General features: G+C 40.8%; 4 protein-coding genes across 7 annotated transcripts; all 4 read left to right on the forward strand.

The window, feature by feature from the left end:
- Positions 1–1,576: 1,576 nt before the first annotated feature.
- Positions 1,577–10,546, forward strand: LOC115795557 (acyl-coenzyme A thioesterase 1-like). Its single transcript, XM_030751528.1, is given in 8 exon segments — positions 1,577–1,584; positions 1,919–1,974; positions 5,207–5,235; positions 6,953–7,136; positions 7,138–7,406; positions 7,802–7,989; positions 9,670–10,067; positions 10,069–10,546. Coding segments are annotated over 7 exon segments (1,314 nt in total). The 5' UTR covers positions 1,577–1,584; positions 1,919–1,936; the 3' UTR covers positions 10,277–10,546.
- Positions 10,547–13,010: 2,464 nt separating this feature from the next.
- LOC115795558 (acyl-coenzyme A thioesterase 2, mitochondrial-like) lies at positions 13,011–23,516 on the forward strand. 4 transcript variants are annotated; one of them, XM_030751529.1, is made up of 4 exons: positions 13,011–13,366; positions 19,989–20,444; positions 21,727–21,914; positions 22,546–23,516. In XM_030751529.1, the coding sequence occupies exons 2-4, from the start codon at positions 19,994–19,996 to the stop codon at positions 23,152–23,154; spliced, it is 1,248 nt and encodes a 415-aa protein (XP_030607389.1). In that variant the 5' UTR covers positions 13,011–13,366; positions 19,989–19,993; the 3' UTR covers positions 23,155–23,516. The 4 variants fall into 4 exon arrangements, with proteins under 4 accessions (XP_030607389.1, XP_030607390.1, XP_030607392.1 ...); XM_030751530.1 differs by having other exon boundaries at positions 13,011–13,279; positions 22,546–23,515; XM_030751532.1 differs by lacking the exon at positions 13,011–13,366 and adding an exon at positions 18,650–18,972.
- Positions 23,517–24,227: 711 nt separating this feature from the next.
- Positions 24,228–26,795, forward strand: LOC115795931 (acyl-coenzyme A thioesterase 5-like). The gene is made up of 4 exons (XM_030752077.1): positions 24,228–24,335; positions 25,016–25,515; positions 25,856–26,058; positions 26,151–26,795. Exons 2-4 carry the CDS (start codon positions 25,059–25,061, stop codon positions 26,757–26,759), a joined length of 1,269 nt encoding a protein of 422 aa, XP_030607937.1. The 5' UTR covers positions 24,228–24,335; positions 25,016–25,058; the 3' UTR covers positions 26,760–26,795.
- A 3,997-nt stretch (positions 26,796–30,792) lies between these two features.
- Positions 30,793–36,857, forward strand: LOC115796193 (acyl-coenzyme A thioesterase 5-like). Its single transcript, XM_030752484.1, has 4 exons — positions 30,793–30,806; positions 33,582–34,081; positions 35,953–36,155; positions 36,249–36,857. Exons 2-4 carry the CDS (start codon positions 33,625–33,627, stop codon positions 36,855–36,857), a joined length of 1,269 nt encoding a protein of 422 aa, XP_030608344.1. The 5' UTR covers positions 30,793–30,806; positions 33,582–33,624.
- Positions 36,858–71,846: the final 34,989 nt, after the last annotated feature.

The following is a 71,846-nucleotide window of genomic DNA, read 5'->3' on the forward strand; positions in this document are numbered from 1 at the left end:
CCTCGTCGTCGCCGCCGCCGCTGGGAGCGCGGTCGGCCTCCAGTGATTCCTTCTCGTCCTCGTCGCCGCCGCCGCTGGGAGCGCGGTCGGCCTCCAGTGATTCCTTCTCGTCCTCGTCGCCGCCGCCGCTGGGAGCGCGGTCGGCCTCCCTCGTTGGGATTTTGCTTTGTGGCCCCTTGGCCTCTGCGGCCTCCTGAACTGTGTTTTTTGTTTTTGGATTTCCCACTGACTCCCCTGAACTGTGGACTGTTTTTTCCCCTGCTGTTTTTTGTTTTGTCATAGCTCCTGGACTGTTCCTTGTTTCGGCCCCCTGTTTTGGACATTGGAGCTCTCCGGCCTTGTGCCGTCGCTTTTTGTTTCATCCGGTTGTTTTTTTTTTGCTTCTCGTCCCCGTGTTTTGTTCTTGTTTGGACTGTGTTGCCTCTGCTCTGCCTCATTTTGATGCCCCCTGTTGGACTGTCTCCGGCCTTGTGCCGTCGCCTTTTGTTCTGGTCCTGTGTTTTTGTTTTCTTCCTGTCCGGGTTTGATTTGTTTTGTTCACGCCCTGTGATTTCTGTTTTGCTCCCTGTCTTTGTTTTTGTTTCGGGCCCTCCCTCCTGGTCCCCCGCCTCCCGCCCTTGTCTGGTTTTGTTTCTGGTTTTGGCCGTCGGGAGCCGGCCTTTGAGGGGGGGGTACTGTCATGTCCTGGGCCGTTGGCCCAGCGTTTTGTGTTAATTTATTTCCTGAGTTTGTCCTCCCTGTATGTTTGTCATGTTCCCAGTGTTGTGACTTGTCTGCGTGTTCCTTGGTTTATCACTTCCTGTTTTATTTTGCCATGACACTTTAGTCTTTCTGGCCTCTCTAAGTGGCACGTCATCTTCCACCCTCACAGGAATCCATAATGCAGCCAGCCGGGATAAGAGGGAATAGGGTTCTCCTTTCCCTCATGGTGAAAATTTGATCAAAACAGTGGCATTGAGAGACCAGCTGACCAGATCCATAATTATAAATTCCAGTTATTAAATCATCAGCTAACAATACATATACATTTACCTCATTTTGATTTTTCTGCTTTTTACAAGGGGGTGTTGACCAATGTGACTTTATTTGAGTGGGGGGTGGGGGTGGGGTTATAGTGACTGGATCAGATTATTGGGGGGGGGGATCATAACCCCCCTATCCTCCCCCCCACCCCCTGTAAATTACGTGCTTGGCTTGGCCCCTTAGCTCCAGTGAAAGGAACCCCTAATGCTTCAGCATACCACAACATTTTGGACAATTTCACTTTGATTAGAAAAAATATTCATAAAATGTGTGCAATATTGAAAAGTGTACTGACTCTATACCAAAAATATTAATGGTTGTGCATGTGTGTTTTGTTGCAGGCAGAGGTCCGTTCCGTGCTGTGTTGGATCTATACACTTTCGGTGGAGGTCTGTCAGAGAAAAGGGCCTCTCTGTTGGCCAGCAGAGGATTTTTGGTTCTGACTGTTGCTCTGTATGGCCATGATGACCTGCCCAAAAATCTTCCTCTTTGCAGCACAAAATTTGCAGCTCTTTGCAGCTGCAGAGGACGACCTCAGCTGGGACAGTTTATCACAACCTGGTGGGACTACTACTTCATATTATCACTTAAATGCTTGTAAGGCCTCTACTTTCATTTTTAAAGCTGGCAAAAAGAAGGGTCATTTGCATAGTCAAATTTTGAGAAATTAAAGGCATAAATTGAACTCTTGACCCCCACAATGTGGAGATCCAGTGCTTCTGTTACACTGTAGAACATTGATGCCATGTCAGGGTCCATTTGTCACAGGGAGAAGTCATTGTAGATTTTATTCGTGTAGTTTTTATGTCCCAGTGGCGATTGAAAGTAAAGTTAGTTTGTAGGGGCTTCAAAATAACTGCCTGAGTCATTAATAAGATATACTGAATGATTACAGCATGAGCAGCGTGGACACATGTCTGGGGAGCCCCTGATGGTGCGATTCATGCAAAGGTGAGATTTGTAGACTTTGTAGAGTGCTGAACTGCACTCGTGCACTAGGGCCACTGTCTGTGATATCCTGTTGGAAAGCAACCTGTGAAGAAATGTCATGAGCACAAACTGTTATCGTAGTTTTTCTTTTCTTTTTTTTCTAATATTTTATTTAATTTTTCATTTCTATTCCAAATTCTGCTAGTTTCAATTTGTTTCCAGCCTGGGTGTGTTACCTTTGTTTTATTTCCTAGTCAGTCAACATTTCACATTATGGGGTAACCTCTTCAGAGGTGAGGTGTTTTTGCAGACAGAATAACAAATTAACCCTCCTCCAGTGCAGACTCAAAGGACATAATACTTTTACCTTAGCCTAGTAGTAGGCTAAAAGATCAGAAAGCAATGGGACAGTTTCTGCCAGTATTAGATAATATTTTACACATGGTGGCAATACTTATACTAGGATTTGGAAGCACAGGTTGTCCCTGTTTGTTAAATATTTGCAATTCTGGCACAGTCAGTTTCAGTACACTGACTTTGCTCCAGACACCCTCCCATCCCTGCTATCCAAAAAGACTGAAAAGATGAAAAAGGGATTTGTCATATTGAACTGAGGGGTAGCATTGTGGGCTATGATTTTTCTTTCCACATTTTTGACTTCAACTGGAGATTTTCACCTACTCCAAAGATATACAGGAACAGAAGATCAGTAATTCCACTATTTAATCTTTAGTTTAGTTCTTTGTTTGTATGGATATATGAAGCAAATGTTGTGTGGGTGTGTCCTCAAACCACGTGAGTATACATTAAATAAATAGGCTGTATGGGGTTACGAGTTGTATCTCTATAGTGTTCCTTTGAAGAGACACCTTTACTCCAGATTTTGATGTTGCCTTGGACAGCAAGGGCACACTGAGTTTTTTGCAGTGAGTTATTCAGGAATATTTAGTTTATCTAGGTGTTTTGCCAGCATTAACCTTTTATTATTTTATTATTCTTCTTGAAAGTGCAGGTAGGGTTATGTTACATTCATTCAATTTTGTATTTTTCATTAGAGTCCATTTGTCACAGGGAGAAGTCACTGTAGATTTTATTCATGTACTTTTTATTTCCCAGCAGCAACTGAAAGGGAAAATTAGTTTATAGCCTGAGGCTTTATTTTTTTTTTTCCAACAACTTTTATTGTTTTTTACAAGAAAATAGCCAACATGTAAACATAACAGAATAAGTATCATAAAGATTCAAACCTGGCCTAACAAACAGAAAGAAAACCCAAAACATAACAAATAGAACAAACTCAGGAACAAAGCAAATACCCTCAACAAAACAAAAACAAATAAAATACTTTTTCAGGTTGCCTGTCGTTTCAACATTACAGTGTGAGATGCATCAATCCGGGACATCAGGGAGAACAAGTCTCCCTACATGATCATAGAAACAATCCCACATTGCACTCAATTTATTCTCTCTGCCCATTAGCATAAATCTTATTTTCTCCAATTTAGCAAAGTAAAGGACTTCTCTGACCCAGTGGGTATGTGATGGTGGTGATGAAGATTTCCATTTTGTTAGAATTAGGCGTCGGGCCAATAAGCAGACAAAGGCTGCGAAAGCTTCTTCCTGAGGAGACAGGTGTATGTAAGGAGGTGGTACCCCAAATACTGCGATACTAGCAGCAGGCATAATTTCCGGCAGTCTTAGTTAGCGAGTCAAATATCTCTCCCCAGTATGATCTCAGGTTAGGACAAGACCACATCATGTGAGCATGGGTTGCGGGCGTCAGACCACAGCGGTCACAGGCAGAGTCCACATCTGGAAACATTTTTGACAACCTGGCTTTTGTTAGGTGTGCACGATGTACTATTTTACATTGAACAAATGCACGCTTAGCACAAATAGAAGATTCATGCACTTTTCTAAGCGCTTTAATCCACATATCGTCGGTTATCTGCTCCTTCAGGTCTTCCTCCCACAGCCTCCTGAGAGGAGTCACAGGAGTCAGATCCAAAGAGTAAATCTGAATATAAATGTATGAGATCATACCCTTCAAAGATGGGACTGGTCTAAAAAAAAAAAATCTAAAGAAGAAACTGGGGGCTCAGCAGGAAAACAAGGAAATCTGTTATTGACGAAGCTACGAATCTGCAAGTATCTAAAAAAATGTTGCTTTGGGAGGGGAAATTTATGGGATAATTGCTCAAAGGAAGCAAAGACATTCATATATAAATCATTAAATGATCTGATGCCTAAGTTGGACCAAACGGTGAAAGCGCCATCTACTAGAGATGGGGAAAAGATGTGGTTTGATGTTATTGGGGCCTGCAACTGAAGCCCAAAAAAACGTCTGAATTGTTTCCAAATTTTCAAAGATGTCTTAACAATTATATTCTTCGTATACAGGTCAGTGGCAGATTTAACAGGGGAGTGAACCAGAGCCGACAGAGATACTGGTCGGCAAGTACTGGCCTCCATTGATAGCCATATTGGGATGGAAGCACCTAAATTTGGGTGAAGCCAAAACTGTAATATTTTAAGATTAGCTGCCATAGCCTGAGGCTTTAATAAAATACATTGATGGATTACAGCATGAGCAAACTGGGCAAAAGTCCAGGGAACCCTTGAAGCTGAGATTCATACAAAGGTAAGATTTGCAGCTGCTTTTTCAGGGTTTTTGAACTGCACTCGGTCTTTGACATGCTGTTGGAAATCCATCTTCGGAGCACAAACTGTTGCAGCTATTTGTGCAGCTCCACTCCTGCATGAAAGATCAGCCCTAAATCACTGTATCCATTACAAGTTGGAAATTGTGGTTCATCATTCTGTAAAACATATTTTAGAGATGAGATATTGACTGTTATTTCAGTGGGAGATGAAACCAGTAAAAGGCAGGTGACCTGCTGGAGATGACCCCTCTCCAGGAAAGCAGAAAAGGTCTATCAGCATAAACTGTTTTTAGATCTGCGTCAGCAATCTGTATACGTGATGTTGCAAAAAGTGGGGAAAGGAGCAGCTAAAAAAGGGATGGTAGCCAAGGCGTACAAAACCCAGAGCAGCAATCAAGAACATTTAGTTTATTTACATTAAAAACAAACCCAGGGCATTAAAAAAAAAGTACCCGACAACTGGTTGATGTATTGTGAGTCATAATGATTATAGTGCAATTAAAAGAGAAGTGGACCTGGGGCCTGTAGCAGACAGAAATTGCCTGTAATTGTTTTCTCTTTTTTAAAATCTATTTTTGTATTTATTACAGTATGAATACTTCAGCTGTGCAGTGTGCAGGTAAGGGGTCAGTGTGACGATAAAGTCACTTGATTCTGAAATACAATTTCTGTTTAAAGTGAAAAAACTAGAGAATAAATTAAAGTTAGAGCTGAAAATTGCTGCCTGTTTTATTTTTCTCCTTGAAACCATCAATTGGTTTTATTTGGATAATATAATCAATTTATAGTGCAGTCTGCCACTCTCTCTGCTGATATAAACCACTGGAGCTCACCCACCTTTTTTTTTTTTTTCTGTCTCACATCTGTATGACAGCAACCATTCGAATAAGCCAATATTTATTCAATTACAATTTGGTATTATCAGATACATTGATTCAGCAGTTACAATGCCCAGCCCAAATGACTGGTTTGTTAAAAAAACAAAAACATGGGAATCCTGACGCCTCACCTGCCTAGAAGCAGCAGGTAAGCCACCTGTTGAACCCTGTCGGGTGAAATGAAGTTCGAGGAGGAATGTTTCGAAACATCTATTCTTTGGAAGCTCGCCGCAGTGCCGAAACGTCAGTCTCCAGCGTCCCATTCCCAACATTCAGTCAGCATTACACATGGGTCAGCCTCTTTAAATGTGAGTTGTTTAAGTAGTCGGAATAACTAATTAACCCTCCTGCTGTGCGGATGCAAACAGAGTATATAACACAGGTGTGCGTGTACCGGCCCATTCCCGCTTGTCTTTTTCCTCCAGGAGTTCGTGAATATTGATTTCACAGACTTATTTTAATTTATTTTTTTGCAGTGGTCAAATACCGTCTTCCCACAGGAAAGACACTAGTCAGTTTAGTTTCTAATTGTTTTATTGTCAGGTGTTTTTTGTATCGTGTGATCGACGCCTGTAGCCTCCTCCTGGAAGAACAAAGGGAGCTTACTGTGTCTGGTAGTGATGGCAAGTTCGGCTCTTTACAGAGAGCCGGCTCTTTTGGCTCAGCTCTTTCGGCTCCCAAACGGCTCCTCAGATTGTAGTTTTAAAAATGTGTGAAATGAATTACTTTTCCTCACCATTCCTGCATGTAGCCTCTATGTAAAGCGCAACTTCCTCTTGCTCTTCCTGGTCTTTGAGCAAACTTTGCAGGAGATGCTCCCTCTGTGTTTGAGCTGTGTGGTGTATCTCTGCCCCCCGCGCTGTTGCTCTGTGTAGACACGCAGATTCCGCCACACATCTTAACCAATCACGTGCAGCTTCCACCAAAAAAAAAACAAAAACGGCTCACTATCAGGAGCCGTCTTCTGTCGTTCACTTCAAAGAGCCGGATCGTTCGCGACCGACCCATCACTAGTGTCTGGGTACATAATTGTGAACATTAACAATATTAATACTGGTACTGAAAGCGGCCTCTGTATCTGAGAAGGCATGCTACCTGCGGCATCATTGCACACATGAATCTGAGTTATTTGTCAGATGATGTCATAGTGCCCTCTCCTGGTCATATTACTACAAGCCACAGCTGCTGCACCAGCTACATCTCTTTAGGGTTCTGCTGGTGATCCATAAATCCCTAGAGGACCTTCATGCTCTAGCATAATGAGGCTTTTTCACTGTAGGATTTGAGTAATGATTCCTTCCAAGACTCTCAGTCTGTCTCACTGCATCCTTCAGATAAGACAGTGATAGTGAGGGCAGCAAAATGGGCTCTATGCCCATACTGCATTCTGCATGGAAGGCTCCTAGTTCTACAGTCCCTCCTACAGCAAGTGAATGCCTATTTATTTTTATTTTTCAGAAGAGATGTCCTCACAAGTAAGCCTGAGACTGCTGCCCAGTGCCAAGTGTCTGTTTGATGAACCCATTCAGGTGAAGGTGACCGGGCTGAGCCCAAGGCAGGTTGTCACCATGAGAGCCAGATTAATTGATGAGAAAGGAGCGGTGTTCAGCTCCTCGGCCACCTACAGGGCTGACGGTAGTGGAGATCGACCTGGACAGAGACCCCTCGCTTGGTGGGAGCTATGTTGGAGTAGAACCTATGGGTCTGCTGTGGTCCATGTGCACAGAGACCTTGCCCAAAATGTTTCAAAAAACAAATTCCATGAATCCTCAGATTGTGACCTTTTCTGTACATGATGAGGGCAACAGGGTGCTGGCAGAGATGATGAATGAGTGGTTTCTAATGGGAGACGGGGTCAGCCGGGTCTTCGTCAAAGAGGGGAACATTAGAGGAGTCCTGTTCACTCCTCCAGGTACTGTAGTTGTTTCTTTCTGCCTTCCTTGTAGTTTAATTACAGCCTAAAGAGTGACTTTTTTTTTTTTTTTTTATAACTGCATCCATGTAGTAAGATTGTTTCAGTAAATGGAATAATTGCATAGTTACTCCTACAATCAGCTTTTAGAGCAGAAATTTTGACCTGTCAGAGGACTGACAACTTTTCACTACAGAGTTGTTAAATTTAAGAAAGCATTGCTTATATTTGAAACATTCACCAGCAAACAAGGAAATCTAATTAAAATATTTTAATAGTATATTATTTCCTATATTAATTGACTCCTAATTGTTGGTTGTAGAAGGGATGTCAGTTTAACAAAAATAGGATTAACATACTTTGACAGTAACCCTCCCTTTCTGTCTAAATACCAGGAGAAGGTCCTTTTCCTGCTGTGTTGGATGTGTCCATTTCAAAGTCTGAGATAAGAGCCTGTCTACTGGCCAACAAAGGTTTTGTGGTCTTCATGGTGGATTTGTACAATGACAAGGCTTTTAATGGCAAAGAGATGCAGCTGGACTACTTTGAAGAAGCAATGGATTTCTTAAAACTGCAAGCTAAGGTAAGCCATAAAAGGATCCCATAGCCGAAAATGTTTCACGCTGAAGGAAAAGGTTCACATTTTCAGAAATGCAGTCACTTGCTTCAAAGTAGAGTTGGATAACGCCTGTGGTCACAATACAGGAATTTTGGTGGGTGGGTGTGTGTGTGTGTGTGTGTGTGTGTGTGGGGGGGGGGGGGGGGGGGGGGGGGGTATTTTGACTACATAATCTTTTTGGGTGGGAGACATCAGAAAATGAATGTAACAAAGTGATGTACTCAATTGTGTACATGGTGACGAAAAGGGTTATGTGTATCTCAAGTACATTATATTGCCAAAAAGTATTCGCTCGTCTGCCTTCACACACATGAACTTGAGTGACATTCACTTTCAATCCATAAGGTTTGATATGATGATAGCCTGCCCTTGGCTTCAACTCTTTTGGGAAGACTTTCCACAAGGTGTGTGTGTGTGTGTCTGTGTCTGTGTCTGTGTGTCTGTGTCTGTGTCTGTGTGTGTGTGTGTGTGTCTGTGTGTGTGTGTGTGTGTGTGTGTGTGTGTGTGTGTGTACTTTTGACCATTCTTCTAGAAGCGCATTTCTGTCAAGGTCTAGCTCACACCCTAAGTCATTCAAAGGTGTTCAGTTAGTTTGAGGTCAGGACTCTGTGAAGGCCAATCAAGTTCTTCCACACCAAACTTGCTCATCCATGTCTTTATGGACCTTGCTTTGTGCACTGATGGGAAGTCATGTTGGAACAGACCATCACCGGACTGTACTGTAGTGATTGACTGTCCAGAAAGCTGGTGACCTCTGCGCACTATGCACCTCAGCATCCTCTGACCCTGCTCTGATTTATGAGGCCTGCTACTTCATGGCTGAACTGCTGTCATTCTAAATGTTAAATTTTCAACGTTGTTATAGTATCACTAACAGCTGACTGTAGAATATTAAATGGCAGGGAAATTTCACCACTGGCCTTGTTGCACAGGTGGCATCCTATCACGGTACCACGCTGGAATTCAGGGAGTTCCTGAGAGCGACCCATTCTTTCACAAATGTTTGTAGAAGCAGTCTGCATGCCTAGGTGCTTGATGTTATACATCTGTGGCCATGGAAGTGATTAGGACACCTGAATTCAATGATATGGATGGATGAGTGAATACTTTTGGCAATATTTTTGTATAAAGGCAGCAGCCAAGTGGATCAATGTAGCACAAAGCCTAAGAAAAGGGAGTTATTGCTACCCTGGCTAAGCTAAAAAAGTCCACCCACAGGTGCCTCTCACACCCTCATTTATTTATGATGTTTAATATATTTTTTAAATGGGGATTGTGCCCAAATGTCTGCTCCACTATATTGGCTCTGTGGATATTTAAATTGAGGACATGCTAACTTGAACGGCTGTTAATTCTAACATTTTTGTTCCAGTTAATTCAATTTGATACATTCCTAGAATATCAATAAAAATAAGCACGATACCATTTTCTCACTTTCATTTTGAGATTTGTTTTCCTAAAACTTTTTTTTTCACTATTTAGCCCCATATTTCCACTTCAGTTGTTGGCTCACCAGTAGGCATACACTTTGCAGAATACAGTTAGTTTTATTTGTGTTTTGTAATATACAGCAATCAGTCACAATATTCAAACTGACAGTTCTGAGCACCAAGTGTTCATACCTTTTAACTTGTCATTTCACAGGTGGGCAGTAAAGGAGTTGGTATAATGGCAAATTCAAGGGGAGCCATTATCGGGCTCTCGCTTGCTGCATTTGTGCCAGGTGTCAAGGCTGTAGTATGCATCAATGGCCACAATACAAACAGTAGTGTTGTTGTCTGCTACAAGAAACAGGAGGTCCTCTCAACATTAATTTTTGACTACATCAAGCTGATTAACCCAGACTCATTTTTTGTTATTGGAAGGTACATGTTTAAAAATCCCCTGGCAGAGAAGCTTAAGGCAAGCACGGTCCCCATTGAAAGAGCCAAGGGACATTTCCTCTTTGCAGCTTCAGAGGATGACCTCCACTGGGTTAGCAAGGCCCACATGGATGGGATGGTGGAGAGACTCCAGTGTCATGGGAAGGAGAACTTTGAGTGTCTCTTACCCAGGAGCTGGACATTTGCTGGAGCCGCCTTACAGACCCTTCTGCCCATCCAGCTTCCAGGGGGCTGAAGGCACACCGGTCATGATGGGGGGTGAGCCCAAGTCCCACGCAGCAGCTGAGGTCCACCTGTGGAAGAAGATTCAAGATTTCTTCAGGACTCGCCTGAGTTGCAACACTGAACAGATTCAAGCCAAGTTATAGGTTCAACTGACAAAAAAAATTTGATTGCCAATAAACCCTTGCATAACTAGCATCACATGACTGCATTGCTTTATCACTGCTTTCATGTACTGAAAAAGGTTTTATCATAAACCTTGAAGCTAATGAATCTGCATACCCTCACACCCCACTTTCTCACAGCAAATTAAACAGGCTGACAGACATCACCTTCACCTGCAAGCTTACATGCTAGCTGCAAGCTGAAGGCACACACTGAACCTTTACTGACTGACACCCGTGTGATTTTGTAGAAATATGTTCAAAAAATAAAATGCATAAAGATTCACTATGACTGCAGCCTCAATTTTTGGGTGGATCGCAACAACAGATGCATAGACTTGACAATGTTACGCCACTGATCCTGAATGTTACATGAAGTTGCAGTGTAAAGTTAACTGACTTTTTTTTTCTTAAAATTGTCTTGTCAGGTGTAATAACTGAATAACAGACATTTTTTTTTCACTGTAACAGTGAACCAGCTTCCCCTCACCCTACAAACCACTCATGGCAGATGGCTGCCCCCTCCCTGAGCCCTGGTTTTGCCAAAGATCTGAGTTTTTCTTCCTCACCTCTGCTTAAAGAGAATTGCCTGATTGATGGTGTTTTCTCTAATGATCTTTACAGTATAAAACAACTTCATGTCTTGGTATCATCTGACACTATACAAATTAAACTGAATGGTACCTGTCAGTCTTCACAATACCCACAAAATGGCAGCAAGCCCATCTGTGCTCAAACACTGCAGTGTACTCAGTGGCGGTCCTAGCCTGTTTGGCGCCCTGGGCGAGCATCCCCGCCGCCCCCCCCCCCCCCCCCCCCCCCCCCCACACACACACACAATAGCGATCGCCGCACTACTACACTTGGGGGGTAATGAGCGACTGCTGTGTGGTGTATGTAGCTTTCTGCCATGGTCTGACAGACAGGCTTTAACAGAAGGTCCCCCCACCATCACAGGCACACTCAGAATTTCTTTTAAATTTCCATCCATCCATCCATTCGCTTCCGCTTATCCTGGTCAGGGTCGCGGGGGGGCTGGAGCCTATCCCAGCTGTCATAGGGCGAGAGGCAGGGTACACCCTGAACAGGTCGCCAGCCTGTCACAGGGCCTTCTTTTAAATTTTTATTTGAAAAAACATGGAAGAAACTGAAATATTACACAGCTTCTGCTTACCTTTATCTTTGCTTGTTTCTCCTCTTCTTCTTTTCTCTTTTTCCTAAACTGTGCACCTGATGGCTTTGACCTTTTCCTTTCCATCTGCCACAATTCGCCACCACCACCGCCCATCCCCAGGGTTGTCAGATCTGACTGACAGTTGCCAGCCCAACACAACAAAACCTCCACTGAAACTCATGTTAATAGCACCAGGTGTGATATATATTTAAATATACAAGCTTTGGGTAACTTGTTAAAATTTTGGCTGCTTTTCACCATATTTGGTAAGTTTTTAGGAAGTTTTTATTGTAAAATGATATATCTATATAATTTTATAATTATATAGAAATATCTATATAATATTCCACCCCAATGTGTTCACAAGCTGCCCAATCTGGCAACACTGCGCCATCCACCAACATTTGTCCAAACTGTCTAGATTCGTATTTGTGTTATTTTTTTTTATCAGGATTCGGGTTCACACAAATACTGTGATTTAATGACCATATTTACAGTATTATAAATGAAATTGGCTTTGTGTTCTATCAGTTGTGTGCATCTAATTTTATTAGACGCACAGATTCATTCTGTGGAACATGGGAGGAAAAAAAAAAAAAAAGAGTCAGTTTTGCATATCTCGCAAAAGTTTTGCGAGATCCTGAGTTACTTTTGCGAGATCTCGCAAAACTTTTCAATATTAGGACATACACTTCGCGTTAATCTTGATATGGCAGTGTCCGTGAGGATGAAAGGTTTGGCGAGAGACTGCCAGCAAAAGTCGCCTTTATTTATAATTCAGCGGTTACTGTTGGCTGTAACCAGGCCCAAACTGTACAGGCATGAATGAATGAACCCGGCTGACAGTCTCACTCTCACGCCATCACTGCTTCACTCGACTCGCACCCCAGGCTGAGAGGAGAAGGGGGCGGGGCAGCGCTGTGTGTGTGACGGTCGAGTGAAGCAGTGACAGCGAGACAGAGAGAGAATCCCCCGCCTGCCCTTTTCTTCTGTTACAACCTGTCTGACCATGGCAGAAAGCTACATGCAATACACAGCAAGCAGAGGGCGCCCATTATCCCACAAGTGGAGCAGTGCGGTAGGCGTTGCTGCGGCGATCGCAATGCGTTGGGGGGAGGGGGGCGGTCATGCCGCCCTAGATGAAATACCGCCCTGGGCGGCTGCCCATGTCGCCCATATCAGAAACCGCCACTGCAGTGTACTTGAGCACAGCACAGCTGCAGTGCTTTTTCTGCCTTTCCCCACTAACTTTCCCTGTACATATTTACAACTGAAATTGCAAATGATACCCCTGATTACCCAAGTTCCAAAAACATTTACAACCGTTTACGGACAGTCTTTTTTTTTTTTCTCTCTCTCTCTCTTTTTGGCAGATGACCACTGTTAGGCACAACACCGTGACCCCGACCTCCAGGTCAGCTGATGCTTGGCGAGGCGTGCGGGCTGATATCCAAGCGGGAGCGGACATCTCCGAAATCATTGAAGCGCTTTTGCAAATGAACAACGTCGTGATAAATCAATCAGATATTTGAAGTTTACGCAGCTACATTCTCGCCTCAAACATCTTAAAAGTTTATTTTCTGGCTCAGAAACAGTTTTTCAAACGTTTATTTACACTTCTGGCTTTCGTTCGAAATGCATTTTGGGATACTTGGCTGCTCCAAGTGCGCACAAGTCAGAAACCGATGCAGGAACACACTCGGGTACTTTGAACTGGAACCGTGCTTGGACTTAGACTGATGAGGTTTCACAAGTACGCAGTGAAAAGCAGAACGGGCCATCAGTCATGTTAAGGGGAATCCTTCGCTTCTGTGAGTTTTGGTTTTAAGACGCGCGTCTGTTTTCTTCTTCTTCTTTGGACTGTTCCCTTTTGGAGGATCATCTCGAAGTGCGGCACAGTTGCGTATTTTATCATACTCATTTGTCAAAAGGTTAACAAATGCATATGATGAGCCACACCCGTAAACTAAGATTTACAAATGTGTGCGATGATTTGTGTGTAAATTTTTGAGAGCTCACAAATGCGTGCTTCAATCCGCACACAGAGTAATTTAAACACATAGCCGTTTTACAAACGCGTATATCAAAATCAGAATAGATAGCGATCATTTACGCACACATTTTTAAGTTGGACTTTACAAATCTGATCAGTTTTGCTTTCATGTCTAAAAATGTGTGTGACGCGTTTTGCCTGATACGTGCAGATCACGTCGCATATACACACGGGGCTTAGAGACACTTCTCACGCTGCCAACTATGCACAGAGCCAAAAACGTAAACTCCGTTCAAGTGTTCGTGGAAAACTGGGACATTTGGGCGTGTTGTGAATTTCTGTGTTTTTCAAATGACACAGATGTGAGCTGATTGTCGTGTTTAGGTCTGGAGGCGGAGTGACCCATCTAAATACAGACAACAGGAAATAGAGATTTGTAATTGCTTTTGTTTTTTTCTGCTCGTGTTCTACATAACAGATATTCAAGCTGGGGTACATTCATTAACATTTGAATTTAAGTTTAAATAAAATTTGTATTCTCTTGCATGGATATTATTTTATTATGTTAATATTGCAGGTGGCGATTCAGTCGACATTTCACAAAAATAGCTGTTACACTGTAAAAATGTCAGCTTGATTAAATTATTGATTGAATTAGCACTTTTTTTGTTGTTTGTTTGTTTTTTATTGTTCACCAAACTTTTTATAACTGTATTAGTTGAGACAACAACTAATGCCGCCCATCCACCCATTTTCGTCCGCTTATCTGGGGCCAGGTCATTGGGGCAGCAGTCTTTGCAGAGAAGCCCAGACCTCGCCAGCCACCTCCTCCAGCATATCTGGGGAAGCCCGAGGTGTTCCCAGGCCAGCTGAGAGATATAATCTGGATCAGTTGAAGTTCCTGTCCTGGTGGAGGGTGCAGAGGTCTGGGGGACTGTCACAGATTTTGGTGTGTTTGATCTGCTCTACACTCTCAGCACTAGTGTTGTAGTCAAGACCACCTAACCCGAGACCGAGACAAGACCAAGACCAGAGGGTATCGAGACCGAGACAAGACCAAGACTTTTAGGGTCCGAGACCAGTCGAGACCAAGACCGAGGGGGGACGAGACCGAGACAAGACCAAGACCAGTGCCTGACACTACATGACACAATAAAATGTGAAACATGATCAAAATCACTTCTCAAATTGATCTGAAAGATCCGCATTCCCATAAAATTACCCTGATATTAAAAACTCACAGCTCAAATAAATATAACCATCTTTATTTAATACTCCTGGGTGACTTCCATCATTTATCACAGAATGTAAAACAATTATTCATAGTTCATCACAATAGTCTTAACTTTTCTCTGCCTTTCATAAACTATGCATAAAGTTGTGTTGTTTTTAAACCAACAACCTTTGTAAAAATGGGTGCTTTTTCAAAACCACATAGCTAAATGTGTAAAACTGAAAAAATGGCAAACACTCATCAACAGTAAGAACTAAAGCCTTAAATCTTATACAGATTAAAGCTGCAGGATGTAACTTTTATAAAAAATCTGGTTTTTACATATTTGTTAAAACTGTCACCATGTCAGACAGTATGAGACCGATAATCTGCGAAAAAAATGGAGCTCCTCCACCTCCTCCCTGAACCACTCCCAGTCAAAAACAACCAGTCAGAGCCAGGAGGAGGGTCTTAGCACTGTCAATCACTCCTGGTGTATGCTGCTCAATGTAGTTGTGTGCAACACTTCAAGATTTGGTATCGATCCTATGCCAAGTAAACACAGGGCCATTATCACCGATACTGATACCAATACTTTTTAATAATTATGAAGAATTTCCATGAAGTTTAACTGGTTTGAGATTTTTTTCCTTTGGATCATTAATTAGTTAAAACCCAGAATAGAATTGGGCAAAGTTTATATGTAAGTAGAAAATACTTTATCAAAATAAAAGTTATTGTTCTGAAACAATAGAATAAAACAATTTTCCCCATACATTGATGTCTGGATTTTTTTTTTCATAAATTAAGTGTACAAAATCATCACTCAAGAACAAATGCAAACTTTTTTCCAGGTAGATTTTTCAGAAAGTATAATAAAAAAATTTAATAAAAAATGTCCCTTCATTCACTAATTTTCTACAAATTTACATTTAAATTTGATTTAAATGTTTCATAGCAAAATCCTTTTTTTTCCCCAAATAAAATATGTTATGCATCACATGACAGTATAACAAAACACTGTGGGGAGGGGAGGAGCAAAGTGCTCTGTGCTGTGACAGGAGCGACACTTAGACAGTCAGCTCGCATCTTTGATGAAACCGCAGCACTGCATACAGGAGAGAAACTGAAGCCAAAGTATCGATCTCATCACACTGATATTGATCAATACCAATACAACGTTGGCATCCATATTATCGATATTAGGATCAATCTGCCCACCACTAGCTCAATGTACTAATGGCGGAGAAACAACTTACTTACTTCTCTGCTGTTACCATTGGTGGTGGCCATGGTAACTTCCGGGTTCTAGCAAGAAATATTCCTCACCCCAGCACTAATGCTAATGCTAATTAGTAAGCTAATACTAACCACCAAATGCCGCTCCCACTTGTTAATTGAGTGATGGGGCCTAAGACATAACCAGAAAGCAGTAATCAGTTTTTTTGGACGTGTAGTTACATTTCTTGAGGTGCATGTCAGGTTTGCTTCAGAGAGGATTTTCAGTTATACACAAAGGATCAATGCAGAACTCTAAATCAGGCCTTATTAGATTGATAGAATGATCATTTTTGCATATAATCCAGAAAAGTTACATTTATACATCAAGCATTTAATGTGTCCCAGAGTGCCGTTTCCTTCCACTGTGTTTGCAGAAATCACATAAAAAAATATACAACAAAAGCATAATCCAGATTCCTCGGCTGCTAATAGCATTTCCTACATTTGAATATCAGCCACCATATCTCCAATCTCATTGTACATCCTGTATAATGACAATAAAGGCATTCTATTCTATTCTATTCTATATTGTGAGCATAAACTATCACGTTTTTAATGCAACAATAGGAAGTGACATCATCTTGCTGGGAACTGTAGTATTTTATTCTTGAAGGCCTCTCATAGCTCTACTGGTGCTGAAAACTAATGTTTGACTATGGCTTTCTGAATACAAGTAGGGCTGCAACTATCAATTATTTTAGTAAACAAGTATTCAATTGATTACTCCGTCAATTAATCAAGTAATTGGATAAGAAATAATTTTTCATTTTAACAATTCATCAGCATATTTTAACTTCCGTACTGCAGATGTTTCTCTGTGTGAAACAAACAGGGTGGATGGAGCAGCTACAAAGTTCTCTGTTCTTGATGTTGCTGATCAGGTGGTTGATAAAAACATTTTGACGGAGCCCCTCTGTACTGAAGGGGGTGGGGGGGCACCGAACGATTGCTAGTGCTAATGGCAGCCCCCCTTTCCCCAGTACACTGTGGTTATAGGTCTGTTCTGGTGGCTACAGCTGACGTAAAGAAAAAAATAACAGCTGACATCCTCTGCACAACACGCGCACATTCAAACATGCGCACTCACAGCACAGAGAAGTAGGGGCGTGAAAAAACATCTCAGCGATCCACTCGCGTTAAAGGCTCGTTTTTGTTTTTTTTGGAAATGCTCCGCTTACACAGAGACACCTGAGCTGCAGAGCTGATACGAAACATCAAAGCAACAAATTTGTGTCGAGGATTTTTAATAATCGAATTGCGTTATTCCAAGAATCGTTGCAGCCCTAAAACTTGCATTAAATTTTTAGTTTGTGTATCAAAATACATGAAGGTTGGTATTTACCTTTCATGCTGGGATTTTTTTGTTGAATCGGAAGCCTGAAATTTTCCTTTGATCTTCATTTTCCCTCTTACTTCTCTTCGTGTTCATGCCGGTTGTTATTTCGATTTATGCAGCACACGCGTGACCATAGTGAGATCAAACGTACACACTGTGAATGAAACTGTCCGTGCTCTGTGGTAGATTGCAAACTGCGGTGAAATGATACAGGCGTAAGCAGCGATAATAGCAGCGACCTAGCTGGGGCGGAGTCTGTGAGGTGCGCTCCTTTGAGAGGCAGAGGAGCGCAATCTTTGTGGGATTTGAATCAGTACGTTTTGCATCCAATAAAAGCAAAGATGTTAACAAATAAATTGGACAGTATTCTGGCAATTTAGGGATATTTCCACAGCTGTGGTCTTGACTGGTCTTGAAATAAAATCCCGAGTCCGCAAGGTCCGAGTCCATGACAAGACCGAGACCAAATGCGGTCGAGTCCATGACAAGACCGAGACCATCAAAAAGCGGTCTCGAGACCGGTCTCGAGACCAAGACCGATCTCGAGTACTACAACACTACTCAGCACTGCATCCAGAACTGCAGGCACACATTTAAGGCACTCCAGAAAGTTTTGTTGGACTTGGAGAAACATGCTCACATTGAATGTAGTTGCTGAGAACCAAAGTGTTCCAGTAACAAGCTCTGAGTGTTGGACTGAAACTTTGAGTCATTCAGAGGTGGACCAGCTGGTGTGATCATTGTCCTCCTGCATAACCAGAGTGCGCTTGAACGTCAGGACATAAACTGATTGCAGACATCTCCTTCAGGATTTTCTGATAGAGAGCAGAATTCATGGTTCCATCAATTACAGCAAGTCATCCAGGCCCTGAAGCAGCAAAGCAGCACCAGACCATCACGCTACCAAAGTCTTGGGGATCATCCAGATGTTTAATGGCAAATGTGAAACAAGCCTTTGTGCTCTTTTTAGTCAGCTGCAGTCTTTGAACTCTTTGCCACTGCCTGACACACATTGCAGTTGACTCCTGTGACGCCTCCTGCAGGTGATAAGCCTGCCAAAATGTATAGTGAGGTATTTTCATAGTGTTTTATTGCTACAAAAGTCCTTTATTTTTTAACATATAAACAATTTTTTGGCCTGTAAGGAGTGCAGAAAGGTCTAGACATGTATGCAGAGTGCAGCATATAGAAAAGAATAAAACACATGCAGCATAAAATGGTATATCCTGGTTATTTGCACGCTCCCACCACCACCACCCAATACAATGCCAATTCTGACCATAGTATTATCTTGCTAACACCAAAATATGTTCCTGTTCTTACAACCTGTATCCACAAGAGTTGTTTGGAGGTGGGTGGAGAAGGCTGCAAAGGCACTGCAGGACTGCTTGAGTCTATAGAGTAGAATGTACTTTGTAAACCTCATGGAGAGGTCATTAACAGTTTGGCTGCATCACAGAACATGTATCAAATTTTGTGAACACACCATTTTAACAGGCAGGACTGTATGCTGCTTTGAGGACAATAAACTCTGGATCACTAATGACTAAAAAGGACTACTGAATAAAAAAGAAGAAAGTATGGGGACAGGGAAGAACTGAGGAGAGGGCAACACAACCTAAGGTTGAAGCTGCTGATGTGGTGGAGCAGTACAAGAATTTATCACCATCATCATATTTTAGTAAATTCCTGTTTTATTTTGAAGTTAGTCACCTTGTGTGTCGCCAGTGTTTCTGTTTACTCCGCCTCCATCTCTCTCCCTCCTGTTTGCTGACTCGACCATGATCTATTTCACCAATGTCTCCTAACCCCAACATTCCCAGTAATTTCAGTTTGTCCCTCCTTCAGAGCTCAGTTTAGGTCTGTTCCCCGACTGAGTATCCTGCTGACTCCTGTGTTCTTTTTAATTTTTTTTCCACTTATTTTGGTTTGTACTTCTTTGGATTGTCTTTTGGACTTTGGCCTGCTTATTCACTACTCTACAGGCCTCTATTGTTTGTTTTCAGGCAGCCTCTGTTACTACCACTTGTAAGTTTCATTAATATTGCTTTTAATTAATTCTGACTGTGCATTTCTGTCATGGATTTGGGTCTTCTGATTAGGGTCTTTTGAAACAGCTGTGTGAAATGAAACTGCCTATTTTTAAAATTGCACTGAACATAGAAAACTTTCAATGGAAATTCATCCATCCATTTTCTTAACTGCACAGATGGGGGGATGGGAGGGTATCTGGTGCAGATGTATCACACTGATGTTGGCTGGGCCAGACCTGTTAAAAATTAACTGAAAATACAACACAGACTTTCTGTGTCACTCTGGCAAATACTGTTGTACCCATTTGCTGTCCGGTGTAAACGTTTACAGATCTGCCGCTGTCTGAAACAGATCTAATTTCACAGTTTGGTAACATCACATAAAATCTTCATGTTGAATTGATGGGCAGTATCGTGGGCACTTGTGGTTGCTTGCTATTAATACAAATTTAAATTGCCTCATTTTGGAATGGAATTTAGTGTAAAGGAGGATTATTTGAAACACTGACTGTTAAAAATTCCACCTTTAAGCCTTATGTCTGTCCCTCTGTATGAAAACATAAATGTATGGATGTGTCTTTAGACTAGATCAGCCTACTATCTAATACACTTGAAAACAAGCTATATCGGTTTAATAGGGTTTTTTTGTTTTTTTCTTTTTCAGAAAAAATGTCCTCCCAAATCAGACTGAGGCTGCTGCCGAGTGCCAGGTGTCTGTTTGATGAGCCTGTGCAGGTGAAGGTGTCCGGGCTGAGGTCAAAGCAGGTGGTCAACATGAGAGCCAGGTTAACTGATGAGAAGGGAGAAGTCTTTAGCTCTGCAGCCACATACAGGGCTGATGGCAGTGGGGAGGTCGATCTGAACAGAGACCCCTCACTTGGTGGGAGCTACGTTGGAGTAGAACCCATGGGCCTGCTGTGGTCCATGAGGCCACATACTATGCACAAAAAGTTTCTAAAGACAAATTCCCTAAACCCCCAGCTGGTGAAGTTTTCTGTGCATGAGGAGGAGGGCAGGATGCTAACAGAGATGACAAATGAGAGGCTTCTGATGAAAGACGGAGTCAGCCGGGTCCCTGTCAAAAAGGGTAACATTCGTGGAGTCCTGTTTACTCCTCCAGGTACGGTAGGTGGTTCCTAGCTTTCTGTCTTCATTTTAGTTTAATTAACATTAACCAGCTTATAAATAGTATTTCTCTCTGTGGAGTTGTGAATTTTTTTTTAGCAAATCATTATTCTTGTTGGGACATTTGCCTGATTATTCTTTTCTTTTAGCCAGTATCGATAGTCTTCATTCTCTCAAGGATATCTAGTGTGCGTGGGAGTTTGCCCATCCAGTCTAAATGTGTTTTGTGGACTTGGAGAAGGCATTCGGTTGTGTCCCTGTAGGGGGTGCTGCTGGAGCATGGGGTGTCTGGCCCATTGTTGCGGGCCATTCAGTCCCTTTACAACCACAGCGAGAGCTTGGTCCATATTGCCTGCAATAAGTCGGACTTGTTTCCTGTAGGTGTTGGATTTCGCAAGGGCTGCCCTTTGTCACTGATTCTGGTCATAATTTTTATGGACAGAATTTCTAGGTGTAGCCATGTGGGGAAGGCTTCCACATCGGTGGCCTCAGAATCTCATTACTGCTCTTTGCAGATGATGCAGTCCTGTTGGCTTCATCAGGTGGCGGCCTCCAGCTCACAATGGTACAGTTCGCAGCCGAGCGTGAAGTGGCTGGGATGAGAATTAGCACCTCTGAGGCCATGGTCCTCAGCTGGAAAAGGGTGGAGTGGCCACTCCAGCTCAGGGACGAGCTCCTGCCCCTGGTGGAGGAGTTCAAGTATCTCTGGATTTTGTTCATGAGTAACGGAAGATGGGAGCGAGAGATTGACAGACGGATCGGGGTTGCGTCTGCAGTGATGCAGATGCTGCACTGGTCTGTTGTGGTGAAGAGGGAGCTGAGCGTAAAAGTGAAGCTGTCGATTTACCAGTCAATCTACGTTCCTACCCTCACCTATGGTCATGAGCTTTGGGTAGTGACTGAAAGGATAAGATCGCTAATACAAGAGGCAGAAATGAGTTTCCTTCAAAGGGTGGCTGGCCTCAGTTCCCTTAGGGATAGGGTGAGGAGTGCAGCCATTCAGGAGGGGCTCAAAGTAGATCCGCCGCTCCTCCACATCGAGAGGAGCCAGTTGAGGTGGCTCAGGCATCTAAATAGGATGCCTCCTGTGCGCCTCTTGGGTGAGGTGTTCCAGGCATGTCCTACCAGGAGGAGGCCCCGGAGCAGACCCAGGACATGCTTGAGAGATTATATCTCCCAGCTGGCCTGGGAAAACCTTGGGGTCCCCCCGGATGAGGCGAGGTGGCTGGGGAGCGGGAGGTGTGGGCTCCTCTGCTTAGACATTGTCTTTGTTCCAGGAGAAGGCCCGTTTCCTGCTGTGTTGGATGTGGCCACCTTGAGATCTGAGGCAAGATCCAGTCTACTGGCTAACAAAGGCTTCGTGGTTTTCTCAGTGGTGGTGTACAATGAAAAGGGTGAAAATTTCAAAGAGCTGCATTTGGATCCCTACGAGGAAGCAATGGAGTTCCTAAAACAGCAGCCTAAGGTGGGTCATCCTATTGCATAATTGTAAAGACTGCAGAAAGGTATTTCATACTAAAATAAATGCTATGTCTTAGTAAACTCACCACTGTCACTGTGTAATCTAAAAATTAACTGGGTTTATTAGATCAGCTTCACTGATATTTAAAAGGATAAAGTCCAGGGTACAGCAAAAATAAATGGTTCTTAAGTGCAACTTTTTGCCCTGTTTAATTTTCACAGTTCCTAGAATATCCATAAATCTAATAAATTCAAAATATGTTATTATTAATGTTATTTTGAAGACTAGTTTATTTTACTTCTTACAACATTTTTCCATTTAGAGACAATACCATATTTCCTGTTCATTTGTTGGGATGATGAAATATCACAGTGCTTCCAGGATACATATGTGAATATATATATATATATATATATATATATATATATATATATATATATATATATATATATATATATATATATATATATATATATATATATATATATATATATATATATATAATTATTTACTAATGGTAATATACACCAGAACAGAACCACCACCACAATAACACAAGGATTGACGGGTGAAGTCAGCCATGTGCTCCAAGTGTTTTAATAGATTTTATCACCTTTAATTTGTTATTTCACAGGTGGGCAGTAAAGGAGTTGGTGTAATGGCAAGATGCAAAGGAGCAAATATCGGACTCTCACTTGCTACTTTTGTGCCAGGTGTTGAGGCCGTAGTGTGCATGAATGCCTGTAATGCCAATATAATCAATCCTCTCTACTACAAGAAACAGCAGATCCTCTCACCATTACCATATGATGTACGCAGGTTTATTCCCACCGAGTCAAATGAATTCATTGTAAAACATGCCTTTGAAAATCCGCATGCAGAGGAGAATAAGGGCAGCCTGATCCCCATTGAACAATCCAAGAGCTTTTTCCTCTTTGCAGCTGCAGAGGATGACCTCAACTGGGACAGCAAGGGCTTCATGGATGATATGGTGGGGAGGCTGAAGAGTCATGGAAAGGAAAACTTTGAGTGTGTGTCTTGTCCTGGAACTGGACACTTGCTGGAGCCACCTTACAGACCATACTGCCCCTCTTCTAAACATGGAGTTTTTGGCGTAACAGTCTTGTGGGGAGGTGAGCCCAAGTCCCATTCAGCAGCTGAGGTCAACCTGTGGAAGAAGATCCAGGAGTTCTTCAGAACTCACCTGAGTTGTGATGCTGCACACACTAAAGCCAGTTTATAGATTTGAACAGGATGATTGCAAAGCTTGAGTAACTTAAAAATAAATCACGACTGTAAATTCGTATCCATAAAAAAATATCACGTTTTGTAATCACCCCCTACCCCCAAACCCTGAATTGGATAAGTGAAAGAATATGAATGGCATTTTTAATATGACAATTTGCTGAAAGTTTATAATTTTCACTTGTCTTCCCGCCTGCATCTTCTGATTGCCTGTCTGTTTCTTTGTGTGTGTGTGTTTCACATCTCTCTGCACTCTTAAAATGAGTTGAATAGAACCTCAGATGAACAACACATGATTTATTGCACTGTCGTTATTTAATTAAGCACTGTAAAAAAACAAAGTTCACCTTTGCTGCTTCCATAGAAATTCAGAGCATAAGCAGCTGCCAGTTGCTGCTATTGATTTGACTTGATTTATTGATCAGCAGCAAAGTGTGAACACCTTTTTTTCTTAATACAATGCCAAGCAGGAAGGACATCAGTAAGAGACAGCTATTGCTGCCCATCAATTTGTTAGAAATTTATAGAAGCCCATCATTCAAAATTGACTTGGAAAATTAGAAATTAGATTTAGAAAAAGACTGAGTAAGCATGGTTTGTTTAAAAGTGTTGTCAGGAGAAAGCCTCAGTGAAAAGGACATGGGAGGACAGCTTAGGTTTGCAAACTGGAAAGTGAATTAAATGCAATGCAAGTTGCATCTATAAAATGTATCCAGCATATTGGGATCCTTTTTCCGGATCACACTTTTATTGTGAAGCGACCACAGATAACTTCCCGTTTGCAACTGTAAACAATCGAGTTTGTTATGTTTCCTTACCTGGACTGTCAGTGGCAGGTCTATAAAAGCAAAAAATAAAAATAAAATAACGAGAGATGGGGTATTGTTTGCTTAATTTCTAAATGCGCGTGTACCCGCTGTAATAAGTAGAGGGAGTAGTAATAAGACTGACAGTAAGACTCAGCCCACGTGACTCGGACGTCTCGCATGAACAGAAGCAGCATCTGTCGCCACCTGCCGAAACTGGGCTGAAACGCACCAAAACGTCGACCATTGTCACGTGACGTGGGTGATTCTAACCCCCATTTGGCAGGAGAGCAGCGTTTCAGAGCTCGACGAAACGACCTTTCTCAGTGATTATGTCAATGTTTACCTCAGTTTTTGCAGCATTGAGCGCCAGGTAAGGCTGCTGTTTTCACGCCTAAGTAACTGTTATGTTCATGTGTTAGTGAAGTTAAGGCCTTTACGAAGTTTTTCTTTTACTGTGTGTTTCCGTGGATGCTCTTATTCCTCGAAAGAAGTTTAAGTGGAAATAGTTTAGCCCATTAAAGAAAAACTTTTTTGGTGCCCTTTTAACGTCGGTGATGGGACTTTTTAGCTAGCGCTACTGCTTTTGTAGTTCAAATAAAACTACAACCCGAAGAGGTGAAATAACTAAACTCGTGCAGGGTACAGCTGATATTTATTTAATGTGGGAGACTTTTGGTTTCAAAATAAAAGTGTGCAGGAACCATGAAACAGTCCTGTTAAACCTAACAAAAGCTGGGAGTCATGTCCTCATTTACAAACTGCTGTTGCCAGCATTTGAGCCTTTTGGATATGAGAGTTTAGAAATACAACAGGCCTTTGTGAGTTTATTTTTATGACAAGGCTGGAGTGCACTATGAAAACCTCGAGTTGGCATTCTCAGCTGTATATAAAACCCAAGTGAATTAATGCAGATGTAAATAAGACAAAAAACAGTGAAAATGAGACTTGGACAGCACAGAAGTAGCACCCTGTATAATTATAAAAATAAAGATGCTCATTGAAGTAAATGTTAATATTTGTAATGTGCTATTTTGTTCACTCTTTTATAAGGCAAAGTCTAAACTTGTAAAGAAAGCAGAAAGTTGCTCAAGACATGGCATCCCAAATCAGGCTGAAGCTGCTGCCGAGCGCCAGGTGTCTGTTTGATGAGCCCATTCGGGTGAAGGTGGCCGGGCTGAAGTCGAGGCAGGTGGTCACCATGAGAGCCAGATCGACCGACGACAAGGGAGTGGTGTTCAGCTCTGCGGCCACCTACAGGGCTGATGAAAGCGGGGAGGTTGACTTGAATAGAGACCCCTCACTCCGCGGGAGCTACGTTGGGATTGAACCGATGGGTCTGCTGTGGTCCATGACAGCTGACACTTTGCACAAAAGGCTTCAAAAGACAAATGCGCTTAACCCCTATGTGGTGAAGTTCTCAGTGCATGAGGAAGAAGGTGAGGGTCGGATGCTGGCAGAGGCGACTAATGAGAGGCTTCTGATGGGAGACGGGGTAAGCCGGGTCCCCATCAAAGAGGGGAACATTCGAGGAGTCCTGTTTACTCCTCCAGGTTTGTCAGCGTCACCATCATTCAGTTAATGAACTGATACTATAATTCTAAAAATAAATCTGCCAAAATCGATCCTAATAAGTCTTATGTGATGAGGCTCATGCAACACTGTTAAATGCAAGTTTGTTAATTTTATGGGCTCATCTATCACTTAAGATTAATTGGTAACTTTTTTGATTATTGGTAATTGTCTTGATATAAAAATGCAAACCACATGCTGGTCTGTAATTTATATGTACACTGTGTGAATATTTAATATGCTTTTCTTTGAAATACATAACATTTCAGTTTAGCTGTTTACTAAAAATATGATTTGTTGTGCATCTGTGTTTCGTTGCAGGCAGAGGTCCGTTCCCTGCTGTTTTGGATCTGTACACTTTTGGTGGAGGTCTGTCAGAGAAAAGGGCCTCTATGCTGGCCAGCAGAGGATTTTTGGTTCTGACTGTTGCTCTGTATGGCCACGACGACCTGCCCAAAAACGTTAAAGAAATCCACCTGGATTATTTGGAAGAAGCAGTCGAGTTTCTAAAAAAACAAGCTAAGGTGAGCTTATTTAACTATACGATGTTAATCTGGGAGAATCACAGTTCCTGAAGACTTCATCACCAGATTTTTATTTACGTGTTTTTTCACAGGTTTCAGGTAAAGGAGTTGGTGTAATATCCCTTTCCAAAAGTGGAGATCTTGCACTATCAGTTGCTTCTTACCTAGCAGGTGTTGAGGCCACAGTATGGATCAATGGCTGCTCTGCCAATGTAGCTTTGCCTCTCTACTATAAGAAAAGACAAATACACTCTGCATTAATGTATGATGTAAAGAAAATAATTCCCACTGAATCAGGGGCCATCATCACTAAATATGCTGTAAACAATCCTCTGGCAGAGGAGAACAAGGGCAGCCTGATCCCCATTGAATGCGCCAAGGGACATTTCCTTTTTGTAGCTGCAGAGGACGACCTCAACTGGGACAGCAAGGCCTATCTGGATGAGATGGTGGCGAGACTGAAGCATCATGGGAAGGAGAACTTTGATAGTGTGTCTTACCCAGGAGCTGGACATTACTTAGAGCCACCTTATGGACCCTACTGCCCCTCCAGCTTCCATGGGGTTGTAGGCAAGCCAGTCCGGTGGGGGGGTAAGCCCAAGTCCCATGCAGCAGCTGAGGTCCACCTGTGGAAGAAGATCCAAGATTTCTTCAGGATTCACCTGAGTTGGGATGCTGCACACACTAAAGCCAAGTTATAGGTTCAAACAAGATAAGAAAGAATACCCCCCCCCCCCCCCCCCCCCAAAAAAAAGCAAGATAAGAAAACAAGAATTTTTCTTAAAAAAAAGAAAAATGTATAATGTTTTTAAAATACTGGACAGATTTTTTAAAAATGTAGTGTGACTATATAATTGTTTGAATGTTTTGTCAAACTTAATTACATCATAATGATGCAGGCTATAGGTCAAACATCAACTGCCAGTCTGGTGGTAGAGGTGCACTTACTGTAGCAGGCCTGTGAAGCCTAAGCTGTCACTGCCACAATCCTGGATGCTAATGCTGCCTGTCCAGGTTCAGAGGAGGACTGCAGCTTTGGGATGAGTGATGGTGCTGGAGCATCTTCACCACATTGGGCTCAGAGGAGAGGTGGCTACACCTGACCTGTTTGTGGAGGAAAAGGTGCCTGGTTGTAGGTTACATTCAACATTAATTAAATATTTCAAGAATATCTTTTGTAGTATAATAATTTGATTCAGTTTACTAAAACACCATACTTCAGAGCCACACAGTAAGATAGGTACAATAATTCTGTTAACAAATTCACAGTGAATTTCAATAGGAAGATGTAAGAGCTTTGATTTTTTTTTTTTTTTTTTGATGAAACTGTGCACACTGGGCTTGATTGACTTGTCAACTGTTTTAGTAAAGTTACCATTATAAGATAAAAGACTTGTCTCAAGAACTAAGTTGAATAGATGAACCATTAATGGACAGTTTTTCATAGGTTCATTAATAATATCAGCATCAAAGGCCTTGTTGATCTTCAGTTTCTAAGTTAACACCTTAATTTCATCAATGCTAGACAGAGGATTTATAAATTCATTTGCTGAAACAGAAGTCGTGAAATCCCCAAAAGAAGGCTGCTGCTCAGCGCATTTATCAAAGCTCCAGTTTCTGAATTAATTAAAAAAAAAGAAAATTCTCAATAGAAATATTACAAAAATTTTTTTAAAAACGGCATTATTCGAAATTTCCCAATACTGCTTTAGATTGGATGATTTCATATGTCTCATATCTTTATGGAGCTGATTGAAATACTCTATAATTTGGCTTTGATAATCATTTTATTGGATTTGTTACAGTTTTTCAGTTAATGTCTGGATTCTACTGATTTGATTGTTTTTTAAAGGCTGTCATTTCGGGGCAGCACGGTGGCACAGTGGTTAGCACTGCTGCCTCACAGTTAGAATACCATCTGGAAGGCCTGGGTTCTGGAAGGCCAGGCCTCTCCCTCTCTCTGTGTGGAGTTTGCATGTTCTCCCCGTGCTTGCGTGGGTTTCCTCCGGGTACTCCGGTTTCCTCCCACATTCCAAAGACATGCACTTACTGGGGTTAGGTTGATTGGCTACTCTAAATTGCCCATAGGTGTGAATGTGAGTGTAAAAGGTTGTTTGTCTCTCTGTGTTGGCCCTGCAACAGGCTGGCGACCTGTACAGGGTTTACCCTGCCTCTCGCCCTATGACAGCTGGGATAGGCTCCATCCCCCCCGCGACCCTGAACAGGATGTGCGGAAGCAGTCGATATGCAGTTGGGTTTGATACCTAAATTGATTGGACAGTGAACATCAGATATCATACAAATCAGCTTCAAAGTCATGAATTTTGGAATTTTTGTGAATTTAAGATTTATGATAGTCACCAGTATTTTTTACCACGAGGGTTTGTAACAGGCATAGGCGTAGGAACCGGGGGGTGTTCCCCCCCAATACTGGAGACAGGCGCATTTGTCACAACCAAAAGTTACACCGCGGAGGAGAAAAATTTTGAAATCTTTAACTTGCGTGCTTTTATTTTGAAGGCGCAACATAGCGTCATGTCACTGCGCTCCCCCCGCCCCCCTCTGAACGGCTCTGAGTGTTTTATGAGGCGGAGACAGCGGCAGGAGTCACGAACTATTTTGAATGAGGTCAAACTGTCTTGTCAGGAATGTTGCCACGAATATGGCTTGTTTTTAATGTCTTGTTGTCAGTTTATTTTCATATATGGAAACCAAATCTTTTTCAGTCATCTTAACCCTGGGATGGTCACTCGTCCAATATTCACTGGACAAGAAGTCACTTTACAAGCAGTTTGTGGCTGCAAATGAGAGGCGGACAAACATTTTGACTCTTCATTGGCTAGTGTTTTTTAACCTTTTGTGTTCTCCGGCACCTGTTTAGCCAATTATTAAATGCAGGGCTGTAAAGAGCAACAGCACACTGTGTCTATTAGATTTGAGAGGTATCACTTTTATTTATTTCTGTTGGTTAATATTGTTTCTATTGATATCTATTTTTATTTATTAGAGTTTCAAACTGAATAGGCATATTTAAATAGCTGTTTATGTTTACTTAACCTCCTGAGACCCTGTGTCCACATATGGGGACATTACATTTTGGCTTTGCTGCATCTTATACTTCATTGTGCTCAATAGTATTTTTTTACTTTCTTAAGTCATGTTGTTTTTGTTGTGTTATGCTATAAAATGTAAAGTGTAAAAATAGGCCTTTTTAACTTGTCTTTATTGCAAGGTAGGAATGAACTCTGAAAAACTCAAGGTGGCAGTATCCACTCTCTTAAACGAATGACCCAAGTCCTATTATTTTTAACGATAGTTTTATTTTTGCCTTTATCATAATGTTTTCAATGTTCGGTTCAGATTTTTGTCTTTTCTGAAAAACCCATATGAAATAAAAGTGAATTAATATCCCAATGCAGACGTAAATAAGAATAAACAAAAAAAAAAAAAAAAAGAGACTTGGACAACACAGAAGTAGCACCCTGTATAATTATAAAAAGTTCCTGCCCCTGGTGGAGGAGTTCAAGTATCTCTGGATTTTGTTCATGATTGACGGAAGAAGGGAGCGAGAGATTGACAGACGGATCGGGGTTGCGTCTGCAGTGATGCAGATGCTGCACCGGTCTGTTGTGGTGCAGAGGGAGCTGAGCATAAAAATGAAGCTGTCGATTTACCGGTCAATCTACGTTCCTACCCTCACCTATGGTCACGAGCCTTGGGTAGTGACTGAAAGGATAAGATCGCTAATACAAGAGGCAGAAATGAGTTTCCTTCAAAGGGTGGCTGGCCTCAGTTCCCTTAGGGATAGGGTGAGGAGTGCAGCCATTCAGGAGGGGCTCAAAGTAGATCCGCCGCTCCTCCACATCGAGAGGAGCCAGTTGAGGTGGCTCAGGCATCTAACTGTGCGCCTCTTGGGTGAGGTGTTCCAGGCATGTCCTACCAGGAGGAGGCCCCGGAGCAGACCCAGGACATGCTTGAGAGATTATATCTCCCAGCTGGCCTGGGAAAACCTTGGGGTCCCCCCAGATGAGGCGAGGTGGCTGGGGAGCGGGAGGTGTGGGCTCCTCTGCTTAGACATTGTCTTTGTTCCAGGAGAAGGCCCGTTTCCTGCTGTGTTGGATGTGGCCACCTTGAGATCTGAGGCAAGATCCAGTCTACTGGCTAACAAAGGCTTCGTGGTTTTCTCAGTGGTGGTGTACAATGAAAAGGGTGAAAATTTCAAAGAGCTGCATTTGGATCCCTACGAGGAAGCAATGGAGTTCCTAAAACAGCAGCCTAAGGTGGGTCATCCTATTGCATAATTGTAAAGACTGCAGAAAGGTATTTCATACTAAAATAAATGCTATGTCTTAGTAAACTCACCACTGTCGCTGTGTAATCTAAAAATTAACTGGGTTTATTAGATCAGCTTCACTGATATTTAAAAGGATAAAGTCCAGGGTACAGCAAAAATAAATGGCTCTTAAGTGCAACTTTTTGCCCTGTTTAATTTTCACAGTTCCTAGAATATCCATAAATCTAATAAATTCAAAATATGTTATTATTAATGTTATTTTGAAGACTAGTTTATTTTACTTCTTACAACATTTTTCCATTTAGAGACAATACCATATTTCCTGTTCATTTGTTGGGATGATGAAATATCACAGTGCTTCCAGAATACATATGTGAATATATATATATATATATATATATATATATATATATATTCTTATTTACTAATGGTAATTTGCAGCATTGAGCGCCAGGTAAGGCTGCTGTTTTCACACCTAAGTAACTATTATGTTCATGTGTTAGTGAAGTTAAGGCCTTTACGAAGTTTTTCTTTTACTGTGTGTTTCCGTGGATGCTCTTATTCCTCGAAAGAAGGGCACCAAAAAAGAAAAACTTTTTTGGTGCCCTTTTAACGTCGGTGATGGGACTTTTTAGCTAGCGCTACTGCTTTTGTAGTTCAAATAAAACTACAACCCGAAGAGGTGAAATAACTAAACTCGTGCAAAGTACAGCTGATATTTATTTAATGTGGGAGAATTTTGGTTTCAAAATAAAAGTGTGCAGGAACCATGAAACAGTCCTGTTAAACCTAACAAAAGCTGGGAGTCATGTCCTCATTTACAAACTGCTGTTGCCAGCATTTGGTCCTTTTGGATATGAGAGTTTAGAAATACAACAGGCCTTTGTGAGTTTATTTTTATGACAAGTCTGGAGTGCACTATGAAAACCTCGAGTTGGCATTCTCAGCTGTATATAAAACACAAGTGAATTAATGCAGATGTAAAAAAGACTATAAAACAGTGAAAATGAGACTTGGGCAGCACAGAAGTAGCACCCTGTATAATTATATATATATATATATATTTTTTTTTTTTTCTTTCAGGTCCATCTAATCACAAATGTCTAGGAGAAATTGAAAATGCATCGCAAACAGGAGCTTGGGTCTCAGGAGGTTAAGGTTGATATTACGAAGTGAATAATTTGTTCATTACATTATCTGTGAGGGTTCTTTCATGTCAGAATGTTGTTTAATTAAAGAAGCAGTTTTATTGACAGTCAACCTTCATAAATGCATTTTTGAGCAGCGTTAAATGTTTTCGACCAATAAAACATATCAAACTTTGCACTTGTGTGTGCTACTAAATTATTTTTGTGCTACTGAAGTATTTATCTTGCTAGTATCAGTGCAGCCACCTAAAGTAATCGTACAGCACTGCAATAACGTGGCCATTATGCTTGATAAAAGACTCAAGCCATTTTGTTTGGTGGTTTGCCCACGTCTTACAATTATAAAACATATATATATATATATATAAATTACACATGCAATAATATAGGTGTACACAACACAATTTTTCCAAGAAACTTTTGAAAATGAAGAAAGTAAAAGATCAAATAGCATTTTTTATGCTTTGCTCAGAGTTTTTACGGATCTGTCAGGTTTCCGATATGTGTCCCCCCCAATAGTAAACTCATTCCTACACTCTTGGTAACAGATAAATTCACCAACTCCCGTGTCAGTTTCTACCTTACTATTCACTGTGTTTACATTGAGAGCTTTACAATGTTAAATAAGTTCACACTCATTGTTCTTTGTATCCTGATCAGTCAGAGAGAGTCTCAATAAATATCTGTAGTACTTTCAGGACTACAGATATTAAAGATATGTCTTTGAGATGTTATGAATAATGTCCTCGAGTGGTTAAAATTTTATTTGTGAAGAATTTAATGAAGTCATTACTAGTTAAGGTTAAAGGAACACTCAGCTCAACAGAGCAACTACTCTTTGTCAGCCTGGCTACAGTGCTGGAAAGAAACCCGCAATTGTCCTTATCTTCAATCAGTGATGAACTGTAAGATGTCCTAGCATTATGTTTTTGTTTTTATTTTATTTTTTAGGTAGGTGCTCTGCACTGTGATTAATTGATTTTGCCCAGAACTGCACATGGAAATTAGCTGATAGCTAAATCTGGTACATAGCATCTTTTCCTTTTATGTGATTAAACTTTTTTTGTACATGATCCCTGAAAGAATAAATTTGAAGAAAAAAAATTAAAGAATTGTGAAGAGGTGATGAGGAAAGATACACAGCAAAGGGCCCAGGGTTCAAAGCCAGGCGTCTGCTACAGCCTTATGGCACATCGGTTGTGGCTCAAATAAGTAAGCTACAGTTGCACCCTGCAGTATATATTTTGTGACCATTATTGGGTTTTGTTTGTGTTACAGCAGGGTGAGCAGTGGAGTTGAGTAGTTCAAGGAACTGTGCCAGGCAGGGTAGGATGGCACAGCTGTCACATGCTCAGTCTGTCCTTCTCATACTGTACCACACTGGAATGTGGATGCAAGAAGATGAGACAGGCACAGCCTCCAGCCAGACTGGATTCTAAAAAGAACATTAACCCTGAATTGGTGCTGTAGAGCTGCTGTAAATAAGTCAAGAGAGTAAAGAATGTATGAAAATCAGAAATACTTTTTTGTTACAGCAGTTGAAAAACAGTTAAAAAACAATTTCAAATAATAATTAAAAAAAATATCAGTGAGATTATGTAGCAGATGTGTTCAACACCCATCGCTCATGGTCGCGTAACGTGGGTGATTTGAGCCCCCACTTGGCAGCAGTGTTTCAGAACATATCAACGTTGTAAGGTTCCTCCATCCATTTATTTTCGCGGGGGGTCCCAGGGGGAACTGGAACCTGTCCCAGGTATCATACAGTATAAAACGAGGTGCGCCCTGCGCAGTTCGCCATTCTGTCACAGCCCGAACGCCGTAGCGTCTCTTTCACAGTAATTAGGTTAATATCTGCTTCCGTTTTTGCAGCATTGAGCGTCAGGTAAGGCTGCTGTTTTCACGCGTAAGTAACTATTATGTTCATGTGTTAGTGAAGGTAAGGTCTTTGCGAAGATTTTCTTTTATTGTGTGACTTGGACAGCACAGAAGTAGCACCCTGTATAATTATAAAAATAAAAATGCTCATTGAAGTAAATGTTAATTTTTGTAATGTGCTATTTTGTTCACTCTTTTATAAGGCAAAGTCTAAACTTGTAAAGAAAGCAGAAAGTTGCTCAAGACATGGCATCCCAAATCAGGCTGAAGCTGCTGCCGAGCGCCAGGTGTCTGTTTGATGAGCCCATTCGGGTGAAGGTGGCCGGGCTGAAGTCGAGGCAGGTGGTCACCATGAGAGCCAGATCGACCGACGACAAGGGAGTGGTGTTCAGCTCTGCGGCCACCTACAGGGCTGATGAAAGCGGGGAGGTTGACTTGAATAGAGACCCCTCACTCCGCGGGAGCTACGTTGGGATTGAACCGATGGGTCTGCTGTGGTCCATGACAGCTGACACTTTGCACAAAAGGCTTCAAAAGACAAATGCGCTTAACCCCTATGTGGTGAAGTTCTCAGTGCATGAGGAAGAAGGTGAGGGTCGGATGCTGGCAGAGGCGACTAATGAGAGGCTTCTGATGGGAGACGGGGTAAGCCGGGTCCCCATCAAAGAGGGGAACATTCGAGGAGTCCTGTTTACTCCTCCAGGTTTGTCAGCGTCACCATCATTCAGTTAATGAACTGATACTATAATTCTAAAAATAAATCTGCCAAAATCGATCCTAATAAGTCTTATGTGATGAGGCTCATGCAACACTGTTAGATGCAAGTTTGTTAATTTTATGGGCTCATCACTTAAGATTAATTTGTAACTCTTTATTTTTGATAATTGTAATAATATACACTGCTCAAAAAAATAAAGGGAACACTCAAATAACATATCCTAGATCTGAATGAATGAAATATTCTCATTGAATACTTTGTTCTGTACAAAGTTGAATGTGCTGACAACAAAATCACACAAGAATCATCAATGGAAATCAAATTTATTAACCAATGGAGGCCTGGATTTGGAGTCACACACATAATTAAAGTGGAAAAACACACTACAGGCTGATCCAACTTTGATGTAATGTCCTTAAAACAAGTCAAAATGAGGCTCAGTATTGTGTGTGGCCTCCACGTGCCTGTATGACCTCCCTACAACGCCTGGGCATGCTCCTGATGAGGTGGCGGATGGTCTCCTGAGGGATCTCCTCCCAGACCTGGACTAAAGCATCCGCCAACTCCTGGACAGTCTGTGGTGCAACATGACATTGGTGGATGGAGCGAGGCATGATGTCCCAGATGTGCTCAATCGGATTCAGGTCTGGGGAACGGGCGGGCCAGTCCATAGCTTCAATGCCTTCATCTTGCAGGAACTGCTGACACACTCCAGCCACATGAGGTCTAGCATTGTCCTGCATTAGGAGGAACCCAGGGCCAACCGCACCAGCATATGGTCTCACAAGGGGTCTGAGGATCTCATCTCGGTACCTAATGGCAGTCATGCTACCTCTGGCGAGCACATGGAGGGCTGTGCGGCCCTCCAAAGAAATGCCACCCCACACCATTACTGACCCACTGCTAAACCGGTCATGCTGAAGGATGTTGCAGGTAGCAGATCACTCTCCACGGCGTCTCCAGACTGTCACATGTGTCACATGTGCTCAGTGTGAACCTGCTTTCATCTGTGAAGAGCACAGGGTGCCAGTGGCAAATTTGCCAATCCTGGTGTTCTCTGGCAAATGCCAAGCATCCTGCACAGTGTTGGGCTGTGAGCACAACCCCCATCTGTGGACGTCGGGCCCTCATACCATCCTCATGGAGTCGGTTTCTAAACGTTTGTGCAGACACATGCAAATTTGTGGCCTGCTGGAGGTCATTTTGCAGGACTCTGGCAGTGCTCCTCCTGTTCCTCCTTGCACAAAGGTGGAGGTAGCGGTCCTGCTGCTGGGTTGTTGCCCTCCTACGGCCTCCTCCACGTCTCCTGGTGTACTGACCTGTCTCCTGGTAGCGCCTCCAGCCTCTGGACACTACGCTGACAGACACAGCAAACCTTCTTGCCACAGCTCGCATTGATGTGCCATCCTGGATGAGCTGCACTACCTGAGCCACTTGTGTGGGTTGTAGAGTCCTTCTCATGCTACCACGAGTGTGAAAGCACCACCAACATTCAAAAGTGACCAAAACATCAGCCAGAAAGCATAGGTACTGAGAAGTGGTCTGTGGTCTCCACCTGCAGAACCACTCCTTTATTGAATGTGTCTTGCTAATTGCCAATAATTTCCACCTGTTGTCTATTCCATTTGCACAACAGCATGTGAAATTGATTGTCAATCAGTGTTGCTCCCTAAGTGGACAGTTTGATTTCACAGAAGTTTGATTTACTTGGAGTTATATTGTGTTGTTTAAGTGTTCCCTTTATTTTTTTGAGCAGTGTATTATAATAATAATAAAAATGCAAAACACATGCTGTCTGTAATTTATATGTACAGACCATATGTACAGATTTGTTGTGCATGTGTGTTTCGTTGCAGGCAGAGGTCCGTTCCCTGCCATGTTGGATATGTACACTTTAGGTGGAGGTCTGTCAGAGAAAAGGGCCTCTCTGTTGGCCAGCAGAGGATTTTTGGTTCTGACTGTTGCTCTGTATGGCCACGACGACCTGCCCAAAGTTGTTAAAGAAATCCACCTGGATTATTTGGAAGAAGCAGTCGAGTTTCTAAAAAAACATGATAAGGTAAGCTTATTTAACCATACGATGTTAATCTGGGAGAATCACAGTTCCTGAAAACGTAATCGCCAGATTTTTATTTACTTTTTTTTTTCACAGGTTTCAGGTAAAGGAATTGGTGTAATATCCATTTCCAAAAGTGGAGATCTTGCACTATCAGTTGCTTCTTACCTAGCAGGTGTTGAGGCCACGGTATGGATCAATGCCTGCTCTGCCAATATAATTTTACCTCTCTACTATAAGAAAAGACAAATACACTCAACAGTACAGTTAGATATGAAGAAAATATTTTCCACTGGGTCGGGGGACCTCATCACCAAATATGCTGTAACCAATCCTGTGGCAGAGGAGAACAAGGGCAGCCTGATCCCCATTGAATGTGCCAAGGGACATTTCCTCTTTGCAGCTGCAGAGGACGACCTCAACTGGGACAGCAAGGCCTTCATGGATGAGATGGTGGAGAGACTGAAGCATCATGGGAAGGAGAACTTTGATAGTGTGTCTTACCCGGGAGCTGGGCACTACTTAGAGCCACCTTATGGACCCTACTGCCCCTCCAGCTTCCATGTGGTTGTAGGCAAGCCAGTCCGGTGGGGGGGTAAGCCCAAGTCCCATGCAGCAGCTGAGGTCCACCTGTGGAAGAAGATCCAAGATTTCTTCAGGATTCACCTGAGTTGTGATGCTGCACACACTACAGCCAACTTATAGGTTCAAACAAGATAAGAAAGAATACACCCCCCCCCCCCCCCCCCCCCCCCCCCAAAAAAAAAAAAAAAGTAATGACTGCTGTAAAATTCTGGAGTAATTACCTATTACCTCGTGAATGTACTGATTAATGATTTTTTTTCATATTGAAAGACTAATTTATCACAGCCTGGTGGGAGGGGATCATCTTCACACTGGTGGCAGAGTTGTGTGTTAATTTATTGCATAATGTCACTTAAATGCTTGTAAGGCCTCTACTTTGATCATTAAAGCTGGCAAACTGTCAAGAAGGTTTGTGTAGTAAAATTGTGAGAAATTAAAGGCATAAACTGAACTTTTGACCCCCTACGCAGTGCTTCTTTTACTCTGATACCATGTTAGGGTCCATTTATCACAGGGAGAAGTCTCTAAGGCAGGGGTGTCAAACTCAGTCACAGGACGGGCCAAAATAGAAGACACATTCTGAGTCGCGGGCCGAACAGGATTAAAAATAATTATTTAAATCAGTAAAATGAATTTGAATGGCCAGAATACAGCAGCCTTTTCCTCAACACATGAAATAAAATATAAAATTATATTATTCTTCCAAAATCACATTTGATCAAATCAGACAATATAGTTTCATTCTTGTTTGGAAAAATTCTAAAAAGATGATTTTTCACATCTAAGTTTAACAAAAGTTATGCGATTATGGTAATTCAAATTGGAGACAAGATAATTTTCCAATGAACTTTCTAGTTTAAAATAATAATCAATAGAACATAACCTGTTATTCTGAATTTATCCAAACCACTTCTGCTCATATATTAATTCTGAAGCTAATGATATTCTTGAACCAGTCAACATCAATAAAACCAATGTTATTCCAAACAGAAGAATGACAATTATATGAAATACATTTAACTTTTGACACCCATCTTGATTTAAAAACATCTTTATCATACACATCTTTAAGTAGACATCTTTGGCAGATGCCATTGATGTTGCTGTGAATGCAGTTCTGTCTCAGAGCTCCAGAACCAACAGCAAACTGCTGATACCACCTACTGTATGATACTAATCTGGGAGAATCAGAGTTCCTGAAGACCTCTTTGGCAGCTCTTTATTGATGTGCTTTTTCACAGGTTTCCAGTGAAGAAGTTGGTGTAATATCCCTTTCCAAAAGTGGAGATCTTCTTACCTAGCAGGTGGTGAGGCCGCAGCGTGGCTCAGTGGTTGCTCTTCCAATAATGCTTTGCCTTTCTACTATAAGAAAAGACAAATACACTCTGCATTAATATATGATGTAAAGAAAATAGATTCCATTGAATCAGGGAACCTGTCAGTTTTGACTAGAGCCACAAGATGGCAGTGTAAGCCTCTAATTAAACATCTTGGTGGCTGCACCAAAGCTATTCAAGAATGATCATATATTCATTTTCTCCAAGCATGGCATCCCAGTATACTTCAAACCAGACCGACGGTTTGAAAGAGGAGGAAAAGAAGCATCTGTGTCCACTGTGAACAACCATCATTGATCAGAGGCGGATTATGTCACCAACTTTCCCCCATTTACAGTGCTGTCCTGAGCTCCCTCCCCGGGTGCCTCAACCCCCATTTACACCTTTGTTCAGGTGACCTCAATAGGTCACCTGATACAATGGAGTGAAGTCCCAAATTGGTTTCACTGAAATCACTGATTGTTAATGACCCACGCCTCCTTTCACACCTTGGCGCATGTGATTATGCACGTGAACAATAGTGGGTCACAACCACCTCCAGAGGACTACGCCCCCTGGGGTTTAAATACCTGGGTCTCTCCACCTTTTGGTTTGAAAACTGAAGAAGCCCTTCAGATGAGAGGTGAGACATCTTCAAGAACCAAAAAGAAGTCCAGTCGCCCTTTTTCAAGCTTCAGAGACTACTGTGACCTGGATGACTGAGAACCTACACAGACATATCTAATTAAACAGTTGTGCTAAAATGAGACTCGTGCTTCCAGGACATTTTGAAGGCACCACCTAATTGTTGGCTTGTTATTTGCATGTTACACTTATTTATATTATAGCTACTTGCATTTTATTTCCCTTTTAAATACAGAAAGGGGACAGATGTAATGGAGGAGAAACTTACCCCCATATTGTTTAAATGTGCTCAAAATCCCCAGCCAAAATATCTCTCAATTTTAATTAACCACATATCCAGTTCAGGGTCATTAAGGGGCTGGAGCCTATCCCAGCTGACATTTGGTGAGAGGCAGGGTACAACCCAGACAAGTTGCCAGTCTATCACAGGTGGGTTATTTAATTAGGCAAAATAATTCCTTATATTAAAGCACAGATAGACACAGAATCACATTCACATCTACAGCCAATTTAGAATCACCATCTAGCCTAACATGCACGTCTGTGGACTGTGGGAGGGAGACAGAGTACCTGTCGAGAACCCAGCTGATTGGTATTTGAACTGAGTATAAAAGCAATGCAAAACGCTTCGGCCAGACTATTAACATGGTCCAGCAAGCAAACTCACATCAATCCTATTTTATACTCTTTACATTGGCTCCCACTAGATTTTAGGATTTGTTTTAAAATTCTTGTATTTACATACAGAGCAATAAATGGCCAGGCTCCAGATTATATCTCAGCTTCTTCCAAAATACACTGCTGATTACTGTCTTTGTTCACAGGCTCAGAATTTGTTCGTTGCTCCCCATACATATATTTATTTACTTTTTTGTTTGTTTTCAAAACTACCTGTTTATTTTATTATGTCATTTTATTGTTAAATATTACACAGCAGTACCGAAAAGAGGTAAAATAAAATGGAAGCACATTCTACTTTGTAGCTTTGTGTAGTTTTGGATGTCAGTGTTCCCATAAGTTTGCAATGAGGAAATCAGAAGTAAGAGCAAAATGCGATTGAGAAGGAATTAAAGCAGCTTGTTTTAGACATAGGATGAACCGAGGAGCTGCACCACGGCTTAGTATAAGATGAATAAGGGTTATTTTAAACTGTGAATCATGCAAAGCTTCTATAGTCTAAGAGGAAGAATATGAACTTGGAAAATGAGCAATAAGATCTTCTTTAAACTCTGTGTCAATTTTTAACCCAGCAGTCGGTCTGATTACAAGTGTTAAAAGTGCCGTTCCTTTAATTCACTCGTATTTCTTTTGCATTAAAGAATGCGTTAAATTAAAAAAAAAAAAATTACATAAAGAATTTTTCTCAGTTTATGTTTTAAGAATCCCCTCAGAGTTATCATAAAACGCAACAAAGCTAATCACCTCAGAGCAACTTTGGCAAAACAGATCAGGAATTAAAAGGGAAACGAGACACAAGGAAGAAAACCTGACATACTGGTAACTTTCTCAGACTGATTTTTCTCCTCAGCTCACCTCTGAGATGAGAGATAACTGTCGCTATTGTTCTTACCGCGCTTGCTTCAGCGCAGAGTTCATAAAGACTGCAGAACCTTGATCTGCCTGCTTGATTTATTAAGCAGCATTGTTGAAAAGCTCCTTCTCTACCTCTCCTGTTCTTTGTGTTTCTGTATCTGACTGCTCCCTTTCTGTCATTTCAGCTCAACAGAGCTCACATCAGCCTCTGGCTTTTGAAAAGCAGGGAATTATTTGTATCATCGGCATTCCCGCACAAAGGGATGTACATTTTCTGTGAAATTTATGCTCATGTGTTTATCAGTAAAAAGTGAATTTATACACCATGCATTTGTGTATTATTGTTAATGATTTTCTTAAGATATGTTTGTCTGGATGTGGAACCATCTCAAAAATTCAACTGGTTTGCAGAGACCACGTGGACACCAGAACTTAAAATAAAAGTATTTCATGAATACAAGTACATAGAACAGATTGCTGTGGATAAAGGCTTTAAGCATGCGCAATATAAAGTTAATGGTGATATGGAAATTATGATGAGAACAGGTTTTCCCTCAGGAAGAAATGACTGAAGATGCAGATCAAAAGTATAAAATATAGATGCAATTATTATCGAGCAGAACAGATGATCACTGAAGTTAAAGCTGGGTTCTGATCTCATAGAGTTTTATAAACCCACTCTGGAGCCTACTCAGCATTTAAGGACACACAATATGTCTCTCAAGCAGCAGAGCTGTTGTTAATGTAGAGCTGTTGGTGCTGCTTCTTTTGGCCTCTGGCAAGATTTCCCAGAATGGTGAAACCCCAATAAATACTAGAGTTAACTAAAAGAAATACACTTCTGTGACTGAATTCTTTGCTGAATAAAATAAGATCTTAAATTTGAAGAAGTTAAGCTCTACCCTGGTCCAATATTTGTATTTTTTTTTTAAATCATAAAATATTTCTCACAGGTTATAGTTTTTGCAGAGATGCTGCCAAAACAACACTTACAGCATGCCAACAGGTTCTGGAAGTCCTGTATTTCGTTTCTGCAACTCCAGTTTAGCTCTTTGAGGAGTTTCCTCCTGACTAGACTTTGTTCTACTTGTGTCTGAAGATTTCCTAAAAGGTTAGCTTCTGTCTTTTGCTTTTCTGAAAAGCTGATGTATGACAAAGGTGGCAAGATAAAGGAAAAATACAACATGTCTTAGCAAGTGTCTTGCTAAGTAGCAAGGTGTTTGGTCATCTCATAATGGCGGAACAGCTTCAACATTTGAGCGTCTTGAACTGGAGGGACGACACACCATTCATCCACAGATTTTCCTTTGCTTGCCTATTTGATTATGTTGGTTTAGATTGTTTTCTAACACACTGGTTCCAAAGCTGAGGCTTCAACCGGGCTGAAATCAGGTAACTGTAATAGCCATAACATATGATTCATATTATTTTTACATTTAGTGACCACCTCATTCCCCATGGATGGAGACAATGTCATCCTGGAAGAGACAAGATCAGTCAGAACAACTTGATTTACAGTGACTCTCCGGGTGGATTCAAACCATCCCTCCCACAACATAACAGAGCCACAGACATCCCTCACCGTAGGGATCAAGTTTTTTTTTTTTCCCCTTAAATTGTCACATGCCTGTAAATCCTTTTTGCTTTTCAAGCTGTATGTTTGATGAGCTCTACGGAGAACTTGTCGTCTGAATCATGAATTGTGAATACCTGATTATGAAAACAGCGAGGCTTTGACAAACGACACTTTCCCCCCCGCGTCACTGGAGGCTCATGCACTATGAATGTTGTTGCTGAATGCTAAACAACTGTGACGCTCGCTTCCTCTCTGCACTCACATTTAAACATTTGAACTTCCAGTCACAAGTTCGCTTCTCTCACCCACTTCCCTAATCTGCTCACCACATTCTGTTGTGAATTTTAACAGAGGTTCAGAAATATAGTATAAATGCATCTGCCAAGTGCACCCTGACCACGACTCCACCTAAACCCCATGGCTTCATCGCTCACAAACAGGAACAAAAAAACTTCACTGCCTTCATGCTTCAGCTTCGTGATTTTAATTTAGGCTTACAGGAGTTTGCCTTTACTTTTGCCAGTATGTATGTGACAAGCTATCCATCATAATGCTGTGTTTTGTGATTGTGGCTGCAGGCACCTTGTGTACAGCCACTACAGCTGATGTATTTTTAATGAGTAATAATGACCAGAAAGCAGGAAACATGGCTGACAGGAAACATATCAAACCTCCTGATACTGCAGTTCACTTCTTAAAGTGGTATGGGTTCATTATACAGCACTGTACCAAAGCCTTGAGCCACCCCACATTTCTTTATATTTTGCTAGGAAAATGGGAAATGGGTGCAGTGATTTATTGAAACGTGTGTAAACATAAATGGAAATAGATTATCTAAGACAAAAACAGAGTTTTTACAAACTCGGTCTTGGAGTCCTGGACGAGAGTGAACTGTGAAAGCTTTGGTGGTTTTGATTTTGCATCTAACAAGCTTGAAAGTCAATATTTGGTGTGACCACCTTTATTCTTCAACACAGCCTGAGGCAGTTTCATTCTCTGTCAAGATGATCCCACACTGCTTCAGGAATGTTGAAGTCCGGACTCTGGGGAGGCCGATCCATGACTGATAGTGTTCAGTTGTGTGTTTTTCTATCCAGGTATGCTTTTACTACACTGGCAGTGTGTTTGGGCTCATTGCCATGACAGAGCCTCCGCCATGTTTTACAGATGGGTGTAGACACTCACTGTTGTAGCTCTCTCCTGACTTCCTCTATACATACTGATGGGGATTTGAACTAAATATTTCAAATTTGGATTCATTACTCCATCAGACCAGTTGCCACTGATTTTCAGTCCAGTTCTTGTGTTAGTTGGATACCTCAGCCTCTTCTTGGTGTTTTCCTTCCTTAGGAATGCCATTTCTGATGAGCCTTTCAGGCCATTTCTGATGAGCCTTCAGTGAACAGTAGATGGATCAACTGAACGGCCAGATGCATCTCTCGGGTCCCATGTCAGGTCTCTCTCAGATTTTTAGCTATTTCAGATCCTGTTCATCTGCTAAAGATAGTTTTGCCACTTCTTCTTTTGTCCTCCACTTGTCCCGTTACCTCAGATTTTTTAAGGACACACTCCACACCATGCTGAGATATGCTAGGTTTTTGACAACTAGCTCTTTGAGAATGACATTGTTGGTGCAAAAACACTATTTTATGCCTGTTATTTTTGACATTTTTCACATTTATGACTAAAGAAATGGGAACAAATTATGTGCCTTTGTAAAAAGTGCCTAACAGTATAATTTAAAATTGGTTCTTTGCTGAGTTGTTATGTATAGACAGAACACTGCTTCATCCCTTGAGTTAGGTCTCTTTTTTATTCCTGACATAGGTGTTTCTCAAGTGTTAAATGGCTTACCAATCAAAACACATTCCTCTGAAACTTGTCAGGTACAGGACTGAACTGAAAATGAGTGAAAAAGCAGCCAAAGAAAAACTCTGAAAGACCCTCAGAAAGCCTGGAGAAGTATTGCTCAAGACCACTTTAAACATTATGAGAAATTCTGGCTCCTTGGAAGCAAAATATAAAGAAATGAGGGGTGGTTCAAGACTTTTGCACCACATATCATAATTAGCTCATACAGTAATAACCAAGATGTTAGCTGAAAATATCATCATACAAAAAAAAACAAAAAAAAAAACTATCCACCTCTACCTTACTGCAGTGGATTGATTGCAGCCATTAAAAAAGATATTACAAAAATATTTGAAGAAGTAATGTAATAAACCAAAGCTCAACATAATTTTAGACAACAAGCATGATTTGTGCCAGAAGGATAGCAGCAAGAGTGAAAGAGGAGGTTTACAAGGTGGTGGTGAGACCTGCTATGATGCATGGTTTGAAAGTGGCGGCACTGACAAGAAGACAGTGGAGACTGAAGATGGAGCTGCCAGGAAGACGTGTAGGAGGAAGATCTCAGAGAAGATTCATGGATGTAGTGAAGGAGGACATGCAGTGTGACAGGGGAGGATGCTGGGGATGGGGTGAGATGGATGCAGATGAGCCACTGTGGAGACCCCTAAAGGGAGCAGCTGAAAGCAGAAGAATAGACAACAAACAGCACTGTGCAGCCCTTTCATTGATCTATTGAAAGCATCTGACACAGTGACTCTTACTATCTTAAATCAAAGACTTCTCAGTGCAGGGTTGTTGGATGGCTCCAAACTGATTTATCATGCAGATCTCAGTGTGTGCAGGTAGAAGGGATCTCTTCCAGCTTGTTTAATGTACCTATGGTGTGCCCCCATGTTTAGTACCAGGACCACTGCTATTTATTTTATATATAAACGATGGTAGTCATAGTATCACAAGTGCAAACTTTCATTTTTGTTTTAAATGCTGAGAAATGCAAAATCAAAACCACCAAACTTCACATTTCACTCTAGTCCAGGGCTCCAAGACTGACTTAGTATCTTAATATAAGTACTTAATTAAAAAATTTTATGCCTTATGTGAAGCAACTCAAGAAAAAAGTAACAAATTGAAACTGAGTTCTTATTTTAGCATTAAGAGCAGTCTGTTCTTTGAGACAAGACAGAAACGTGTTGCTTCCACTTTTATGTCATCTCTGGTTTATGGTGATGTTATTTATTTGCATGCTTCTTCACAGTGCTGTCTATCATGGAGTACAGAGCTTTATTACAAACTTTAAAGCTCTCACTGACCATTGTTCGTTGCGTGCTTGGGTCGGATGGTCTTCTTTGACATTTCGTAGACTCTCACTAGTGCATGCTTATTTATGAGGGTCTGATTTTATTGCTTTGCTCCTATCTTTTTTCTGAATTTATATTCAGTGTGGAAGGTTGTTTTTCGGTCTCAAGACTCATTCCTTCTGCCTATCCTGAACGTTTGCACTGAATTTGGAAAAAAGGGCATTCAAATTTGCAGCTCCCTCCCCCTGGAATCAACTGCAAAATCAACTGCGCCTAAAGATCTAGTCTCACTGAATGAAATTAAAGTGGGAGGCAGTTAATTTAAGCAGTATTTTGCCTGGATATAACCACCCCTGTTTTCTTGCCACGAACAGTAACTTTTACTGATGTTTTTGTTATGGTCTGGACAGGCTTGGGTTTTTCCCCTGTCTTCTCTTCTCTCTCCTTCTCTTTCTCCTTCTATCCCTCTTAATTTGGAGGTTTGGGCTGGCGCTTACTTGGGTGTTCACCTGTGGGTGGAGTTTCCCTTTCTTTTGCGTTCTCGCCCACACCTGTTTCTCATCAACTAATCGCTCATGGTATTTAAGGACTGGCTGGTGCTGCTAATATGTGAATATTGTAGTAGTAACACATATGCATATTATTAAGGCATATAATACCTTAATGAGAGAGATCAGCTCAAAGTGTTGCCATACAGGGGAAACCTTCTCCTTTTAGCAGCTCCATGAAAACAAGCTCCTCTATGTCACAGCCAAACTGCTGATACTCGAACTTTTGAGGGGATCCATTGCATTTTATGTATGTTCTTAAATCACATCAACCCTTGAATCACTACCTGAACCAGCGAGGCTTCCAACATCATCAGTGACATCACTCGCCCTCAATGAAGCAAGCCTCGATGTGTTCTGAAGCCTCAGCACAGTAGTCCCATCACTAGTTTAGTGGACACTGGATGATTGGGTGTTTTCCTTACCTGAGCCAAACACCTGGAAGAAAAAGGACTTACCTGTAACTCACCTGCTCAGTCTTCACCAGATTATTCTCTGCTTCCTTGGAATTCTGCCTGCCACTCAACATGACCTCAAACTACAAACTTTGCAAAATCTCATCATACTCACCTTGGCCACTGCTAACTTCTCCTCTTCTCCAACAGAAACTCCAATCTGACTCCAGCAGTGAAAACACCCCCCCTGTGCCCTTTACCTGTTTCCTGATAATCCATCCCACTTTTGCAATAAATCTTTTACAACTTCTGTCAGGTGTACGAGTGTTTTCTTTGGGTCCAGTTTACACTTATGGCAATTTTAGGTTTCGTTGGTACTGAAGTTCAGAATTTCTGTTTCTTTTGCATTTTACTCTCCACTGCTTGCACATTAACATACACATTTGTGTGTTTTTATGTGAGCTGATGATTGTACTGCTGGCTGACCCATGAGTCATCTCAAGAGTCTTCTTTTCCTGCTTAAAATTGGAATCACAAACAGTGACAGGTTGTTATGTGGTACCCCACATAAAAATAATCATAAATAATGCAGTCGGTTTAAGATGGTTATTTTTTTTTTTTTCTACCAACTGAGTAAAAACAGTAATAAGCAGAGCTGTGTTGGTCTAAGCTGTTGATCTGGTGAACATTACAAGTCTGCCATGTCTGCGTTGTGTATTATTAGACCATGTTCATGTGGTCTGCAACGTGTAATTAGCTCAGCGGGCTGCTGACAAAAAGGAGCCAAGATCTCTGTCCCATGTGGTGTAGATATATTTATTTATTTTCAAGATTGTATTGTATCTTTAGAACTTATTAGCAACAAATGACACAGACAAAGAGGGCTTTAAGTCAGATGAAAAACACTTGAAAGCCAAAATTCTTCATGAACTATTCTTGCACTTTGCTCAATAATGCATCGCATGATGTCAGCTCCCCTTTCTTCCCATTTCATGCTGCTAGCTACAAGCTTCTTTTTATTTATTTAGTCCATCTGGAAGCCATAATGCAATATTATCCAAAGCTTTTGAACCTTTGTAATGTGTTGATTGTGCTTCAAAAGCCCATTTATTCGGTTTACAACAATAAAATAAACTCCAGCTTTGGAGATATAGACAAATTTGAAGCAAGAGGATACATTTCTAATAATTTGAAAGGGTTTCTCTGTCAACATGTTATTAAATATCACAATAAATGTTGTTTATTAAAGGAGTAACATTAGAAGACCTATGTTGATGTTAGCTGTGTGTTCAGACCAAACAAAGCTCTACATTACTGTTTTTCACATTTATGAATAGGTTGAAAACTGCTCTAGATTTTATCTCATACTATGATTTTTTTGATTATTATTATTATTAAACTGGCAAAACAATTAAAAACACAATCTAACTAAGAGCCATCCAGCTCTTTGAGTTGTCATAGGAATATAAATCCTGGCAATAGTTATTGTGATTTAATTAACTGCAATAACCTATGTAGAAAATCCCTCCTGGAGTCCTTGATTTATATCAGTGTATTCAAGGGGAACAGTTGGGCTCCAAAGTCAGATCCAACAACTTCTCATTTACATAACAGAGCGCCTTTCTTTGGGCTTTGTCTTTTTCCCTGCACAGTCCATCCAAAACAAGCAGAGCCACCGTATCATCTCCTTTTAATTCCTCTAACAAGGACACGAGGAAGCAGTGATTGCAGAAACATTTATTCAAATCCCTCTGCAGCGCAGTGGCGATTGTGTTTGGCAGCGTTCCTCGGGCTGTCGCCAACACGCAGGCAACGAACGGTGTGAGCCAGGCTTTGAAAACAGACGATCAAAGAATTCCATGTTTCTGGTAAAAGCATAACAATTACATGTTCATCCCACAGGTTCAGTGTTTTAAACTGTTCCCAGCGAGACCTGCAAAGGTTCACTGCTGCTCTGCAACATGGACGTCATGCAGCGCTGCTGCACGCAAAGTAATGCCAAGTGTCTGATACCACATAGATTCATATTATACAGATGTGATAAATAGATGTCATCACATTTATGACAATTTTCAGTGAAACCTTCTGCCTTTAACTGAGGACATCACTGCATGTATGTTGCAAGTAGTGCAATGCTTTACACTGCACCAAGGGGAGACATAAATAAACATCACGGGTGTTACTGGTTCAGTTTTGAAGCCTCTTGCAAAATTTGAACAACCTTGTGAAAAATGTAATAACTCATGAAACGCTGAGATGTTTTAAAAACAAAATAAAGTACAAAAGTTGCCCTGTAGCCACCACTTCCATTAAGAAGACTGCTGAGAGGCTAAATTGGGCTCCTCACTGTCACGTGTTCCATTATGAAATCCACTTGCCTTTTAGGAGGCTCATTTTATTAAAACGAAAGAACCGACAGCAAACTCTGGAATCATTAAGCAAAGATGAGACGGTCAACAGAAAATATGAGCCTTACTCGCCCTCTCTGAACCGAAACGACCTGCATGAGTGAACAGGGAAATGATATGAAAACACACCTCTTCCACCAGTTTCTAGAAACTGATGATGTTGCCATTGCAGTAAATATAGCTCAAAAAACAACATATTATGTGTAATACTGAAAGTACAACAGTACTCAAAGAATACACATTTTGGACACAGTTTTTTCCCCCCACAAAGGTTCATTATACAACTTTTACATGCACTTGTCTTGGTTCAAATCCAGTCTGGGGCCTTTCTGTGCACATGTTCTCTCCAGGCACCAGGTACTCCGGCTTCTTCCCACATCCCAAACAAAGTTAGGTCAATTCATGATGCTAAATTGACCATAGCTGTGATCTCTGTGTGTTAGCCCTGCAGCAGACTGGCAACCTGTCCAAGGTGTAGCCAGCCTATTGTGATGTGCTCCAAATGTGTAAGTCATATAAAACTCCTCCCGCATGAAGGCGTCACAAATAGAAAATTAACTATAAGCTATATTGTTCCAAACTGTAAACATGTTGCTGGTGCAAAGTTCTGCATTTTAACATGAGTCTGTGGGAAGTTACTCGCTTTTTGGAGACAGCCTCAAGTGGCCATTATAGGAACTGCAGTGTTTGGCACTTTGGTGCTTGCTTAATTTTTTCCAACCTCAACCGAGTTTATGTAAAGCCTATATTTACGCCAGTTTGCATTCACCTTTAAACCTTTTAATTTAGCGTAATATCATGAATTAGATACTACTTTAAGATATCTACAGTGATTCAAGACCCTCACTTTCTTCTGGTTAGTACATTTTTGCCATGTTTCCAGACTTTCTGAGTTCACCTGTCAGATCACAAGTTAAAATAATAAGTGGAAAGGAAATCATTTTAAAATTTAAATTAACAAACCAGTAGAATGAGGCAGTTTTCACATTCAGATGTTAGAGCAGAAATGATGACGGATTATGTAGTATTAGGGGAAATTTGTGAAAATGGTTCAAGTCTGGATGTTTAGGTTGACCTTTTATCTTCTTTTCTTCCCTGTCTTAATAATACAAACAGTGACTTTGGGTGGAATCATGTGATAGCTTCATCTGCAAGCATTTTGTGCAAGAAAAACTACAAACTAGATTTGAATAAAGCTCCGTGTGTGTACAAGGTAATGAAACCGTGGCTTCATTTTAGGAGCTTGTGACAAGGGTTCAAAAAGCAGAGGGAATACAGCAGTTATACAGTGTCATGAATCCTATTTTTAAAAAAGTGTTTGAAAATGTATTTGCAAGCCAGCTGTTTTGAATTTGTGTTCTTAAATAAATTTGATGATGGATTAAGTCATCGGGGCAGCCACACCTTTCAGTTCTTGCTTTTTACTTTTCCATTGTTTTGGCAGCTGTTGCGTAGTCCCCAGCTTATCACCTAGAGCAGGACGAGCTTCCCTGGAGTATATATCATATCAAAATAAAACAGGGCTTTGCTGAATGAGCAGACAGTGAGTAAAGGTGAGGATCCCGGGAGTTTGATTTTCCAAAAGGTGTGCCATGTGTTTGAGTTTCAGCATTTCAGAAACCAACAAGCATCGATGCTGAAATTATTACTTCTCTTATTTGTTGATTAATAATTGTGATTTGGTCCAAAGCCTGCCAGCTTCTCACATGTAAATATTTGCTAAGTTCACAACTTTTGGGTAAGCTCAACATAATTAGGTTTTTGTTTTTTACTCAGGCAAAGCTGTGATAGTGTTATTGGTATATTTCACAATCAGTGAACTAAAAATAAATAAATTTCTTGAACTACAATTAAACTGTATTTACGAGATTCAACAGGAAGATGTAAACCTGATGTTTGATGGATTATAGTGAAGCAGTTTCCACTTGTATGATCACAAGCTACTAATAGTAAAAAAGGGGATTTTTTTTTTTTTTAGATGGATTAAGAAGTAATCTTTACATTAATGGAAACAAAATTGTGTCATTTTTCAATTACTAAGGTCTTTAAATATTTCTTGATTCTCGCAGCATCTGTGCTGGTCTGCATGTGCAGGAATCTGTTTATAAAGACAACCCAAAGCTGCTGTTTTACACATGATGAACAGATGGAAGAAAAAAAAAATCTCAAATTTACATTTGTATAAGAAAAATTTAAATTTAACTCCATGAATAAAAATGTGCTTCAGGTTAAATTCTAACTGAAGCTGAAATAAACAGGTTTTAAAGGCTTATGTATAATGTATAGAGTGTCAAAATTTGCCCTAATTTTTAAGGAAAATATTCCTGTTAAGATAAGTTTGGGTCTCTGGAGAAATTTTTGCAATTCAGTCGGGTAATTAGAGCCGTTGTTGTCATTTGTTTAATCCATATAATTAACCTAAAAATGCATGAACCTTAGGGATTTCAGTGTGTCATTAACTTTCTGTGCCTCAACAATACGTCCTTTTTCCTTTTAAGGGAGAGTAGCTCACACCCACTTCTCAGTGATTTATTCACTGAGAAGCCCCCCAGTGATGGTGAGGAATGAGGAGATGTTTGGCACACTTGCTTTGAGTAAAAGCATCTACTAAATTAAACGAGGAACCCGTCCCTCACTAAACTTATGTAAAATAGTGCACAAAGGGGGAAATGTAAGTACAACCGGCTAAATGTTACGTATTAAAGTGTTAAAGTAATTTGACCAAGATGAAAGACATACGCACACCCTAAAAAGACTGCAATTAGAGACAGAGAGCAATATAATGTAAAATAAATGAGGGAATACATGAACACACACATTCATATGCAAAAGTGACATGAATATTTATCGCTTCAAAGACACAGCTTCCCTCCTGCGAGCAACTGTCCGACTGACCAACAACCGGTTACTGGGCATTGTTAGCAGCCAGTTTTGTGCACGCACACACTTTTAAAGTCCTTCACCTGTCTCTCAACTTTTCCAGTGAAATCAGGAATGGAGCAGCAGGATGTGGGCCAGACATCAAAATTTTTCCGGCAATGGGGTTTATTTTTATTTTTGTCTTCCTGTCACCACATTTGTCTTCTCCAGCACTTTATAAATACATAAAGTAAAATGGAAACAACTAGAAAGAGACTGATAGGATCACAGATGTGCATCATACGCATACAGATGTGAATGTAAATAAGTAATGGTGAAAATAACAAACAAATACAATGGTGCTTTTTGGCATCATGTCTGGGAGATTAAGTTCATTAAAGAAAAATTAAAAGCACTAAATGTCTTATCTGATCTGTGTCGCATCGAGTCAATTTAACTTCTGGGATGTTGATCAGGTCAGTTAGGTAGCAGAGGGGGTTGTTAATCAGTTTTAGCTGCTTTGGTGTTAATAAATTTAACAGCAGGTGCACTAGAGGGACAACAATGAGACAACCCCCAAAACAGGAATGGTTTTACAGGGGGAGGCTACTGATACACATATACTTTTTATTTATTTACTTTTAAGTAATTGCTGGTTGTTTGTTTTAATATTTTTCAGTAGTGGATAAACACACATCTGGGGAGAATTTCCTCAAGCATGATAATGCAGCATGTGGGACCAAATAAAAATAAACTGCCTCTACTTGTTTGTGCCTCTAAAGGAAAATGTCACTGTGCTAATCAGAACCAGTATATCTGAGTTTAGAGACTACTAGACTAGATTTTAGAGATTAAGAGAATTCAGTTTGACATATGCACCTTGATTATTTCAGTGGCATTTTCACTTTTCCGTGTCAAAATCCACTCATATGATCATCTTCTCTGACAGAAACAAACTATTCATGCTTATTCCTCATGTGTTTGATGTATTTATATGTTTTTCTGAAAGAGCAGCTTATTAGCCAAAAGACATTATTAATTACTGATGGGTGGATAGCCATGCCATTAGGGAACCTGTCTTAGTAAAACACATCTGATGCTAATCATCCCGCAGTGTTTGCAGCTGTTAATTTCATAAATGTTTGTCAAACTTTCATTTTGTCTTTTTATGTCATTTTATTTCTTGTTGTTCCTGCTGCTTGTGAAACCCAATTTCCCCACTGAGATCGGTAAAGTTTCATCTAATGTTATTTCTCGAGCACACAAAGCCCTGATGATAGCCATTTAAAAGCCTTTTATCATATTTTTTTTTTAAATGATCAGGCATTCAGATGATATGAGTTGACAATTACCTGAAATACGCACCCCTGCTGCTGGAAGGCACTTGGCTTAATAAAGGTTGATGTTCTCCATATTGCAGATATGAGGTTTGGATCCACTCGGAGCAATAACGACGTCTGCACAGGAACATTATGTGTGAACATGTGGACTGTTTCCCAACCCGGTTTTATAGGTGGAGCTCTCAAACACTGGGGTGCACAGGAGAGGCCAGAAGACGAGCATAATCTAATCTCTGCCAACAAATGGCCATCTCCACAATCTGCATACCCTGGAGCAACAGTTGATACAGCTGAGTTAAACCTTTAAGATGTTTAAAGACTATGGAATGAGTTTTACACATTTGTTATGTACAGCATTGTGTATATTTTATATACTGCTCAAAAAAATTAAAGGAACACTTTGAAAACACATCAGATCTCAATGCAAAAAAAACACGCTGATATCTGCACTGTGTGTTAGGAACCAAAGGACGCCACATCATTTGATGGAAATGAAAATTTTACAGCTTTTCAAGGACACTCCGAGTGAAAAAAGGATGCGGCAGGCTATTCCATTGTGCCTAAATTTTAATGCAGCAACTCAAAATGGTACTCAGTAGATTATATGGCCCTCACGTGCTTGTATGCATGCCTGACAACATTGGACATGCTCCTAATGAGATGACGGGTGGTGTCTTGTGGGATCGGACTCCACAGTGCCGGGCTGTGAGCACATGGCCCACTAGAGGATGTCAGGTCCTCAGCCTGCCCTCATCAAGTCTGTTTCTGATTGTTTGGTCAGAGACGTTCACACCTGTGGCCTGCTGGAGGTCATTTTGCAGCTCTGGCAGGGCTCATCCTGTTCTTCCATGTATAAAGGAGCAGATACCAGTCCTGCTGATGGGTTAAGGACCTTCTACAGCCCTGTCCAGCTCTTTTAGAGTAACTGCCTGTCTCCTGGAATCTCCTCCATGTGCTTCAGACTTTGCTGGGAGACACAGTAAACCTTCTGGTAATGGAGAATATTGATGTGCCATCCTGGAGGGGTTGGACTACCTGTACAACCACTGTAGGGTCCAGGTATCTCCTCATGCTACCAGTAATGACACTGACCATAGCCAAATGCAAAATTAGTGAATAAACAATCAAAAAAGATGAGGAGGGAAAATATGTCAGTGGTCTCCACCTGTAAAACCATTCCTTGTCTCATTGTTGTGCACCTGTTGTCAAATTCATTATCACCAAAGCAGCTGAAACTGATTTAAAAAAACCCTCTGCTACTTAACTGATCAGATCAGTACCTCAGAAGTTTAAATGACTTGGTGCCATACTCTGATTAAAAAGTGTTCCTTAATTTATTTATTTATTTTTGAGCAGCGTATATAAAAGTTTCATTAACTTTTATAAACTTGAAGCATGTATGAGTTCTTTTTTGTTTGTTAAAGGAGCTCCACGAATTTTGATAAACCATCTCAAGAAATAATATTTAGTTCAGTTGAATCAGAAGGCCAAAAATTTAATGCTGCAGGGGAAAAAAAAAAAAAAAACTACAGATGTCGAGTTGTTTATCACCAGCTCCATTAAAGCTAGTTAAAGCTACATTAACTGCTCAGCATCCTGTAAATGTTTACAGGGGGTAAACCTGCCCCAGCTGATGATGGCAAGGCACAAGGTACACCCAGGGTGTTTCACCAGTGTACTGAAATCTCAGGCAACCCTGCATGTGCACAATCACACCTACAGCTGATTAGAGCCACCAGTTAACCGCACATGGTTCTGGACTGCTGGATCACCTGGAGAAAAAAGCATGTAGGCCCAGAAATGCTCCAACCAATGCTAACGGCTGCACCACTGGCACAGGATTGTACGTGTGAAATAAAAAAGGTGATATTTGTGACATAATGACTGTTGCACTGCTGGACTTTCTATGTAAAATTATGTGAACCAGGGTTATTATAGTTAACGAAAACGAACGAAATAACGAAAACTGAAATTGAAAAAACATTGTCGTTAACTGAAATAAATAAAAACTATAATTAAAAGGAAAAAACGATAACTAATTAAAACTGAATTGTGAGTTTACAAAACTAACTAAAACTAACTGAAATTATCGATAAACTGACTTTCATTTACTTTTTTTTTTTTTTTTTAAGCTTTGTGGATTTTTTCCGCTCTCCGAGTTTAAGCTGGGAGCGCCATAGGACAACTGTGTGAGTGCGCATGTGCGTGCGCTCACCGCGCTGTAATGGCTGCGGTCTGCCGAGAAAGCGGCAGAGTCCCGTATGGAGGTTCTTTGAGTACAAGAGCACAGATAGAATCGAAAGTCTTGTTGTGGATGATGAAAAATGTGCGGAACACTTCTCAGTCAGGAAAAACCAGCGACATCAAAGTCCACCTCAAACTGTTGCGTCCTTTTGCGTTTCCGGCTACTTTATCAGTGAGAGAATAACAATCAGGAATAATAATCAAAGCATCAATATAAGGACTCACAACTGTCAGCAAATTCCTGGTAGGAGACTGTTGAAACTATCAGGATGGACGTGAAGGAATGAAGAAAGTGAAAAAAAAACAGGGACAAATATGTTTGCAGCCAAAAAACTGAGCACAAAGAGCGAGGACCAAGAAAGAAGTCCCGGCCTGCACCGCATATAAAACACCTGCACACGACCACAAGGTAATTAACACACACACCAGCTACACAAGCATAAATGTGGACATGAGGTCGGACACTTCCGTAGGTTGTGTACAAAGACCCTGCAAGTTTAATTAGCAGCATCTAACCAAGCTAGCTCCAAAACAGAAGCAGCTTCAGGTGGAGAGAACATCAGGATGCAGCTGGATTTGAGCTTTGACTCCTTCAAAGAGTTTGTTTTTGTCAAACACCACATGTAGGTGTTGTTAATCTGCTGCACTGATGCTGAAGTTTATTGTGGAGTTTATTGTAGAATTTATTGAGTTTGGGAGTTCATGTTTTTCTTTGTTTCTCCCTGCTGATGTTCATGTGTGTCCTTAATATTACACACATTTAGCATGTCTTGTGAACAGTTGGGTGTTGAATATATTTCTTTAAACGGTATCTTTTGTGAAGTTTTCATTACACAATAGTCACTTTTGCGCCTTGAATCTTGCACCTGATTAGGTATGAAAATACTAAAACTAATACTGAAACTAACTGAAACTAACTAAAACTAAGCATAAAACCAAAAATAAAAACTAATAAAAACGAGAAAAAACACTCTGAAAACTAATTAAAACTAACTGAATTAGAGAAAAAAAAGTAAAAACTAACTAAAACTAAACTATAATGTAAAATCCAAAACTATTATAACCCTGATGTGAACAGTAATTATGTGACATTATTGGATAATTAATGTAAACTGTGATTACATTATTATTATTATTATTAATAATAATATATAAAGCCAATTTCAGAAGTATGCCAATTCACTTTTGAAAGAATGTAATGGAAATCACCGGCTGCATGGAACAAATGTTTGCGTGCACTTTGAATCCAATTTTAAGGAAATTTTTCTTCTGATTCTTTGTGTGTGCTCATAAAGACATAAATGTAAACATACCCTGCATTCACATAGAAGGCCTGCATGCACTAACACAAACACAGAGGTCACACCCTAGAGTGGCTTTAACAGGAAGAGCCAATCAACACAACACAACACTGTTGAATGTTTGGATGTAGACTGAGAGGTCTGGAAATAATTAAGATAAGGGCAGGGGGAGGCTGACTGACAAGCATCTCTTGGCTATATTTAGCCAAGTGAGGTATTCAGAGGCAGGTCACTTCTTCTGTTACTGCTGAGGGGATTTTTTTTCTCCCACTAACTGTATCAACAACTGTACCTGAAATGACTGAATACAGTTTCCACAAAACCACAAAGGGAAAGCAAGTTCCCACAGACTCCCACAACTTCTTTACAGCCCGATATTATGTTTTAAAACTTATCCAGTTGTCTCAAAGCTTAAAGTTGTGCAGACACGAGCTGGCAGCAACTGTATGTTAGGCTTTACCTCCACTACTTCAAGTCTTCAATCTGACACACCTTGCTGTGTGGTTAAATGTAACAGCAGACCATCGACAAAGCAGTTTTTGTTAGCAAGATTCTTATATTTGTATTTTCTCATATGTTCCTTAGTGGTCTTCTGTGTCTTTTCATTGCATACATACAGTATAAAGATATGGTTATAAATCGATCCTTTCAGCCACATATGGTCGCCTGTTTTGGTGCAACGAAGTACATGTATATTCTGGAAACATTCATATTTACAATAAAACAGATGGCCAACAGTCTGGAAAGATATGTGCAGTTTCAGTGCTTGTTGGACTCCTTGTTAGGCTTTGTGATTTTGTATTTTTATTTCTGTGTATTAAAGATCATGTCCGCCTGCCTCATTGTGTTGCATTTGGGTCCTTTTCACTGGAAAGGGTCCTTGGCTTAACTGCTTTACTTTGGTGTGTTATGGCGAGCCATGAATAATGTCTTTGTCAATAAGAAAGCTGCGAAACTAATGAAAATGCAGTCGAAAGTCCAAAAATGTTGCCCTCCTTCTCTAGAAGACTCACACTTGGATCCTGATTTGAGGCTGTATGTTTAGCATTCATGTTCTAATACATTTGTTTTTAAAAATAGATATTATGTACATCAAACAAATTCCTTCGTACTGACAAGCACAGTGACTACACCACAACCGCTGCAGTCAGACCCTGTAAGTCTCTTCCTCTCACACATTAAAACCTTAAAAGAGTAAGCCTGCAGCTGCTACACTGAGCTTCTGTAAAATGCTTTCTGTTGTTCAGCCTCAATAGTAATTTACTGAAACTTGGACTAAAATGTTTAGCTGATGCATTTCCAGCCCAATCTTCCTCAATCTCCAAGCACTTGCTGCAGGCGTGCTGTGTTCACTCCTGTGTGTCCTTATAAACTGTAGGGACTCTTTTTCTACCCAATTCAGCATCATTCTGGTCTGTTTTGAAAGCTGTTTGCAGGTATTGTAATACAGCACAGCTACCAGATATTGTGCACAGCAAAGCATATCGGAGTCTGTTTTGAGGAGAGGATCAGCGCAGGGATGGCGTGCCCTGAGGCATTGTAACCAGCACATCGTAAAGACAGACAGCTCCACCTCAGCAGCATTAAAACTGAATACAAAAGAAACTGAGTGAACAGGGAGAAGCTATGGAAGACAGGGAGACTGCTACAGATTGAAGGAAGAAGGGAAAAATGGATAAAGGCAGGAAACAAATGTAGATGGGCTGCAGCTCAACATCCTAATCCAAGTAGAGTACATGTTTTCCATCCAGGGAGAAATCTGTAGTAATTTCAGGATTGTCTACGGTATAAAAATCAATATTCAGAAACAGTGATACTTGGATTATGTTTTCAAGAACATTCATTTGCAGAGATTATCTTTTATCAGCTAATTTTAAAAAACTAATAAACAAGAAGGCCGGGACCCCCTTTCAAGACTGATTACACACATCCCCTTTGTTTAATTATGAGAAACTGTTGTGTTGACACTGTCAGACAGACTTGAATTGCATGATTTGATACTGGATATTTTCTGTTCGATTGTTACCTGTGATTACTGAACTGAATCTTCAAATTAATCTGTAAAATTTCATTAAATCTTTTACAAAAAAGGCGCGCATAGCTGTATTTGTACTCGAGAAAGGTGGTGCAAAAACACTGAAAATAACTGCCAGAAAGAAGGTGAATGTAGGAGATTTCCAATTTCCCAGTAAAAACATTAATTTCCAGCCACACACTCACCTGGGATCTGCAGGAAATAGGGAATGTTTCACATCAAGGCATGCGCCGAGAGTGGGGAATACAGCACAGGAAGTGTGAAACTCAACCCCTTCCTGCCCAGTTCTTAATGTGTGTTAGTGTGTGCAAGAAAAGGAGAACAAGATTATATCATATCACATTTTTAGGACTTAAATATATGACGTGAAGCAGGGTAATACCACTAAAGAATGATTATCTTGGGTGAAAGAATATATATATATATATATATATATATATATATATATATATATATATATATATATATATATATATATATATATATATATATATATATAAAATGAAAATGTGTGAGTATATTTATGTATTCAACTGCTTCACTGAGTCAGATTTTGACTTAAGGTTAAAAAAATTATGATTTTAAATGGTTTGCCATTGTTTCTATATTGTTTATTCATCTATTGGATACATACAGCACCTACTGTACCTGAGGCCTCTCTGTTGCCACAGACTAGCTAGTTAAAGCAGGGACATACTCTCTATGAGCAGATTCTGCAAGATGCAACGGACAGCATGTTTGCTGCCGTAAGCTTCCTGGTTTCTGTTCGTTGTTCTCTTGTTGTCTGAGTTCCGTTGACCAATCATGTTTGAGCAGGCTTTGGCTGCATACAGGTAAACAGAGTGGAGAGCAAAAGAGGTAAGCATATAGGCTGCCAATCACATGGCATCTGAAGATGATTTCTATGCCCAGATATCCACAGATTACACCAAAACCCCAGAAAAATATTTTGTTATCCCCATAAAACTAGCCAGCGGGTTCTCTGACTGACCCTCTGCCAGCTTCTCAGTAGTTCTTAATTTTATCCCTTAAGGGACCATCATGGTTGCTGCATGGGCTGTGACACGCTCAAGCAGTAACGTCACCACAGCCCTGTCACCATTTATACCAGCGGTGCTGAAGGCGCGGGTACTCGCTGCCATATTCTCCTGAATGATGTCGCCACTCAGACCAAACCTCCACTCCGCTGCTGTAGGAGGAGAAGAAGTCAAAACTGGAAACAAATAAGTCACAGAGTTGTGTTCATCGGCACATCTTATCTTTTCAAGTTGATGCAACACCTCTGCACAATCTGAGAACCTCTGAGTGTCTGCACTGATACATTTAAACGGTGGGGAAAAAACAAAATAAAACATGGTTGCACACTTGTGAGAGCTCCACCACCAGCAAAAACAACACCAAGGTATGCCAGTGGATGTGACGTCACTTTGGGCATGCGTCACTGTTCATGAGGGGACACTGGTGGGTATAAAAAGCCGTTTATTCTGCATCACACTGCTGCACTTGGTGCAGTCCTTCTAGTCACCTGAAGAGGGCAGCAACTCTGGTTGCAAAACAAACCTGCTTATGAATGGATGGAAAAATGGAAAAACACCCTCCATTAATTTTCAAACACTGCTCATTTTGTAAATGATGGTCCTTATTAGTCTACCTTTTGATGGAAAAGTCACCGTATAAGCGTTGCATCATCACAGTAAGAGCCTCATGCTCACCTTGAGGCTTAAAAAAGCAGGACGTTATAAATGATGGCTGTAACCACCATGGCACCATCTATCAGTTTGCAAAAATGGCCAAAAATATTGGTCCCTGCAGGTTTATTATTTCATTTTTCATTAAGAAATGCTGCAATATTTTACTGGCATTGGTGAAGACTTTTCTCGCCAGGGTTTTCAGGGTAAGTTCCCCAATAAATACATAAAATTTAATTAGTGAATTCAGTAATTTTTTCCATCAATTACCATTTACCTCACCTGTTCTTTGAGTCATCATACAGTATACATTTCAAACAGGTTTCACACACCTATAAATGTTTATAAAGCCTCTGTGAGCCATCTAATCTTTTACACTAAGATCATACAGACTCATGAGGTTTCCATCCTAAGACAGCATTGTGCACGTGTGCCAGTGTGAGAGCTGCAGGTATTACATGCCTGTAGGAAAGATAAACACAGACATGTGGCTTTAATGTGGAGCAGGCCCAGAGCAGGGACCTCCATGCAGCCTGAGACCTTGGAAACACACCTCAGGATGGAAAGCAGCATGGCACACACACACATTCCTCCAGCCAGATATCTCAAATATGCGTTGCGGTTTGACTTCAGCTCTTACCTGCAAGGGGCTGAGAAATGCCGCCAACAGCGTGCAGGTTTTTTAATGACTTCAATATGGTTTCATTCCCTCTGTTTGAGTAGCTCTGACTGGGGTAAATTGTTTTTGCAGACCTTGCAGGGCAACGAACCGATGAACGGAAATTCAGACAATAGCAAAAGAACATCTGAAAGTCTATACCAAGATGCATGATTGCACATTTCCAACTGTTCATCCGGAGGAACACTGCATGTTTGAGACTGATGAGAAATGTTGGTCTCTTCACCCAGAGAGAGACGCTGCAGTTTTTCCCTGTCTGATCAAAGTAACTGAGCTGTTGTTTTGGAAATGACAGGACTCAGTGGATGTCTGTGCTATGAAACATACATGGCAGGATTACAAGAGGAAGTTTGTGCCTGAATTGGAAAAAAAAAAAAAAAATATGAGACTGAAAATGTTCTGGGTCAAATGCAGAACAAGCTGAGGACTACTTGTTAAGCCTAATAATTAGCCATTTCCTGGTCCAAACACGCCTTCAGTCTCCAAACTAAACAACCACAGAGGCACCACTGAGAGTAGTTGCTCTGCGTGTTACAATAAAGTGTAGCATTTAGACATCTATGACAAAAAGGATTTACTTGGTTAAGTGGATTTAGAAGTTAGCAGCAAGTTAGTAAACTAGTAAATGTAATAACCTCCACTCTCAGGCTGGGATATTACTGAAACAAACAAACAAAAATTAAAAACTAAACACCAGCGAGACTTTAAGGTAGTGAAGCTTCTCTCACCCAGTGACAGCTGGGATAGTCTCCAGCCCCCCTGCAACCCTGAACTGGAAAAGAGGTTAACAAAATGGATGGATGGAGGGAATGGAGGCTAGCTGAGATATAGCATCACCACCTTTCTATTACAGGGTTGGATCTGCATTTGCTTTCAGAACTGCTTCAATTCTTCGTGGCATTCACTCACCGAGGTGCTGGAAACATTCCTTGGAGATTTTGACATGACAGCATCACACAGTTGGCTGCACAAGCATGATGGGAATCTCACGTTCCACCACATCCCAAAGGTGCACTATTGGATTGAGATCTGGTGACAGTGGAAGCCATTTGAGTAAAGTGAATTCAATGTCATGCTCAAGGCACATGTGTACACTGTGGTCCCAAAGGGATGGACATGGACAGCAACAATAGTCAAGTAGGCCGTGGTGTTTAAACAATGCTGAACTGATAGTAAGGGGCCGAGAAGAGTGTCAAGAAAATACTCCCCAGGAAAAAAATAAATAACCTCCAAGAAAACATACCATCATGACCAGTCTGCTCCACTGAGACTAGGGAGGATGGATCCATGCTTTCATGTTGATTATGCCAAATTCTGACCCTGCCATTTGAATATTGCAGCAGAAATCAAGACCCATCTGTCTAGACAGTGTTTTTCCTCTCTTCTATTGCACTCTCCTCAACTGTGTGTAGGAAAGGCAGATGAAGAGCGTAGGAGAGACCGGTTAAATAAATTACACAGGAAAAAAACAAAAACTGGACTATATGATCAATCTATTGTGCATTATGGAGGCTGGTTAACTTCCTGTGCCGTGACCAGCGACGTTATCGGCCATCATCGATGCCAAAGGGGCACAATAGGACAACTGGACCATGGAGCAAAGTGCCCAACCCTAGTTTGATCATGTATGCCTGAATGCACTGAGTTGCTGCTATGTGATTGGTTGATTAGATATTTGTACAGGTACAGCACCTGCATGTACCTGATTGGTAGAGACTAGTGGAATGTGACAGAAGCAGGACACTGGAAATAGATCAAATTATGGCTGTAAGTGTCTGAGATGACCCCTTCCACAACACAAGATTAGTTATTAGAGGAAGGAAAGAAGGAAAAGTCTGTCCTATTTGCAGAATTTCCCGCAGGTTTCATATCTAGTGATTAAGCATGATACAGTAATATGTGCATGCAGTCAGTTATGAAATAATGAGCCAGAAAGGCTGCAAAAACCCAAACGAACCAAAGTTTGATGAGCAGAAGTTGGTCATAAGAAATTTGTTACAAGTTTAGAATTTCATTAAGGAAAGGTCACTGTGACCAAAGGTGAGCGTGGATTAGCCTCATATAACACAACAACCTACACTTAACTTTAACAGCATGGCTGTCTTACCTCCTAAATCTTTCCTTGAGTGTTCAAAAGATTTTCAGTCCAACCTTAATATGCATCTTTGCAGAAGTATAATTAAAACTCTTCACTTTGTAGAGTTTCACTCTTAGTTAGCAAATGAAGGTCCAGTGATGAAAAGTGCAGCTGCTAATGTCATTTTTCTGGCTGCAGAGATTGTTAATGAGGCACCTGTGCTCCTGTAACACTTTAAATATTGACCTGAAAAAGTCACAGTCAGGCAGTTTGGATTCTTTGTGGTTTGATCCCTTTTCATCAAACGATAACACACTCTGCCCCTTTGCTAGTGAGCAGACAGCACGGACACTATCAAAGAGGCAAATTATTGTTCAGTTGTAAAACCTCCATACGCCCTTGATACATCCTTAAGTAAATACTTTCCTGATGAATTTATAATCTCAGTCATTAGTTTGAAATAATAAACAAACATATTAGAGTCAAAAAGGACAGAGCAGAGTATGCTTAAGACCTGACAAGTCACTGCAGTATGAGCGTGCAGCCTCGCTCGGTTTCTTGGTCAGAGCCTCCACTTCCTCAGCCACGTTTAAAACTCCAAGATGGTCGAAACTGGAATTCTTATGGTGTTCAAATTCTTGTGGTGTATGTTTAAAACCTGTAAAAGGAGATTCAGTTTAATACATACTTTCAAGTACTTGGTGATTACACTTGAGAGTGTGTACTTTTACCTCACTGTTTGTTCTGTGTTGGCTCAGGTAATGCTAATTAGGGCCCGAGCACGAACTGTGCGAAGGCCCTATTGTAATTGCTTCGTTTATTATTATTTTTTTTTTTTTTTTTTTTTTTTTTTTTTTTTTTATTATTATTATTATTCAGGCAAATGAATTGGCTTTTTGGGGGCTTTATCATATTCAAAAACTCATGAAACTTTGCACATGCGTCACACCTGGTGAAAATTTAAGTATTTTAATGGGCTCGGGCAAGGGCGCGCCCAAATGGCTCGCTAGCGCCCCCTAAACTGGAGCCCCACCGCTGTGTTTCACGTACATGAATGAAACTTCATACACATGTATATCTTGTCCAGGCGCACAAAAAATCCTCTTGGAGCCATGCCCTAAACCCAACAGGAAGTCCGCCATTTTGAATTAATTATGCAAATTTGGCGATTTGCAGCCCTCACACTTTTTCTAATAACTCAGAGGTTTTAGATGTTATCATCTTCATATTTGGTTTGTCTAACCTACACCCCCAGGGGAATCTAAATCTCGAAAATGGTGAGTTTTTGCCAAGGGGGAGGGGTCCTTATGCCCCTTTGAACTTTGATCATTCACCATGAAATTTTGATTGCCTCTCATTCATACCTACATGATCCAATGTGCATCAAACTTCTCCAGTAGCATGAGGGTGCCCCCCTGAACACATACATATGACAATATTTAATATCAGTCGCAGCGCCACCTAGTGGGAACAGGAAATGTCATATTTTACACTTGGAGGTCCAGCTCCAAGGTGGTTTAGCAGAACCATCTCAAATTTCACCTGGAAAGCCTTAAGAAGTTGGACTTACTGTGTTTTCAAAACTGTGAGTTTTTGACAAAAGGGCGTGACCCTTATGGGACGGCAAAGTTCGATGATTCGCCATGAACACAAAAATGGCTGTAACTCAAAGCCAACTTGCCCAATCTGGCTCAAACTTCAGTGGTGTGATAAGCACCCTGTCCTGAACACACTGATATGCATAAAGTCCATAAACGTTAGAGCGCCGCCTAGTGGCAGCTCGGAATATCTTAAAATAGCAAGTTTTTTGAGTAGCCCCGGAGCTACGTTTTATCTACATGTATGAAAATGTACAGGCTCGTGTAGCATCCTAAGACGTACAAGAAAGTCTCTTGGACCCATACCCCAAACCCTACAGGAAGTCGGCCATCTTCAATTGAAGGTGTCAATTTTTGCGATTTCCACGCCTGCTATTTGAACGAACTCGTCCTAGGGCATTTCACCCACTGACACCAAATTGGCTCCAGATCATCTACACAAGTAGCCCATCAAATATTGTGGAAATCTTTACAAAATATTAAACGGCCTTATCACACCAGGCCATTAAATTTGGCCTTTGTTTTTCTCCCTCACCACCAAAATTGTTTGTGCACTTGTTCGCACATGCTTTGTCTGATCAGGCTGAAAATTTAATCACTCAAGTACACACCCAGGCTGAATCCATAACTACAGATTCAAGACTGTAGGCGCAATAGCGCCCCCTACAGAAGCAAATGAAAATTTGTATGACCGTCCACAGAATTAGTTTTGCTCTGAAATACATGAAATATCTTTCACCATTCCTTACAAAATCCTCATCTATTTGATAAGCCTCCTGCCCTGAACACATTGATATGCATAAAGTCCATAAACGTTAGAGCGCCCCCTACTGGCAGCTTTAAATATCATAATATACCATGTTTTTTAGCTAGCCCCTGAGTTACATTTTATCTACAGCTCTGAAATTTTGCACACTCATGCAACATCCTAAGACATACAAAAAAGTCTCTTGGAGCCATACTCCAAACCCTACAGGAAGTCCAGCATCTTCAATTGAAAGTGTCAATTTTTGCCATTTTCAGGCCTGCTATTTGAATGAACTCCTCCTAGGGCATTTCACCCAGTGAGACCAAATTGGCTCCACATCATCTAGACAAACAGCCCATCAAAAAAGTCAATCAGACCCATGCCCTATTTTGCATGCTGGAGCCGTGACCACACCCCCAAATATTCCATTGCGTCTATGCCGACAGCAAAAGATACCTTTTCCTATAAAAGAATTCAACTTTCTAGAGACCCATCACGATCACAAAACCTCAGAGTGCGCCACAGGTCGACGCGCGCGGAGTGCGAGGGCCCGATATCACCGCTTGCGGTTTTAATTTATTATTACTTTTTTTTAATAGCAGCGACCGTACGGTTTAACTGTTAAATCTGCTTCATACAGCTGCATGAACACATCTTTTCTGGTATCTTGCCTGACTTTTACACAATATTGCCAGACTATTATTTCCACATATTACAGCTCACTCTATAATAGTAGTAGACAGCTTTGGCAGTCTGTACAAAATAAGATACGGTTTAGCCAAACTTCCCCAGTGTTATCAACCTGACAGCAGGAGAGAAATACCCAGCATGTGAGAAAGTGCAGTAATCATGAAGTCACCTCCTATTTGATTCTCAAGCTTTTGGAGTCTAACCAATCTTTTCTTCTTCTTTCCATAAAATACGGCATCAGGTGAGCACATATGTATAAGTCATCCGCTGACCTAACATAGGTGTAAGGTTTCCTGCTGTTTGAAGCAAGCACACACATACGGCGAAGATTTCTCTCCATCCAGATGGAGATGATTAGTGTTTCTCCAGCCAGCAGGAAGTGAGCCATCATTTCAGGCTGACAGGTACATGGAAGGATCTCACCAGCTCTCTGCTCTGCCGTCCTGTTCAGACATCAGCCCTTTAATTCTTTACAGCGTCCTGGCATTCACCCTGATCGCCTGGGTGATCAGCTGATGGAGAACAGCTTTCTTTATCGAGTTATTTTTGAGAAGATAAGATGTCCAGCTGAGAGGCAACAGACTCTTTTGTTTTCAAACGGTATTTACCCAGGCAGTTCACTCACATGCCAATAAAACATAATCTTCCGCTGTTTTGTCAGTGAAGCAGTCAGGGGTTGTAGCATAACTTTTCCACACATTGTTCCATCATGACAATAGATTTAGCTCACACAGAGTCATAAATTAAAGGCATAACCTGCCCACACAATAAAACCACAGCGCTGACATCACATGCAATTGCTGCAGAAAATATAGATGTAACAGAGACTGAATGAATACCGGAAACAAGAATCAAATACAGGGCTTAGTGTTCCCTGCAGATACCATTTCTTCACACAGATCCATGCTTTGCCTCCGACTGTCACAGTCCACAGGCTCTCACTGTTCTACATGCTGCTTACAGTGTCAGTTAAATATATTTGGCTGGACTTTCATGAAATTTGATACAGCCAGTTACTTAATGAAGGATGTAATTGACACATATTGATAGATGTTAGCATTTTGTGGCTGGTATAGACCAATGATTCCCAAAGTGTAGGCATCAGCCCCCTGGTGGCCACACTGGCCACAGTAATAAGAGAAATTCAGTTTAAAATTACTCACAAGTATGCATAGTTACATATTTATATAAATGAATTTATTTATATCCATGCATCATCCATTCTCTCAGCATGTTAACCTGAGAGACTGAATTGGGAAACTTACGACTTAGGTATCACATCAGTGGTGGACGTGTATACATGTTAGCATTCTGATGTTAGCAGTTAGCTGAGCTTATTATTATATTTCTTGCTGAGGGAAGTCACCATTGCTGTTGCTGTTTGAATGCAATTCAAATCAACACACTATTTGGTCGGCTGATGGAGGAATCCAAACAGTGCGTTGATTCGAATCAGCAGACTCCTCTATCTGACGAATCAGCTGATGGTGTACGGATGTGGATAATAAATGGATCCTGACCACCCTCAGCACATTTACTGGACATGCAGCTGAACACTCTCTCTTGTATCTGTTTCAGCTCTGCTAGTACAAAGACAGGACAGAAAAAAATTTACCATCTTATACCACAACACCTGCATTTGAGCTCCTTATGAAATCATATTTAGATTCTTCACTCTTCTGAGCCCCTTCTTTAGCTATTTATTTATTTTATTAAGCTGTTTTTCATGTTTTGGCTGCTGCAACACTATAATGTCATAGCTTTTGGGATAAATATGTTTTTTTTTTTTTTTTTATCTTACTATGGATTTAAACTCTTTCCAAAGTCAAGGGAAAACTTCCATGCTAATATTACTTAATTAAATTATTGTATATATTAACTTAATCACTCAGAACCCAAAAACCCCATAAAGTAATTAAAAATTCGGGTTTTGTCTCTTATTTCAGACATGACGGGTGTGTGTCTCCACTTCTTAAAGAAAGTCAAAACATTCAGGTCCCAAATTTTAAACTGTCAGGATCCCAGAACAAATTACAAATAAAAATTAAAGTAACAAAATCATGTTGTAAAAGTTAACAACACAATTTTAATCAGGTACAGTTACGAAGCAATTAAAAGAAAGCTGATGGTTACAAAGAGAAAACATTCTAATATATTCTTTTGTGTAAAATATAACATTCATTGTGATGCTATGCTTTTTTTTTTTTTACATGCAGTAATGTCTTCTTTTGTCATATTTCTCAAATGCAATTCAGCAAAGCCAGTGCAAGAGTACAATGGCCTGAAGGTCTCCCTTTGGCTAGACAGATTCCACATTAGTTCACATGCTTGAATTTGCACTTCATCTGCCAGTATAATACCTGCATTGCTCTAAGCAACATGAGTTTGTCATGTGTGTCATGTGTCTTTTAGTGTTTCAAATTGGACAAAGTCCAGAAATATCTTCTACAGGCTTTAAATATCTCAGGTTTGACATTAAGCATTTCAGTCCTGCCAGCATTCAAGCTCTCTTCTTTATTTCAGAAGACAATAATGTTCAATTTACAAGATTTTCTACAAAAATCATCAAAACAAATTCCACTTTGATGATGTAATTAAAATAGTTACATTAGTTACTGAATTATTATTTTGACAGTTTTGGACTTCACTGTCTTGGCTGTTTGGGTTGACTTATTTCTGCAGATAGAGTGAAGCTTGATTAAAAAAGCCAAAATAACTCAATGAGTACAATGTTTTCATAACTGATAGAGCTGAACATATGAAGTGAAACATCAGTATTAATAACTCAGAGCTCATTTTTTAAACACAGTCACTTGCTCACTTTGTAATGTTGAAATATAGGTTTATGAAGCTAATCCATTCTCCTAAGAGCTCTTCTTCATGTAAATGAACTGATCTGCAGAACATGTTGACACATAATATTACTGCTGTAGTTCAGTTGTTGTTCTGTAATCATTAATTTAGTCACACACATTACTGTCCCAGTTTCATTAAGAGAGAAAAAATAACAGAACTGGGCTAACAGGAAAGCGAGGGAGAGGACAGAAAAGAGAAGGACCAGTAATTTAGAAAAGATGAGAACGGAAGTGTGTGTGTGTGTGTGGCGTAAATGCCAAATAATGTTCGTCACACCAGGTTAACCAACTTCTAGCATCCTTCCAAACATCTGACACCACAGATGGCTGAAAAAACAGGTGGTATACACATGCGCACACACGTGCATGCACACATCCTCTTCAGGAGGTCACGGCTGTCTCTTTGTATTAATTTGCCGGTAAATGCCAGTGTAAGACACAGCGATGCCAAGGCAGAAGATAGAAGGAAAAGAATGAAGTGGGCTGCTCACTTCATTACAGTATGCTAATTAGAAACCAAACTATTTGCATGAATTATCTCATTAATCTGCAAAATGGGAATCTCCACCCACAGTTTGTTTCGGTGCTCATGAACCGTCAAGCGTGTGCGCTTCTTCTTGAGACACAGATTAACTTTTTTCCACTTCTGTGCTCCCATGAATCAAAGTGGCAGGCTGACCAGCAACCAAGAGCCCAGAAGCAGGAGATGTTACAAATGTCTGCTGTAGAAAACTGATGCAGGTGGAGGAGTGCTGGGTTTCATCCATGAATGGAGAACTTTTGTTTTTCAGGGCACATAGGCTCTCAGCATTTTTTTTTTAAGGCAGCTAATTATATTTTAAGGCATCATCAGCTTCATAAGATGAAGATGCTAGTGGGACCACTGCAGTCATGCAAGATCAATGCAAATCTGCTGTGCTGGCCGTTACATTGATTAAATAACATTTGATTAACAACATTTTTTGGCAAGCTGGGTTCAGTTTTTCTAGCCACACCCAGGCTTCATTACTGCCAGGCCTGTTGAATCAAGAAATCACTTAAATAGAACCTGTGTGACAAAGTGCAGTAGGCTAAAAGATCTCAAAAAGCAATACATTACGCCATGATCTAAAGAAACAGCTGAGAAACGTCGGTCTGGAAAGGGTTACAAAGCTATTTCTAAGGCTTTGGGACTCCGGCAGACCACAATGAGAGCCATTATCCAAAAATGGAGAAAACTTGGAATAGTTGCGAACCTTCCCAGGAGTGGCCGACCTACCAAAATTATTCCAAGAGCCCACTGATGACACTTCCAGGAGGTCAGAAAAGAACCCATTACAACATCTAAAGAACTACAGGCCTCACTTGGGTCAGTTAAGGTCAGTGTTCATGATTCAACAGTAAGAAAGAGACTGGGCAAAAATGGCATCCAGCCAAGGCACCAACCACTGCTGACCATAAAGAACACAAATGCTCATCTCACATTTGCTAAAAAACATCTTGATGATCCCCAAAACCTTTGGGAAAATATTCTGTGGACTGATGAGCGGAGTCCTGTTACTTCTGGCGTTGAACAAACATGGCATTTAATAAACAGAACATCCGACCAACAGTCAAACATGGTGGTGGTAGTGCGATGGTCTGGGGCTGCTTTGCCGCTTCAGGACAGCTTGATAGAACCATGAATTCCTCTCTCTCCTGAACAAGAGTACACAGCCATCAGTCACACTTGGGTTATACAGCAGGACAAAGATCAGGAACAAACCAGCAAGTCCACCTTTGAATGGCTCAAATAATTAAAAAAAACACAAACCCCAGCCCAAATTAAAAAAGGTCTAGTAGAAATCCAGACTGAAATCCTATTGAAATGCTTTGACATGACTTTAACCAGGACGTTCATGCTTGAAAACCCTCCAATATGTCCGAATTAAGACAATTCTGCAAAAAGGAGCTGTCCAAAATTCCTCCACAGTGATGCAAAAGACTCACAGTCAGTTACCACAAACACCTGATTGCAGTTCTTGCTGCCAAGGGTGGCACATTATTAGGTTTAGGGGGCAATTACTTTTTCACATGGCGCAAGGTAGGTTTGGATAGCTTTACTTCATCATTGAAAAACTGCATGTTGTGTTTATTTGGCTTATCTGTCTCTAGCATTAAAATCTGTTTGATGATCCAAAACATGTTAGCGTGATAAATATGTAAAAGAAATAAGAAATCAGCAATGTATCATAGATTGTATATAAATGTAGTCACAGGAGTGTTACCCTTTGGTTTGTGAAGCCTCAGTGTTAGTATTTTCACTGCTGCCATTGTTGATGTTCTTGTTTTTTCGCTTGTTTGTGGGGGGGGGGGGGGGGGGGGGGGGGGGCTCCACGACTGAAATCTTTTAAGCTTAATAAAGCTGCAAAGTTGCAAATAAAAAGAAAAAAACTAATTATGATACTTTAATAAATGAAACAAATGTTACATAAAATTCATATATCATTTATGTTTCTGCAATCAATTTCCCTGCAAAATTAGCTGAAAATGTTAAATACATTTTTGCAGATTCTCACCTCATAGACATATAAACTCACCCACACTCATGTGGCTTTTGACCAAACGTGTCCTGATACCTGCAAGATTTTCTGCACACTCAGAGAGGCATTTGCAGCAAAAATGTTAGAATTACATTTTACAGTATGTAGGGCAGGATTCGACAAGCTGCCAGTGTAACAGAGTTGTCTTTTTATGACAACATAAAAGTGTTTTTCTGTTTCTGTGTAAAATCATTGCCCACCATGCCAGTGGATTCAGCTCATAAATTAGAGACATACTCTGCCCAGACAGGGCTGACACCGCACACAACTGCTGTGGAGAACATAAAAACTGACATCAGATTTTTGCTTCCTGCGTACCAAGAAACAGCCACAGCATCAGCTGGAAAAAAACGCTTTAACAACATCCACAGTCTGGACCAAAAACCAGTGCTTTAGTTCGGACTGATGTACTCTAACAACCACTGAATAGGTCACCGCTGACCTTCAGGGTCTCCAGAATATGGCTCTCGCTGTATGAAGACCACACTTTTCCTCCAGTATCAGCAGCAGACTGATGTGTTTGTTTTTTAGTCAGCTGTCTCGACAGGTATTTGATGGATTGTCATGCAATTCAGTGCAGATGATTAATGGGCATCAGAGGATGAATCTCAGTGACTTTGGTTAAAGTTATAATTAATCCTATAAAATACAATATATCAACATCCACTGAGTACACACACTGTTTGCCACCACTTTCCATAAAGCTTCATCATAGTTTATCCAGATCTTTATTTTGTCGTGAAATACTCCAAAACTAATAATTTATTTTTTGTTTATTGCTTTATGGCATGCTACTGTTTTAGGATAAGAGTGAATATCATAAATATTCAACATCTTTTGGCTGCTTCCTTTAGGAGTCGACAC

This window comes from Archocentrus centrarchus, chromosome 17 (assembly GCF_007364275.1).
Source record: "Archocentrus centrarchus isolate MPI-CPG fArcCen1 chromosome 17, fArcCen1, whole genome shotgun sequence".
Lineage (NCBI taxonomy): Eukaryota > Metazoa > Chordata > Actinopteri > Cichliformes > Cichlidae > Archocentrus > Archocentrus centrarchus.

Bases quoted from the DNA above. Each gene is read 5' to 3' on its own strand.
- LOC115795558 (XM_030751529.1), top strand. From the start codon at position 19,994: ATGTCCTCCCAAATCAGACTGAGGCTGCTGCCGAGTGCCAGGTGTCTG. The intron at 20,445-21,726 runs GTACGGTAGGTG...TCTTTGTTCCAG, and splicing joins AGTCCTGTTTACTCCTCCAG to GAGAAGGCCCGTTTCCTGCT. The intron at 21,915-22,545 runs GTGGGTCATCCT...GTTATTTCACAG, and splicing joins TCCTAAAACAGCAGCCTAAG to GTGGGCAGTAAAGGAGTTGG.
- LOC115795931 (XM_030752077.1), top strand. From the start codon at position 25,059: ATGGCATCCCAAATCAGGCTGAAGCTGCTGCCGAGCGCCAGGTGTCTG. The intron at 25,516-25,855 runs GTTTGTCAGCGT...GTTTCGTTGCAG, and splicing joins AGTCCTGTTTACTCCTCCAG to GCAGAGGTCCGTTCCCTGCT. The intron at 26,059-26,150 runs GTGAGCTTATTT...GTTTTTTCACAG, and splicing joins TTCTAAAAAAACAAGCTAAG to GTTTCAGGTAAAGGAGTTGG.
- LOC115796193 (XM_030752484.1), top strand. From the start codon at position 33,625: ATGGCATCCCAAATCAGGCTGAAGCTGCTGCCGAGCGCCAGGTGTCTG. The intron at 34,082-35,952 runs GTTTGTCAGCGT...GTTTCGTTGCAG, and splicing joins AGTCCTGTTTACTCCTCCAG to GCAGAGGTCCGTTCCCTGCC. The intron at 36,156-36,248 runs GTAAGCTTATTT...TTTTTTTCACAG, and splicing joins TTCTAAAAAAACATGATAAG to GTTTCAGGTAAAGGAATTGG.